The sequence below is a fragment of the Primulina tabacum genome, chromosome 1, assembly GCF_025594145.1.
Source record: "Primulina tabacum isolate GXHZ01 chromosome 1, ASM2559414v2, whole genome shotgun sequence".
Taxonomy (NCBI): Eukaryota; Viridiplantae; Streptophyta; class Magnoliopsida; order Lamiales; family Gesneriaceae; genus Primulina; species Primulina tabacum.
Genome location: NC_134550.1, coordinates 18,571,473 through 18,643,561, shown reverse-complemented (window position 1 = coordinate 18,643,561; position 72,089 = coordinate 18,571,473). Strand labels below are relative to the sequence as shown.

The window sequence follows — 72,089 nt, the reverse complement described above, 5'->3', positions numbered from 1 at the left end:
AAGCTTCAAAAGATTGTTGCTGAGTTGCGTCAAAATTTTGATCCTTCTAGTCCAACTGCTGTCAATGACTTAGCATTACACAATCAACTGGATTCGGATCTTATCTGCTTACAGATGAAAATCAAGTATTGGGAAATGGATCAAGAACTGATCATTCCAGTGACTGCACAAGACTTATCATCTGATAAAGAGCCAGCTGGAAAGTCAGTTCAAGAGCCACCCAAAGACTCAGCTGTTGAAATCCCTCAAAAGGCAACTGAACCTTCCCCATGAGTTGCTCCACCATCTTCATCATTAGTTCCTCAATCTTCACCTGCTGATCCACCGCCATATACTGAAACTGAATTGTCTCTGGCAAATCTAGATGAGGTCATCAAATCAGTCACCTCAGATATTCAGCTAGACAATTCTAAATCAGGTGAAGATGTTCTTAGAACTGAAGAACCAGCTGAGGAGCCCAATCTTGATCAACCTGAACAGCCAAATCCGTCAGAAGTTGTGACTAAACAGGCAGTTTTGGACCAAACTGTATAGACAGTCTCTCAACCAGCTGAAGAAACAGTTGTTGAACCAGCTGAAGAATCAGTTGTTGCTGCAACTGGAGAAGCAGTTGTCGAACAAACTGAAGAACCTTCTCCTACTTCTGCTCTTCAATCTGTTTCGTCTCTCCCCATGACCGTTTAACTGAAGATATTTCAGAGATAGCCGTGCTTATACCAGAACAAACTGACGGTGCGATAGTTTTATTTAATCAAGAACAAAGGGAACAGATTCCAGAAACCTCTGGAGCCATGGCTCCTATAATTTCAGACATTGGTGCCTTGTTTGAAGAACTTCAAACCATTCAGTCGAACCTACTCAGTATGATGAATGCTATCTCCGCAATACAATCTACTCAGCTAGCACATACCTTGAAGCTCAATTCAAATTATGAATTTACAACAGACAGACTGAATCAGCTTAACAAGAGTGTATCTGCTCTTTATATCCAAAATGAATAAATCAAGAAAGATAGATTGTCAACTGAATCGCACTTCCAGACTCAAGCTCTAGTCGGCATGCGATTTGACTTTCTTGAAGAAAAGGTCACTAAAAGAATTGACCTGCTGCAGGACATTATGATGAATGCAGTATCAGATATTGCAGCAGATGTCCGCATACTAACAAGAAAAGTGGATGTGCTTGACAAAAAGGGGTAAATTATTAAAGAAACAGAAGAAGACAAAGGAAAGAAAAAGAATTTATGAAGATCAACTGACTTCAATTGAATGGTTGAAGACTTGAAAATTCTGTATTCTTTATTCTTTGTACGAATCTGTACATAAGATTAGATACTTATTTCATTCTTTGTACGAATCTGTACATTGGAAAAGTTATTTTATCTACAATGAAATTGAAGATTATTTCAAGTTCAATTGATCAGCTCATACTTTACAAGTTTTGTCAAACACCAAAAAGGGAAAAATTATTGGAAACTTAATTTCGGTGGTTTGACAAAATTAGAGATTAAATCTGTTGAACTAACTGATCACGAACACACGAACTGACAATTGTCTAACTGAAGTTTAATATTGAGACCAGCCGAACTGAATCTACTTTGTCAACTGACTGATAAGTTGGAAACTGATCAGTTGAGATACTCCGTTGTGAGGTTAGCAATCTACTTATCAGTTGATCATTCAGCTGAACACGTCATCAGTTGAAAAGGACATTCAACCGACAACAGCACAAAGCAGACTGCACCTATTAGTGGAACGCCGCATTTCAGAATTTGCAGTGTACGATTGTCAGAAGTATATTGACGTGGCAATCAACAGATACAAATATTCAAATTATATTTATTGTTACCGTTGGAAGGAAGTCTATAAATAGGCAAGAAGAGCATATGAGATACAGCGTTGAAAAATATGATTCATTCATTCTCTTAAGCTTGCTGTTATTCTGCTAGATTTATTACTCTCATTTGAGATTCAAAAAGCTCACACTTATTAGAAATATTCGTAGCATTTGAGGCTACTTTTCGAGTTTACTAGCACAAACCTCTGTATTACTTTTATCAGTTGTGCTAAATCCAGTCGAAGAACTGTGAAAATTGTTGTTAACTAAGAGTTTCAGTATTGACAGTGTTAAGTCTAAAATGAAGTGGGTCTGTACAAGTTTTGTATTGATCAAAGTCTTTTAGTGCATATCCTATCCTTGTGATAGAAGAGGTGACGTAGGAGTTATTCAATCTCCGAACATCCATAACTCATTGCATTATTATTTCAGCCATTTATTCTATCTTTCAGTCAGTTTATTTCCGCAACTATATTTAGTTAAACTGATCGATGACAAGATTCCTAAGTTTCAGTTTATCACAAAACTGATACTTCATTTGAAGAAGGTTATAAAAATCGTGAGTGTTTATTCAACTCCCCCTTCTAAATACTTTTCTACCTATTAACCGATCCTATCAGCTCCGATATAGTGAAATAGAAAAAATAGACCTGGCTCGGGTTATGACTGCTCGGAAACTGAGGCTTAGTTTTCTGTCGCACCCGATTATTGTGCTTACCAACAATCCTCTTGGAGGATTATGACTCATTCGGAGGTGTCTGAGAGAATGATAAAGTGGATAGTGGAGCTGGGAGAGCATGATATTGAATATAGGTCCTAGGTTGCCATCAAAGCACAAGCCCTATATGATTTTCTATCGAAAATGATTTAGCCTGATGATGAAGAGGTCTGGAGAGTATTTGTGGATGGGGCGTCGCGTCTGGCATGATGTGGAGTGTGTGGGGACCCGGACGCTAATTCATGTCTTAATCATTATTAACGTCAAATATAACAATTAAGAGAAGTGGGACTAAATATTTTTTTTTAAATATAAATGCGGAAACGTAACAGTAATATATCTGATATACATGTCAAAGTCAAAGTACAATCATGTACTACATGTCTCTATCTCAACTAGGTTCAACGACTATATATCCAGTGCTGAATCCTATTCTGCTTCTGGGCCCGGATCTCCACGCTAACTAAAATCTCTCATCCTCTTCCTGATCCTGATCCTGTCCCACCTATTGTCATGCACACATACAAACAAGACAACAGCCGGATAACTCCGGTGAGAATTACATTCCCAGTATAAATCATGTATACATGCATTTTCTATAAACAAATATAACAGCATGAAACAAATATTCATAACATGTATCAAAATCAGAAACATGAATCAATACAAACTCTGAATCACACTCTGTGACTCTTAGACTCTGACTCGACTCATCCTAATCTAGGGATCCCGATCTGAATAAGAACGCATTGTTCTCCCATCTACTTTACCCCAGCTAGATGGTGGTACGTTCTTAGTCCCAGACTTTGGCTGTCTATATTGAAGATCTGCAATAGGAGTCGGTCTTCTCCTCAGTCTATCGATATATATCCAAAAGTCCAGTGACTTGGCGGTTCTGCCAAAGACTAGACGGATCCGTCCAACTCTAACTCATGCTTTGCTATAATCAATAGAATAAGCATGTCAATATCAAGCATTGCAAATATCAAATGCAATAATCATTCAGTATGTGGTTTTGGGAAACTCAAGTCAAATATAACTCGAGTTGTGCAATCCCGCATCAACATTAATTTATACCTTTCGTTTCGTTCTATCGATCTGGCTCTGTCGAAGTCTCGAACTCACTGTCTGTCAAATCAATCTGGCAATAACAATATCGAATACACTGTATCAATGTATAACTCAATTCAAGACATGTTCTGATCAATACTCAAATCAAAACATAATCTGATCAATGTCAACGATATCATGATACAATCTCAATCAATACTGAATCTGATCAAAATCAATCTACTGATGTTTCGACGGCATAACAATACAGTCTCGGTAACCCCGTCAATCTCAACATCACAGATGTAATACCACAACTCATAATCGATATCAATACGAATCATAATCTTTAATAATCACGGATAACAATCGCAAATCTGTATAATCTTGATCATATCAACTCTAAAAATCTTAACAATTATATAATCAGTCCGTTCTTTGATCTGACTTCAATTATATACTGATCAGTATACCCAGAACACATAATATCAGTTATGCGCGAGGTCTTCTGCCTCGGAATCAAGCTTCTCGCGCATATGCGCGCCTTTCTCCGTGCATGTGCGCGCAACGTTCTGTCCTCCACATCTAACCCCAGTCTTCTCACGTCATTTCAATTCATATCTCATCAATTGCGCTTCAGTCCCTAAAATCTTCATTAATTGTAATTCTGTCCATTAATTCATATCTAATTACAGTGCTCAAATCTCACCATTATGCCTCGGAATATTCCATCATAATCATCTCAAATCAATATCAATAATCGCAGATTAACAGAAATAAAATCTCGGGCCTTATAGAGTGGGAGTGGTGATAATAGCTCCCCGGGAGAACAAATTAAATAGGCTTTGAGAATCGACTCCCAGGTGACCAACAACGAAGTAGAATATGAGGCTGTTCTCACTGGTATACACGCTGCCCGAGAAGTAGGAACTTCCCGGATTATTTTATATTCCGATTCACAACTAGTCACTCAGAAAATAAATGGCATTTATGAGGCTAAGAATGACATAATGCTTAATTATCCAAAGCTCATTAAATCTCAGGGCTCCGCACCCTGGCTCGGGGCTTTGCACCTCAACCATCGCAAGTCCAGGGATCCGTACCCTGGTTATTCATTAAGCTCGGGGTTCTGTACCCTGGCTCAAGGCTCCGCACCTCGACCATCACAAGTCCAGGAATCCGTACCCTGGTCCAGGGCTCTGTACCCTAGTTATACTTCAAGACCAGGGCTCCACACCCTGGCTCGTGGCTCCACACCTCGACCATCACAAGTCCAGAGATCCCTAACCTGGCCCAGGGCTCCATACCCTTTCTCGGGGCTCCGCACCTCAACAATAACAAGTGTAGGGATCCGTACCATGGCCCAGAGCTCCGTACCCTGATTATTCATAAAGCCCAGGGCTCTGTACCCTGGCTCGGGGCTCCGCAACTCGACAATTCTAAGTCCGGGAGAAATGAGGCTCCATCACTCTATTCTAATCCGGGAGATATGAGGCCCTGTTACTCAATTCTAAGTTTGGGAGACATGAGGCTTTGACAACTTATCTCATGTCCGAGAGGCATGAATCCCCGGTACTCTATTCTAAGTCCGGGAGACATGAATCCTTGGTACTCTATTCTAAGTACGGGAGACATGAGGCCCCGACAACTTATCTCATGTCCGAGAGGCATGAATCTCCGGTGCTTTTATCATCCAGAATTAAATATGTTTCTATAGAAGTCAAGCATGACTGATTGGGACAGGGAGTAAGACAGTAGCCCGACTATTTAATGGAGAGGTGGTGATACCCCCATAAGAGCCCGGGTCATGAATAACCCGGGATATTATATGGATAGCAAAAATCAAGGTAAATTTGCAGGGAAAGTTCGTCAAAAGCCGGGCAGGTGAATGTCCGGGACATCCTCTTCCCGAGTTACCAGAAGCCCGAGCTTTCATACGAGTTCACGGGAGGCTTTCTACCCGGGCTACCTCGAAAGTAGCATCTCACTCAAGTGCTCCAGTATGGGATGTCTTGTGCTTGACAGTCATTACTGTCAGAACCACAGGGGTTGACCGTTGATGTGTCAAAACAAGTTATCAGAAGTAGGGTATGGCAGCCATCTTACCCTAAGTAGTATGTGGGAACTGAAAACAAGGTAATCATGACATTTCATTCCTATAAATAGCAGGTATGTTTTACATTAATAAAGGAGATATCTCTTCTCATATTCACGTATATTCACACATATACGCCCATTTTTCCTTCATCTTTACCTGCTGACTTAAGTATCGGAGTGGTGAAACCGGACGCTCCTCCGACGCCCATTCACGAGTTTATTTTCTTGTTTGCAAGATACGGTTTAAGCCATTTCAATATACCTTTCCCTCAAAGATATATCTTCTTGCTCATTTTCCCTTAACAAAACTATAATCAGATTCTGTGGATTGCCTCGACCCAGCTCACCCGATTCACCCGGATCACATCAAATACTTTTTCGCTTTTGATGCTTAAAAATGCATGCTGATTCATTGAATGAAGACAATCTGTTCAATCATCTTGAAAGATGGTCAAATTTGGTAAAGCGTGGAAATTAAAATTTATGCAACGCAGCAATAGGCTTAATTAGCAAACTAAAACATATGGAAATGTATAAAATTACATTATACAGCGAATTTAAATACCCAAGTAAGTTCATGCATAACATCTCTCATAGAAAGTGATAATAATAGAACACAAAAACCACGACACTTAAATGAAACAGTCTCCAGGAAACAACGACGTCGTTGATGCAAGTGCTAGGTCCTGTCCATGAACTCATGGAGCTTTCGGCACTTCTGGCAATTCTGGAAGTTTGGGTAGTTCAGGCAGCTTAGGAACTTCTGGGAATTCGGGTTTCGGCAACGTTGGTAGCTCAGGCTTAGGAAACGTCGGAAGTTCAGGTTTTGGCAACGAGGGCAGCTCCGGTTTTGGTAAAGTTGGTATCTCAAGCTTGGGAAGCGCAGGCAGCTCGGGCTTCGGCAATGTTTCATCGAGGAGATGGCGTGCCTCTGCTTGGACTTTGTTGCCCGTTATTGAGGATAAAGCCATAAGCCAGAAAAGAAAGACAGTGAGGTACTTGTTGCTAGAAGCCATTTTTTTTTTATCAGAAGACAAATGGCTCAGTTTAGATTTAAATAAAGTGCTTCAATCTTTAACCAAGTTATGCTTTATATTAGAAAGTAAGTATGCTGAAGTTTATATAGTAATGGGATGTGGAGCTTGAAGTGGAAACTATTTGGCTTGGTTGGTAGGAAAATTTGCGTTAGTTCAACTTCTCATTGATATTATGATCACAAAATCTTGTAATTCATAATCTTCCCAAGGTAGGACAATTCGCATACGACTATATGCATCAAATCACCAGACATGAAATTGGTAGGTAAGAATTTGTATTAGGGTCGCAACGAACCAACAGAATACGTAGAGCTTCTTGAAAAAAAAAAAATCAACGAATTCACTGGCTTTAGCTCGAGCCCGCATAAAAACTAGATCTAGACTTCGAGCATATATGGATTGGGTGAAGCTTTATTTAAGCGGGTTCACAAAGATCACGAGCCCACTCAGCTGATCATATTTCAACCTCTTGAAAGAAATGTTGTAATAGGAAGAAATGAGTATTTCATCTTTATAATATTATCTCCATTCTGTTTTTGTTTATCATGAGTTTTTTTTTTTTTTTCGTGCATTCAATCATGTATGATCCAGCGCATTTTATAATCGAACAACAGTTCATGCATTATGTGGGACTATTACTATTACTTTTAAAGATGTTTGATAACAGATTTTATTTGGACAAGTTTTTTAGGAACTCCGGTATAACTTTCGGAAGCTTCTTTATTAAAATTAAATTGAAAAATATAATAAATTAATCTTATATGTTATAACTTATACGCCTGCTTTATATAATTAGTTTTTGGAGTATTGAATTGTTAGATATTAATTAAATAATCATTTGTGATAATGTGAGAGAGTTACAAAATGTAATCCTGTAAAAGAATTAGAAACTGGGAGAAAATTCTTAGATATGTTACTAGAAAAATAAATGTTTCCAAAAAAATTATATGAGTTTTCGGAAAAGGTCAAATTCAGTGCCTCAAAAATTTTTTTTAATGACATGGGAACCTGCATCCTCTCATACTAGTAAGGTAAATCGCATTCAACAAGGTCTGTAGGACAGGCTCATTCGAAAAGGTGTTTGTATACGAAATTGAACTTCTAACAATTAACCAAGTATTCATCTATTTCACTAACTCAAACATATATTTGGTGCCTCAGCTAGTTATTTTTTTAGTCATATGAGTGAATTCAAAATTCAGTTTAATATGTAGTCATTTAATGTTAGAGATTTGATTTAAATTTAAATTTTAAATGAAAATTATGGATCATCAACATGAGAAAGTCTTTTAGTTCTTCACATTCTTAAGTTAATTGGAATCAAGTAGTTAATTAATCTTGCATGACTATTAGTGTGTATTTCCAGCTTATAAATAATGTGTACATTTCCTCAATTCAAAAATATATATTTTTTTTACAAACACACTCAATATCTCACTCATTCATTCTCTTACATTTCGTATTGCTAGCTTTTCATTTGGCATCGATTAAATTTTGATGATAAAGTAAAAGTACAATTTGAGTTCACCGGAATAGACAATTTGTGCTTAATTTTCTAATGTTTTAATCGTTGCATTCTCGGAAACAGACTTCTGTAAGTGTTGATCCTCAAGCACCTTGTGAAGATGACAAATTTGTTTTGAGGAAAGTATACTTATTACAGACCTCACTTTGTTTATTTCATTAGTTCGTTACAAATTTATTTGTTATTTTATATTTTTTTGCTAGTTGGATACTATTTTTTTTTTACATTGCAGCAAATGAGTTCGTTGGTATTGTGTTTGCCTATATTTTGGTGCAGCGGATTTTGACATACAAACTCTGTTTAGAGTGTGATTTTAGTTAATTCAAAGACAAACTTGTTTAACTTATTGTCGATTTACTGTAATTTATTTTGATACTCGACATATTGTGTCTAATGTTGTTGATCATGTTACAATGTTTGTTTTTACAAACAATCATATTTACTTCCTGTATTTTGTATTCGTTTCTTGATCGAATCCCAACAATCTTAAAATATATTTCTTGTTTCCCAAAAATTTGATCTTTTTTTTCTAGTGTTTCAAGATATGGTTATTGAATCAAATATCTCAACACCGCCAATGAAATGATTGTTCTTACTATTAGGGTATTGGTGCCATCAGTGAATGTTCTTTTTGCTACAGAGTCAATTAATCATGCTTATAAACATAGAAATTTGATGTTTCAAATTTCAAGATGTGACAATAAAATATGTTCGTGCTTTTGCCTCACCACGTTGAAGCTGGCAAGATTTCTGATTGATGACACTCTTAACCCCGTTGGGGGCGAGGGAGATGTTCAATCTACTAGTGTTATTGATGCACGACATCATTCTGATTTCTTGTGTAGAAATAATATCATAAATAATTTAGCCTATTCGTCGTATAATTTCTATATTGACAAAAGCATAACTAAGGAGTTATGAGAGTCTTTGGATCGGAAATATAAGTCCGAGGATGTCGGGACCAAGATATTCATTGTTGATTGATTCAGGGATTACAAGATGGTGGACTCCATGACTATGATTAGTCAAGTTCAATAGCTCCATGTCATCTTGCATGAGATTCATTTCGAATGGTGTTGAGTGAAACTTTCCAAGTTGCAACGATCATTGATAAACTATACCTGACGTGGAAAGATTCCAAGAACTTGAAATGTAAACGAAAGGAAATGAATGTGTAGAAACTTGTTGTCAGGTTTTGCAGTGAAGAAGACAAAAATAGTTTTGAGAAAAGATTGTTCAATCTTGATGTGGCTAAAGCTAGTGTGATTGAGCATGATCAGAGCTCCAAGGCCAAGGAAAACATTGATCCATTTGGAAAAAGTGTCAATTTGGGACCAATAATCAAAAGAAAATTCTTTGGAAAATTATACAACTGTGGGGGACCAGGTCACAAATATTCAGAGTAAGAAATCGAAGAAAACTAAAGAGATGAATATGGCATAGACTATATCTCAATAGGTTTCATGTATGAATCATGTGTTGTTGTTTGTGAAGTAAACTTGGTGGGTTTAAACCCAAGAGAGCGGATGATTGATACTGGTGCCACTCGCCAGGTTTGTTCCAATAAGGTGATGTTTGAAATTCTTGAGAAATTCAACAATTGAATTGACCAGAACCCCGATAGATGTGAGTCGAAATCTATCGAATAATTGAGGTAAAAGTTTCTCTTAAACATCTACTACTTAAAAATGCTACAAATATTTTTATTTTTTTGACAAGCTCAATTTTCGAAATTCTTAAAATTATGCATGCATGGAATACTGATGAAAAATATGTCTTTTAAAAATAATCGTAATCATATAACAGATAAGATACTGAAGTTTAAAAATTATCGCCAACTCGTCCATCCTAGATGTAGGTAGACATAAAACAAGTAAAAAACTTGGTAATCATCAACATGTCGAAACAAAGCGTATAAAAATGATCATGTCTACTCCTAACTCAGAAACATGAAGTGTGGAAAATGTGGTCCTCGGGTTCATGTACGCACATCCAGCCCTGCCGACTCAGACATCGGAACCTAGAGCCTCCTCATCAACATGCTCACATGCATCATTCACACCTAGTGAGTCTAAAGACTCAACACACCTATAACGTTATATCGAATATATATACATAACATACAACAAGAAAAAATACTGTAAGCAACATACATTTCATAAACTTAAAAGCATAACATAAACATGTCGTATAAAATCCTAACGTGTCAAAACATGTCTCAACATAACATCATATGCATATACATTTTCTTATAATTGAATTCATTATATTAGTTGTGACTTTCGTATCAGCTCTATTCGATGGATCCATCTAATATTACAGCGATACCCGGCGACGGGGACATCAGCGACAGCATTACCCATCCACTGAGCCTTGGCCTCAACTCATAATATCTCATATAATCGTATTAGTCACAACCAACTCCCATATTTCAAAACATGTCATCATATTCATCACTTAATAAAGTCATGCATATATATAAATTTTTCTTAAAATCAAGCATGCAACGTATTTTCATAATTTCGTAAAAATCATGTTCGTGATACATAAAAATTTAAATATAACATGTCAAATTGTGCTCAGAGAGCTGCCAGGACTAAAAACTCAACCCGGGTTTAAATGACCATTTTGCCCCTAGAAACCCAAAATGACCATTTTACCATGGACCTCAAAAATTCGACCCCAAGCTTACCAAACTCCTTAAAACACCTCCAAACATATTTTAAAATATTTCTTAGACGTAAAATCGAGCTCGTATCAAAACTTAATCAATTCGTTTTAAAACTTGGACCGGGATCCCGATTTTAACCTGAATCAACTCGAAATTTAACCAAAATTTCCCAACTCAAACCTTGACTTAACCCTACTTGACCAGCCCCTAAACACATTATTTCAAACAGCTTGTGACCCCCAAAAAAAAACTGAAAGTTGCTGGAATTTAGTTGCACAAACAAGCCTTAACCATAGTCGCGACTTTGGACCGAACCAACGACCTAGCTTGGACCAGCCCCGAACCAGCCCTTCCTAGAACACCCTAGGACCCTCCTGGACCGAACCATCTCAAGGACGCAGCCTCATGCACGCCCAAACGCACGTACACCGAGGTTAAACCAAGACGCTCAACCTGTGACCAATCTCCCCACATCACGATCGACCTGCTTCATGGCTGGTTCCAGCAGTGGTCGAGCCTTCCTAGGCCGTGTCTCAGAATCACCAGGGTCTGGTCCATGGCTTGTCTCAGCCCTTGCACCGGTAGCCCAGCCCATCGCCCGATCTACACTGCAGACGAGCCAATCCTTCGATACAACACTCCTCGGCCCTCAGCTTAACACGACTAACCCTCGACTCCAGCCTCATGACAACCCCTTACCACCGTGTACAGCCCCTTAGCATCAAAAACTCGGCAGCCCCTTGCACCAATACATGACAATGTGAGCATGAGTCATGAAGAAATGCAATTTTCATGTCAAACTTGTATCAAAACGTGATCCCAAGGTAGATCAAAAGATTTTCATGAATTTACATTAACTTTAGAATAATATTTGTGTGAATGAAGAGAAAAAGAAGATACATGGCCTTAACGTTTTTACGCTTGAAAACTCGAGGATACGCGCGTCGGACTAGCACCGGAGAAGCGGGGAAGAAGCTTTCTTTGAAAATTTTTGGAGGAACCGAGGGGCTGCTGAAGAAAGGTTGGAAAATGGCTGCTGATGGAGGGGAGGGGCGGCCACTTAGTGTGTTTAGGTTTAGGGTTTGGTAGGGTAGGGTTTAAATAAAATAACAAAGCACTAATGGGTCCTAAATTAAATTTTAAATTATTAAAAGGATTTTTAGCCCATTAAGCATTAAAACAAACCCGTCAAGCCCAATAACATTCCCGCAAATTATTTCGTTTAGGTAAATTTTTTAAAATATTACCCGAGCACTCAAAAAGTCCCTCGATTCGATAAATTTTGCGTACTAGTTAAAAAGATTACCCGGCAAGTAAAAATACCCACCAAAGCTCAATTTTCGAAATATCCATTAAAAACAACTCATATTAAACAATTAAAATTGATTATTTAATAAAAATATTTTTCCTGATTATCCCCGGTCTCCGTTACTCGTTCGAACGCGAAATTCAACTTAAAACTCTAATGTAAGAAACTTTAAAATAATCATGAAATAAACTCTAGCCATGGAATAATCATGCATTAAATGCATAAAAATCCTTAAACGCATATTTCAAATAAAACCCTAGATTGCATGCATTCAAGTTACTTAGTTCGAATTTCCTAGACCTTACAATTCTCTCCCCCCCCTAAATTAAATTTTGTCCTCGAAATTAAAAAGTACCGTGTAGCGACTCCTCCGTCTCCCAAGTAACCTCTTCCTCGGAATGATTCAGCCACTTGACTTTGACCATGTGGATCACCTTGTTCCGAAGCCTCTTCTCCTATCTATCCAATATCTGTGTCGGTCTCTCCTCGAAAGATAGGTTCGATGTCAGCTGATGTGGCTCATAGTTTAGCACATGCGAAGGATTCAACATGTACTTCCGCAGCATAGAGACATGGAACACATTATTTACTCCCTCCAGGTTCGACGGCAATGCAACTCTGTGTGCAAGTATCCCAACTCTCTCTAGGATCTCAAACAGTCTGATGAATCGAGAGCTGAGCTTGCCCTTCCTCCCAAATCTCATCACACCCTTCATCGATGCGACCTCCACGAACACATGATCCCCTACGGCAAACTCAAGATCTATACGTCGCTGATCTGCGTAACTCTTCTGCCGGCTCTGAGCAGTCTTCATCATGTCTTGGATCTTAACCACTAACTCTGCATTCTGACTGACAATATATGGCCCTATATCTGCCCTCTCTCCTACCTCGTCCCAATACACTGGAGGCCTACACTTCCTCTCATATAACGCCTCATATGAAGCCATACCGATCAATACCTGATAACTGTTGTTGTACGTGAACTCGACAAGAGGTAACTTCGGCTCCCAGCTGTCCTGGAAGTCGATCACACACGCTCTGAGAAGATCCTCCAATATCTGAATCACCTGCTCTGACTGTCTGTCGTTCTGAGTATGGAAGGCAGTACTGAATAGCAGTTTAGTACCTATGCCTGATGCAGACTCTTCCAGAAAGCAGACGTGAATCTCAGATACCTGTCTGACATGATGGACACTGAAATCCCATGCAGCCTGACTATCTCTCTAATGTATAGCTCTGCATACTGGGTCATGTTGAAAGTCTTCCTGATCGGTAAAAAGTGAGCTGACGTAGTGAGCCGATCAACTATCACTCATATGGCATTACATCCTCCAGTCATCCTCGGAAGTCCCGTCACAAAGTCCTTGTTAATATTCTCCCATTTCCATTCAGGAATAGGGAGTGGTCTCAGCTTCCTTGCAGGTCTCTGATAATCGGCCTTAACCCGCTGACATGTCAAAAACTCAGAGACGAAACACGGAATATCCCGCTTCATGCCCGGCCACCAATAAAGAATTTGAAGATCCTTATACATCTTCGTACTCCTTGGATGGATGGAGTACGGGGTGCTGTGGGCCTAGCTCAAGATATCTGCTCTCAGGGAATTACTGCTAGGAACCCATAGTCGGTCCCTAAATGTGACTATGACATCCACTACTATATACAACCTCTGGCCCTTAGCCTCTTCCTTCTGTCCCCACTTCTGTAACTGCTAGTCGGAATTCTACACTGCCCGAATTCTCTCTCTCAGTATCGACTACACTGTCAAGGTTGAAAGACTAGGGGCACTTTCCATGCATAAACTGCAAGCTCAAACCGCTGGATCTTTGCCTGCAACGGTCTCTGTACTGACAACTGAGTAATCACGGCAATCTTCCTGCTCAGACATCTGCAACTACATTATCCTTACCCGGATGGTAGCTAATGTTGTATCCATAATCCTTCACTAGCTCTAGCCACCTACGCTGTCTCATGTTTAGCTCTTTCATTGTGAAGAAGTACTTCAAGCTCTTCTGGTCAGTGAAAATCCTGCACTTCTCCCCATATAGATAAAGTCTCCATATCTTCAAGGCGAATACCACTGCCGCTAGATCGAGGTCGTGAGTCGGATAATTCTGCTCGTGGACCTTCAACTGTCGGGACGCATAGTCATGCTACATCAACACTGCACCCAAACCGAGCTTCGAAGCATCTGTATATACCACAAAGCTTTCCTTGCCCTGATGGAATAGCTAGAACTAGTGTTGTGGTCAGCGCCTGCTTCAATCTTTCAAAACTCTCCTGGCACTCCGGTCCCCAAATAAACTTGGCATTCTTCTTCGTCAAGGCGGTCATAGGCACCGTAATAGAATAGAAGCCCTGAATAAACTTCCTGTAATATCCAGCAAATCCCAAGAAGCTACGGATCTCTATCACGCTCTTAAGTACTGGCCAATCTCTGACTGTCTCAACTTTATTGGGTTCGAACTCTATACCATCCCGAGATAAAATGTGGCTCGAGAATGCCACTCTGTCTAGCCAGAACTCGCTGGCGCGTTAGTCAAAACGAAGGGCATCACCAAGAACTCATAGTACCCATAACGTGTCCTGAATGTTGTCTTATGCACGTCAGAATCTCTTACTTTCAGCTGATGGTAATAGGATCGAAGATCTAACTTTGAAAATACTGATGCTCCCTGAAGCTAATCAAATAAATCATCGATCCTGGTCAGTGGATACTTGTTCTTGACTATGACACGGTTCAGCTCCCTGTAGTCAATGCAAAGCCGCATGCTGACATCTTTCTTCATAACAAATAGTACCGGTGCCCCCAATGGAGAAACGCCAGCGCGAATGAAACCCTTATCTAGCAAGTCCTGAATATGATACTTCAGTTCTTTCATCTCTACAGATGCTAGACGCTAGGGTACCTTAGATATAGGCACGGTACCTGGCATGAGCTCAATAGAAAAATCCACCTTCCTATCCGGTGGAAAGCCTAAACATTGTCGGGGTAAACACTGGTGAAGTCTCTGGCTACTTCGACCTCCTCTAGCCTCTGATTGGCTGGCTCTGACATTGTCACAATGCTGGCCAAAAAATCTTGGCAACCTCTCCTCGTGAGCTTCCTCTCATAGATGCAAGAAATGATGTGCGGCATCTGCTGATGTCTGGCTGCCTCAAATATAAATGGCTTATCGTTGGGCGGTCGGACAGATACTGACCTCCGTTGAAAATCTATGACAGCTCCGATAGACGAAAGCCAGTCAATACCCAGAATAATATCAAACTCTGGCAACGATAGCACAATCAAGTCCGTCTGCACCGCATTTTTCTGTAACCGGAGCTTTAATTTCTTCACTATCTTGGAGGTAAACATCTGATCCCCAGTTGGAATCGATACTCTGAATCTCAAATACATAGCCTCTAGTATGATTCCTAGTCGCTTGACAAAAGATTCATATATAAATGAATGTGTAGCTCTGGAATCTAGCAATACATACGTGGCTACACCTGAAATATATATCCTTCTGGTGATCAGCGTAGAATCTGGCTCCACCTCAGCCTCCTCGGCATGCATCACATATGCTCTGCCAGTAGTGGGGACCTTGTTCCTAAGGCAGTCTACCGCATTGTGACCCTCCTGCTCGCAAATGAAACACTTGAAGGTCCTCCACATGCACTTGTCGAATTGGAACTGTTGCAATATTTTCAAGGTTGCCTGTCCTCTGGCGCCTGCGCTGGTCTCTGGTACTGGGGCCTCCTAACCTGTCCCGGGGCTTCTGCTGCCCCTGCTGCCTCGGAGGCCCTGTAAACTGCTTTTTCTGTGGCTGGGAGCTGGAATGGCTCTGGGATCTCTTCCTGTGCATCTCAAAATCAATGTCCCTCAGGGTCTACTCCTCTTGAAAAGCAAAAGCGGTAGCCTCACCATAGCTCGCCGGTCTCATCAGCATAACGTCCCGGAGCAATGTAGGTCTCGAGCAATCCATAAAATGCCTAAGCTTCTGGGCGACAGTCTTTCGCAATAAAGAGAACAAAATGACATCCCATATCAAACTTCCTGATGAACTCTGCTACAGTAGATTCCCCCTATCGGAGACTCATGAACTCCCTCGTCAAGAAACCCCTGACATCTGCTGGAAATTACTTACCGTGAACACCTCCTTGAACTGATCCCAAGTGAGGGTGGCCCAGTTCAATCCATGCGCTGCTCCCTCCCACCAAAAGGGATGCATCATCTCTCAACATATAAGTGGCAGACATGACCCGGTCGCCTTCCATCATCTGCAAGTACTGGAAGTGTAGCTCCAAAGACCGAATCCAACCCTCCGCTACGAAAGGGTCAGTAGTACCCCCGAACTCCTTGGGGTTGAGCCGTTGAAACTACCCATAAATGTCTGTCTGAGGGAGAGGAGCCTGCTGCGCCTGCTCCAGAAGTCTAGCCATGCCCTCGAGAACTCGAGTAGCTGCATCCAATGGCGGTGGTGGTGGCGGAAAGCCTCTATCGCCTCCAAGAGTATCGTCATGACGATCTATGCTAGGGGCACGTCTGGGAGGCATGATATCTGAATACAATCCAAATTCTAAACGTAACCTATCATGGAATTTAATCTAGTTTCAAAACATTTAATCCTTAAATCATAAAAGAACCTAAACATGTTTTGAAAATCGCTGTAAAATATTCATCATGCAGTCATGCAGGTGATAGAAAAAAACTATCTAAATCATTTAAAACATAAAAGCTTACAGACTTGAGGCTTAAAGACTGAACTGCAGAAGCTGGTGGTGGCACAACCCTACACAGTACCCTTGCTCTGATACCAACTGAAGCATCTAATACTTAAAAATGCTAAAAAAAAGTTTGACAAGCTCAATTTTCGAAATTCTTAAAATTATGCATGCATGAAATACTGCTGAAAAATACGTCTTTTAAAAATAATTGTAATCATATAGCAGATAAAATTCCGAAGTTTAAAAATTATCGTCAACTCGTCCATCCTAGATGTAGGAAAACATAAAATAACTAAAAATTCTTGTAATCATCAACATGTCAAAACAAAGCGTATAAAAATGATCATGTCTACTCCTAACTCAAAAACATGATGAGTAGAAAATGTGGTCATCGGGTTCATGTGCCCACATCCAGCCCTGCCGACTCAGACCTCGGCACCTCCAGCCTGCTCATCAACATGCTCACCTGCATCATTCACACCTAGTGAGTCTAAAGACTCAACACACCTATAACGTTATATCGAATACATATACATAACATGTAACAATGAAAAATACTGTAAGCAACATACATTTCATAAACTTAAAAGCATAACATAAACATGTTGTATAAAATAATAACCTGTCAAAACATGTTTAAACATAACATCATATACGTATACATTTTCTTTAATTGAATTCAGTTCATTATTTGTGACTTTCATATCAGCTCTATTCGATGGATCCATCTATATAACCGCGGTACCCGGCAGCAGGGACATCAGCGACAGCATTACCCGTCCACTGAGCCTTGGCCTCAGCTCATAATATCTCATATAATCGTATTAGTCACAACTAACTCTCATCCTCCAAAATGTGTCATAATATTCATCACTTAATAAAATCATGCATATACGTAAATTTTTCTTAAAATCAAGCATGCAACGTATTTTCATAATTTCATAAATTCATATTCGTGATACATAAATATTTAAATATAACATTTTAAATTATGCTCAGGGCGTTTCCAGGGCTAAAAACTCGACACGAGTGCAAAATAACCATTTTGCCCCTTGAAACCCAAAATGACCATTTTACCCCTGGACCTCAAAAATTTAACTCGAAGCTTACCAAACTCCTTAAAACACCTCCAAACATATTTAAAAATATTTTTTTATATGTAAACTCAAGCCCGTATCAAAACTAAATCGATTCGTTTTAAAACTTGGATCGGAGTCCCGGTTTTAACCCGAGTCAACCAGAAATTTAATCAAATTTCTCAATTCAAACCATGACTTTACCCTACTTCACCAGCCCCTAAACCAATTATTTCAGACCTTTTATGATCCCCAAACCAAAATCGAAAGTTGTTGGAATTTAGTTGCACAAACAAGCCTTAACCCTAGTCGCGACTTTGGACCGAACCAACGACCCTACACCTAACCAGCTTGAACCAACCCCGAACCAGCCCCTTCTAGACCACCCTAGGACCCTCCTGGACCAAACCATCTCGAGGACTCAGCCTCATGCACGCCACAAACGCACGCACGCCCGAGGTTCAACCAAGGCGCTCAACCCGCGACCAATCTCCCCCCATCACGATATATCGGCTTCATGGCTGGTTCCAGCAGTGGTCGAGCCTTCCTAGGCCATGTCTCATACTCACCAGGGTCTGGTCCACGGCTTGGTTCAGACCTTGCACCGTCAGCTCATCCCATCGCTCGATCTACGCCAGAGACGAGCCAATCCTGCGATACAACACCCCTCGGTCCTCAGCTTAACACGACTAACCCTCGACTCCAGCCTCATGACAACGCCTTACCACCATGTACAAACCCTTAGCCTCAAAAACTCGGCAACCCCTTGCACCAATACATGAAAACATGAGCATGTGTCATGAAGAAATGCAATTTTCATGTCAAACTTGTATAAAAACATGATCACAAGGTAGATTAAAAGTTTTTTATGCATTTACATAAAATTTAGCATAATATTGGCGTTAATGAAGAAAAAAATAAGATACATACGTGCCTTAATGTTTTTACGCTTGAAAACTCGAGGATACGCGCGTCGGACTAGCACCGGAAGATCGGGGAAGAAGCTTGCTTTGAAAATTTGTGGAGGAACCGAGGGGCTGCTTAAGAAAGGTTCGAAAATGGCTGCTGATGGAGGGGAGGGGCAGCCACTTAGTGTGTTAGGTTTAAGGTTGCTAGGGTAGTGTGTAAATAAAATTACAAAGCACTAATGGGCTCTAAATTAAATTTTAAAAGGATTAAAAGGGTTTCGAGCCCATTAAGCATTAAAATAGAACCATCAAACCCGATAACACTCTCGAAAAATATATTTTTTTAGGTACAATTTTTAAAATATTGCCCGAGCCCTCAAAAAGTTCCTCGATTCGCTAAATTTTGCCTACCGGTTAAAAATATGATCCGACGAGTAAAAATACCCACCAAAGCCCAATTTTCGAAATATCCATTTAAAATACCTCATATTAATCAATTAAAATTAATTATTTAATAAAAATATTTTTTCTGATTATCCCAAGTTTCCGTTACTCGTTCGACCGCGAAATACAACTTAAAATCCTAATGCATGAAACTTTAAAATAATCATGAAATAAATTCCAACCATGCATTAATCATGCATTAAATGGATAAAAATCCTACACATATTTTAAATTAAACCCTAGATTTCATACATTTAGGTTACGTAGTTCGAATTTCCTAGACCTTAGATTCTCTCAATTTAGAATACTATCGAGTCATTAGAAGCCTGATGTACTTAATGAGTTGCACAAGACCAGACATAGAATTTTCCGCAAGCAAGCTGATTAGATTCATGAGTAATCCAGGAGCGGAACATTGGAAAACAATTATGAGATTGCTGAGATATTTAAGGTATACCCATGACTATGGGTTGCACTTTTCTAGATTTTTTACTGTTATTGAAGGATACAGTAATGCGAACCGAATATCTGATGATAGATGTCGTTTTTTCATATCAAATTATGTTAATTTTAATCCATTATCGTATAATTTTATGGTATCGAGTCTGCATTTTTCTATTTTGTTCATAATTTTTGCATATTGTTTGCCCCTCATATATTTCAGTTGATTTGTAGGTGGGTTTGCTAAAAAGAAGTGAATAATTGGCCAAAGTGCGAGAAGAGTGCACTAGGACATGTGTTTTACCCATCCCAGAGCACAAGAGAGCAATGATACGTATGGTTTTTACGTGTTTTATTGCATTAGGTCGTGTGTGTTTGCATTTTGCATGCATACATTTCGTTTACATTTGGTTCATTTTAGAGTAAAGCATATGCATTTGATCATTTCTCACTTGTGCATGACGAATTTGCAGGAAAAATGGCCGGAAAACTAAAATCGGAGCCAAGTGCCAAGTAAAGTTGATGATGTCCAGAAGGTATGGCGCTCGGGCGGTAGTTTTCTACCGCCCGGGCGCGAGATTGATCTTCCAAAGAGGCAAAGTACAGAGAGTTCGGCGCTCGGGCGGTAACTTTCTACCGTCCGAGCGCGAGATGCCACAAGCCCCAAGCAGATTACAGTAGATGTGGCGCTCGAGCGGTAATATTCTACCGCCCGAGCGTCGTTAATTTTTGGAAAAAATTCATAGCCGATTCCTTTCCTTATGTGCTGAATGGGGATGATATAAAAAGGTAGGTTGGACGTTTTAGAGGGCATTAAGACGAGATTTCAGAGCCGCCACAAGCTTTGGAGAGCTTTTGCGCTTGGATGGAAGATTTGAATATTCCCGGGCATCGCTTTTCGTGTTTTTCGTCACTTCTAGTATTTCTTATTTAGTTTTTGTCACTTGAACTTAATTTTATTGATTTTAATCATGAATTCTAGTAGCTAAACTTTAATATTTGTTATGATTTAAGGGGAGCCTACCCCAAACTTTGATTTGAATTAATTTTTATTCGATTGTTGCGTAATTCTTGATTATACTATTGTTTTTCTTCGTGTTGTTAGAGCGTAGCTAACTTTAACAACATTTTTATATTGCGAGTGAGTTCGAGAGAATAACTTGTGATAGGAACTAGTAGTATAATCCGTGGATCTGCAATTTACATAGACATATGAAATTGGATACGCGCCGATAATCATAGTCCTTAGGGTCGAAAACTAGGGGATTTCATAAATCGACATGCGATTCACTCTTGATAAATAATTAAAGACATTTAATTACTTCATTGAGTCGAATTAGTTTGGCATAGCTCGAGAGAGTGTGTTCAATTGTAAAAGAAATCCTGTCGGAAGCATATAATCATTATCGAACGAATTAATTAATTAACGAGGGGTAGGTGAACCAAAATTCCCAACAAATTCATTTCTCATTGAATTTTACTCAAAATTTTAGATATTAATTCTCATTCATTACTTATTAAAGCATTTTATTTACATCTTTCTTTGAGCATAGTAGTATTAATTACTCAATCAAATTTTCGTTGCTAAAGATCTCATAACTGAAAAGAATAATTGTTAAATACAGTCCTCAGTGGAACGATACTCGTACTCACTTACATTATACTATTACTTGACATCGTGCACTTGCGATTAATTTTCGAGCTTACAAAACCATATTTTTATTGGGGATTTTACTGTGCAAGTTTTGCTCGATCAAGTTTTTGGCGCCGTTGCCGGGGACAGTTAATCTACAATTTCATTTTTAGTCAATTTCTTTAGCGTTATTTTATTTTTCTTTAGCTAACACTCCTTATTTTATTCCAGATATCTTGTCTAGTGCATGCCAAAGTCACTTGACGTGGAGCTTGAGTTTGATCCTGAAATCGAAAGAACTTTCCGCAGGAGAAGCAGAGACTAAAAGAACTGATGGAGAGGCAGTTGAATGATCAAGAGGAGGAGCGTCGTGAAGATAGACATGTGGAGATACCGCGCCGCATACCCATGCTGGAATATGCCCAACCTTCTTTGGAGGGTGCACGCCCTAGCATTGTGAGGCCTATCGTGCGGGCAAATCACTTTGAAATCAAGCCAGTCATAATCCAGATGATTCAGAACACAGTCCAATTTGGAAGAACTGCAGTAGATGACCCAAACACGCACATCGCGGATTTTCTAGAAATTTTCGATACTTTTAAATTCAATGGAGTTTCTGATGATGCTGTTAGGTTGCGTTTATTTCCTTTCTCCTTACGTGATAAAGCTAAAGCGTGGTTAAATTGTTTGCCTGTAGGTTCGATCGCTACATGGGAGGACATGGCGAAAGCATTTGTCATCAAATACTTCCCTCCCTCCAAGACCATGAAGCTGCGGGCAGACATTACAACATTTGCTCAATTCGATCAGGAATCTTTATATGAGGCATGGGAACGCTTCAAGGATCTACTACGAAGATGCCCACATCACGAGTTACCACTTGGGTTAGTCGTTCAAACATTTTATTATGGTTTGCTTACTCCTAACCGTACTATGATAGATGCTGCTGCTTGTGGAAACCTGTTGAGAAAAACCGCGGAGGAAGGATATGAATTGTTAGAGGAGATGGCTGCTAGCAGCTATCACCCTCAATCTGAAAGAAACAACCAGCGGAAGAGTGCAGGAGTTCACCAGGTAACTGATTTTTCTGCTATTATTGCACAACTTGATGCTTTAAACAGGAAACTAGACAGCTTGAATGTGGGTGGCACGGCGATGCGTCTTCAAGAGATATTCTGTGACAAGTGTGGAGGGGAACACTACGCGAAGGACTATCAAGATGACAATCCATTTTATGTGCAAGAAGGGGCACCAATAAATAAAGTAGGGGTCCAAAACCGCCCAAGGAATGACCCGTATTCGAACACATACAATCCGGGGTGGAGGCAACACCCAAACTTCTCCTGGGGTGGTCAAAACAGCCAGAATAAACCACAAGGAGGACAATCATATGGGAAACAACCGATGTACAGATCCGATCCTCCTAGAGAAGAGAAGTCCAATTTGGAGCAGATGATGTCTAAGTTCATCTCGTCTACCGAGAATAGACTACAGAATCAGGATGCATCGATAAAGGGGCTTGAGAATCAAATTGGGCAGTTGGCAAAAATGATCACAAACAGAGAGCCGAGCACCTTGCCAAGTAACACAGAGACAAATCCAAAAGAGCAAGTGAAGGCCATCGAGTTGAAGAGTGGAAAAGTTTTAGAGTCAAGAGAAAAAAAAGAGAACTCAAAAATCGGATGAACACCCTGAACCATCCAAAGGTAAGTCCTCTAACTCTACACCATCACCCACTGCACAACCTAAAATTGTTATTCCCCCACCTTTTCCTACAGCACTGAAAAAAGCAAGACTAGATGCACAATTCGGTAAGTTTCTTGAGATATTCAAAAAATTGCATATCAATATTCCTTTTGCCGATGCCTTGATGCAAATGCCTAGTTATGCTAAGTTTTTGAAAGATATATTAGCGAATAAGAGGAAGTTGGAGGATCACATGACAGTGAGTCTTACTGAAAATTGTTCTGCTTTGGTGCAAAACAAGATCCCACCGAAACTTAAGGATCCAGGGAGTTTCTCTATTCCTTGCACGATTGGAGATTTTGTTTTTCATAAAGCGTTATGTGATCTTGGTGCAAGTATTAACCTGATGCCTCTTTCTGTGTTTAGGAAACTTGGATTGGGAGAACCTAAGCCGACGCGGATGTCCTTACAACTAGCTGACAGATCCGTCAAGTACCCCCGCGGATTGATTGAGGATGTACTAGTGAAAGTGGACAAATTTATTTTCCCTGTGGATTTTGTGGTACTTGACATGGAGGAAGACATAGAGATGCCCTTGATTCTTGGGAGACCATTCCTTGCGACTGGCAAGGCCCTGATTGATGTTCAAGAAGGGAAGTTGAGATTAAGAGTGGGCGAGGAAGAGATAACTTTTGATGTTTTTAATGCACTTAAGCACACACTGCACTCTGATAGTTGTTATAGAATTGATGCTGTTGATGCTCTTGTTTCTGACTATGTGCAGGATGCTCTTGGGGACCCTTTGGAAGCCACCCTCACAACTGAATTGGAGGATGACGACTTGGACGAAGAAAAAGCTGAAATAGTAGCATACTTCAATGCCAACCCTCCATGGAGAAGGCCGATGAGGATGAAACTGGAAGATCTGGGAGAGCACAGAGATTTGACCCCTCCAAAGTCAAGCATCGAGGAACCACCGACGCTTGAACTAAAACCCTTACCTCCGCACCTGAAGTACATATTTCTAGGTAAGAATAACACTTTGCCTGTCATTATTTCTGCTGCTTTGACAGATGCTATGGAGGAAAAATTGTTGCAAGTTCTCAAGGAGCACAAAAGAGCATTCGCCTGGAAGGTAGCAGACATAAAGGGAATCAGTCCATCGATATGCATGCATAAAATTTTGATGGAAGAAAAGTACTCACCCCTCGTGCAACCTCAAAGACGACTAAATCCAAAGATGCAAGAGGTAGTGAAGGCTGAAACTATTAAGCTTCTCGATTCAGGTATTATCTACCCCATTTCAGATAGTGCGTGGGTAAGTCCGGTTCAATGTGTGCCTAAGAAAGGAGGGATTACGGTGATCACCAATGAAAAGAATGAACTTATTCCCACAAGAACTGTTACGGGGTGGAGAGTGTGCATTGACTATAGGAAACTGAATGATGCCACCTGTAATGACCATTTCCCCCTTCTCTTTATTGATCAAATGCTGGAGAGATTAGCGGGGCATGAATTTTATTGTTTTCTAGATGGGTATTCGGGGTATAATCAAATCACTATTGCACCTGAGGACCAAGAGAAATCCACTTTCACTTGCCCTTATGGCAATTTTGCTTTTCGTCGTATGCCTTTTGGTCTTTGTAATGCACCTGCTACATTTCAGCGCTGTATGACTTCTATATTCCATGATATGATTGAAATCTTTCTTGAAATATTTATGCATGATTTTTCTATCTTTGGTGCAACGTTTGATGAGTGTTTGCAGAATTTGAGATCCGTGTTGAGAAGATGCGAGGAGACGAACTTGGTGCTCAATTGGGAAAAGTGCCATTTCATGGTACAAAAGGGAATTGTTTTAGGGCACAAGGTTTCGGAAAAAGGAATTGAGGTGGACAAAGCTAAAATTGAAGTAATAAAGAACCTACCACCACCGGCCTCGATAAAGGGAGTTAGAAGTTTTTTTGGCCACGCCGGCTTTTATCGGCGTTTTATCAAAGATTTCTCTAAAATTTCAAAACCTCTATCTTCCCTACTTATGAAAGATGTGCCTTTTGATTTTCATTCTGACTGTTTACAGGCATACGAGGATTTGAAGGAGCGCTTGGTGACAGCTCCTGTCTTGGTGGCACCAGATTGGGATCTACCTTTCGAGATCATGTGCGACGCCAGTGACACTGCGGTGGGAGATGTGCTTGGCCAGCGACAAAACAAGGTATTTCATACAATTTACTACGCAAGTAAGACCTTAGATGAGGCTCATTTGAATTATGCAACAACTGAAAAGGAATTACTTGCAGTAGTATTTGCACTTGACAAATTTCATGCATATCTTGTTTTGTCAAAAGTCATTATTTACACAGACCACTCTGCACTAAAATATTTGCTTGCTAAAAAAGATGCAAAACCACGCTTACTTCGGTGGATCTTACTTTTACAAGAGTTTGACTTAGAAATCAAGATAAAAAAGGTGTTGAGAATGTGGTTGCGGATCACTTGTCTAGGTTAGAATTCGTCAGTGATGATTGTGTGAATGATGCTATTAATGATTGGTTTCCTGATGAGCAACTGTTTGAGGTGAAAAATTGTCCATGGTATGCAAATTTTCTTGTTACAGGCTCACCCCCCCCCCAAATTTAACTTTTCACCAAAGAAAAAAAAAAATTTCGGGCGTGAAATATTATTTTTGGGAAGAACCGTTTTTGTTCAAAATTTGTGCAGATGCCATGATAAGAAGGTGTGTTGCAGAGGAAGAGTTCGGTCAAATTCTCAATCACTGTCATGACCGTGAGGTAGGTGGTCATTTTGGATCAACAAGGACGGCGTCTAAGGTACTTGAATGTGGTTTTTATTGGCCATCCCTTTTTAAAGATGCTCGTTCTTATGTGCTCGCATGTGATAGATGCCAACGGACAGGTAACATTTCTAACCGTCATGAAATGCCATTGAATAATATTCTTGAGTGTGAGGTTTTTGATGTATGGAGAATAGATTTCATGGGACCGTTTCCCAGTTCGTTCACGAAAAAATATATTTTGGTTGCGGTTGACTAGGTGTCTAAGTGGGTAGAGGCAGAAGCATTCGCCACTAATGATGCTCAAGTGGTCTTAAAATTTTTAAAGAAAAATATTTTTAACAGATTCGGAACACCACGAGCAATCATCAGTGATGGTGGCACTCATTTTTGCAACAAACTATTTGAAAAACTCTTGAGCAAGTACGGTGTCACACATAATATCTCTACCCCTTATCACCCCCAGACAAGTGGTCAAGTTGAGGTGTCTAATCGAGAAATCAAGCGAATTCTGGAAAAAGTGGTGGGTGTCAGTAGGAAGGATTGGTCGATGAGGTTAGATGATGCTCTTTGGGCATATAGGACTGCTTTCAAAACACCTATAGGCACAACACCGTACAGATTATTGTTTGGTAAAGCATGTCACTTACCTGTAGAGTTAGAGCATCGGGCATATTGGGCAACAAAAGCACTAAACTTTAATTTTACTGATGCAGGTGAACGACGTTTGCTTCAACTAGATCAGTTGGAGGAATTCCGAAATCTGGCATATGATCTCGCACTGTCCTACAAAGAAAAGACAAAGAGGGCTCATGACAGGCGAATCATCGAAAGGGAATTCCAAGAAGGAGAAAATGTCCTGCTCTATAACTCCCGGTTGAGACTGTTTCCAGGAAAACTGAAGTCACGATGGTCCGGTCCATTCGTGATTTCGAAAGTATACTCATCGGGAGCTGTAGAATTGAAAGATGGAAAGGATGGGACATTAACGGTCAATGCCCAGCGCCTGAAGCACTACATGGGTGGCACCGTTGAGCCACAACTTGGAATCACCCGGTTCCAAGACAATTCGAACTGAGACCGGCCGACAGTCTAGCTCTCGACTGAAAATTGAGAACTTACTTTTCTTTCCCTTCTCTTGCATTTGACTTAATTTTTCTTTCGTGTCAATTTACTTATTTTCCTTTGCTGTTGTTTCGTTTTCATTTAATTTAAAAAAATAATAATAATAAAATAAAAAAATAAAAAATAAAATTTTTAAACGATTTTGGCCAGAAAGGCTGGCGCTCGAGCGGTAATTTTATACCGCCCGAGCGCGAACGCTTGCCTCGGGATGAAAACTTCAGAGAGGCTGGCGCTCGAGCGCTAGTTTTCTACCGCTCGAGCGCGCCTGCGTTTAAAGACGCGAATTCCCCTTTCCCCTTTCATTCTGCGAAAACAATTTTCTCCCCAAATCCCTAACTCTACCTCACCCCCTTTTCGATTTTGTGGTGCAAGAGCTTCAATCCCGACTCGAATCCTCGGCAAGGTGGAACAATCGTCTTAGGAGAACAAGAATCTTCATCACTCCGGTTCATACACCATCTCCATCTTCAACCACCATGGCTCCGAAGAAACAAAGAGGTAACCCCGGTTCTTCCTCTTCCTCTTCTTCGTTTGATAGAACACGCTTTGTAAGTGAGGCGGCTCGGAATAGATATGATCATGCAAAGATTCACAGAAACCCCATTCCTGAGAGGGGATTTCGTCGTACCTTTGAGGATAGATGCATGCCACCTCTTGTGGAGTTGGAAAGAAGAGGATGGGAAAAATTTAGCGAGCAACCTAAGGCGGCTGTGGTGTCTGTGGTTAGGGAATTCTACGCTAATGCCGTTGAACGAACTGATAGTAGGGCATTTGTTAGAGGACGGTTTGTGCCGTTTGATTCTGCCACGATTAACGCTCTCTTAGAAACGGCCGAGGTCGATGACTCTAATTTCCAGGCGTTGGTGGTTGATCCCAACTACAACTTGATTATCGAGACTCTTTGCCATCCGGGTGCGATTTGGAAACCGTTGGGCGGAGCACCAAGCTGTTTTGATGAGAAATACTTGAAAGCTGAAGTTGCCCTGTGGTATTTGTTTGTGGCCCGATGGATGATGCCAGTCTCGCACAAGAGCGAGGTGCAAAAGGAACGTGCGGTGCTACTTTTCGCCTTGACCCAAGGATACGACATCAATGTGGGCAAACTAATAACTTCTCAGATCATGTTGAGTGCTCACAACAGCCACATTGGTCTGTTCTTTCCGACGATCATATCTGAACTGTGTGCACGGGCTGGGGTACATTTCCGAGACGACGAGGAGTGGCTTCAACCGATGAAGCCAATTTGTCAGGAGGATGAACAACGAAAAAGGGCGAAGCGACGGGCAGATTTCCCCACTCGGGCGGAGGAAGCCGATGGATCCAGCACTGCCGTCCCACGTCTGCCATCACAACCCCGGAGGCGACCCCAAAACGAAAAAATCGATGAAACCCTCGCCTTCATGACGCATCAAAATCAGATCAACTCGTACCTCATTGACCATGCAGCTCAAATGGACTCCATGATTCGCACTTTGCTCATACACGGGGGCATTGACCCAGGCACATTCACTGACTATGCCACCCCCTCCCCCGTTCCATTTTCAGTACGACTACCAGCAGCAGGGGGACGCTTCCGGAGTGCCACCACCTGAGCACGACGACGACGAGTCTTGACCAGGGGAGTTTACTGTTTCCCCTTCTTTGAACTTTTATTTCTTTACCGCTTTCTGTTTTCTTTCTTATCGTTGTTTCAGTCTAACATGTTTTTAGCTTTCATGTTTATGAGTCTGCATTTGTGTTTGCATTTCTGTGTTTTGAGTCTTTTGTGCAATGGGGACATTGCACACGTCTAGTATGAGGGGGTCGTCGTACGTCTTCTTATTTGTTTGCGTTCGTATTTGTCTTGCATGAGTGTCAGTGATGGTGAAACTAGTAAATTGGTAGCCGATGATGATTGTGGAATGAATGAACTGCATGTTATTTAGTCTGATCACTATGTGTGAATCCCCAAGTATATTGAATTTTGGTTATGCACACATAGTGGATTTTAATAGTGGTGTCGATGACAGTTAAGTTCAAAACAATCTGTGAGGGGAACCGGAGAAACATTAGATGCGAGTTGAACTTGAATGAATGTCTGTTGACATGAGGGACTAGCCAGTAGCATGAATTCGAGTAGCAAATCAAGAGTACGTATCAAACATCCTCCTTCCAATCGTGCATAAGACCTGAAAATTCATCCTTAGGCCAGATAAATAAACATATACCAAAGCCTAGGGAGTACGTATGAGAAAACTATGCACCAAAAAAAAAAATTTGGAATAATAAAGGGGATGTAAGGTGTGGGGGAGCCGAAAAGGGATGAAATCCTATCCCAAAGGCTAAAAAGAAGGAGATGTAAGGCGTTGAGGAATGTCAGAGAAAATTTCTGACAAGGGCATAGTGAAAATGATCTACGTACTCCCAATCTCCCTAAGCCAGTTGAACAGTTATAACTATTGACCCCATGCCTTCTGATGTTTGACCATGAAATTCTACCACTTTATGTGTTTACTGGTCGGTCCCAAATAGAAACAAAACTCAGGATAGCGAAACTTGCGTTGACTTGTCTAGTTGGCAACCCGCATGATTTGCGAATAAAACTGTCTGAAACACAAGCTAGAAAGATCCACAGCACACACGATCACACATTTTGGAAAAATACAATTGTGTTGCGATGTTCTTAAAAGGGGTAGTAATGTATGTTGTGATTTGACTAAGTGGATGTGGTTCAAACACCGGCTGAGGCAGGAGATACCAGTTCGCTACTTCACCATCAGTTTAGTTATTTCAATACTCTCCCTTTTGTGTTCGTTTCATGTTTTAATTGTAGTCGGTAACCTATTTTGCTTGAGGGCAAGCAAAAGGTTAGTATGAGGGGGTTGATACGTGTGGTTTTTACGTGTTTTATTGCATTAGGTTGTGTGTGTTTGCATTGTGCATGCGTACATTTCGTTTACATTTGGTTCATTTTAGAGTAAAGCATATGCATTTGATCATTTCTCACTTGTGCATGACGAATTTGCAGGAAAAATGGCCGGAAAACTAAAATCGGAGCCAAGTGCCAAATAAAGTTGATGATGTCCAGAAGGTATGGCGCTCGGGCGGTAGTTTTCTACCGCCCGGGCGCGAGATTGATCTTCCAAAGAGGCAAAGTACAGAGAGTTTGGCGCTCGGGCGGTAACTTTCTACCGCCCGAGCGCGAGATGCCACAAGCCCCAAGCAGATTACAGTAGATGTGGCGCTCGAGCGGTAATATTCTACCGCCCGAGCGCCGTTTATTTTTGGAAAAAATTCATAGCCGATTCCTTACCTTATGTGCTGAATGGGGATGATATAAAAAGGTAGGTTGGACGTTTTAGAGGGCATTGAGACGAGATTTCAGAGCCGCCACAAGCTTTGGAGAGACTTTTGCGCTTGGATTGAAGATTTGAATATTCCCGGGCATCGCTTTTCGTGTTTTTCTTCACTTCTAGTATTTCTTATTTAGTTTTTGTCACTTGAACATAATTTTGTTGATTTTAATCATGAATTCTAGTAGCTAAACTTTAATATTTGTTGTGATTTAAGGGGAGCCTACCCCAAACTTTGATTTGAATTAATTTTTATTCGATTGTTGCGTAATTCTTGATTATACTATTGTTTTTCTTCGTGTTATTAGACCGTAGCTAACTTTAACAACGTTTTTATATTGCGAGTGAGTTCAAGAGAATAACTTGTGATAGGAACGAGTAGTATAATCCGTGGATCTACAATTTACATAGACATATGAAATTGGATACGCGCCGATAGTCATAGTCCGTAGGGTCGAAAACTAGTGGATTTCATAAATCGACATGCGATTCACTCTTGATAAATAATTAAAGACATTTTATTACTTCATTGAGTCGAATTAGTTTGGCATAGCTCGAGAGAGTGTGTTCAATTGTAAAGGAAATCCTGTCGGAAGCATATAATCACTATCGAACGAATTAATTAATTAACGAGGGGTTGGTGAACCAAAATTCCCAACAAATTCATTTCTCATTGAATTTTACTCAACATTTTAGATATTAATTCTCATTCATTACTTATTAAAGCATTTTATTTACATCTCTCTTTGAGCATAGTAGTATTAATTACTCAATCAAATTTTCGTTGCTAAAGATCTCATAACTGAAAAGAATAATTGTTAAATACAGTCTTCAGTGGAACGATATTCGTACTCACTTACATTATACTATTACTTGACATCGTGCACTTGCGATTAATTTTCGAGCTTACAAAACCATATTTTTATTGGGGATTTTACTATGCAAGTTTTGCTCGATTAAGCGACATGTGAAGGCCGCATGCTAGGGCAGCCGATATCTCCCGCCCCAACGCGCGTATGGGCTAGGGCAAGTGATTTCGCCAGCCCCAGCGTGCCTAGTTGGAAAATTATTCGAGGACCTCGCAAACACCTGTCCGCCCTAGCGTGATGCAATATGGAAAAAACATTTAGACGATTTATTTCCTTCCGTGGTGGATTTTTGGGCCGAAATAAACAATAGCAGCCTAATACACGTAAGGAGGTGGATTTGGAAGAGGATTCATCATAAAAGAGGTGCAAGAAAGGGTATCCTATCCCCAAACATTGATGTTGTGAATTGTTTTTGAAGATTGAATTTGGTTTAAGTATACTTGATTATGTTATTGATTTTTCTTGTAACTTCGGAGTATGATCAACTTTGAAGGGATTTTTATTTGTTATAATTTAAATCGATAAGAGATTTTATATCATGATATGATAATATAATTTATGGATCTATAACTTGCATACACATGTGAGGTTATATACATGTTGATAGTCATATTCTAATAGGTCGAAAACTAGATGATTATATGGTTCGTTAATGCGATTGTAATTGTTAAATAACACAAGGACACTTGGTTATTGCATTTTGTTGATTAAATCAATATAGCTCGACATAGTATATTGATAGACTAGAGAATTCCGTCAAAAGCATGACTTAAAAATTGAAATTCAATCGTTAGAAGATATTCAAGGAAAGATTAATGAAGATCCTAACAATTGTTTGTTTATTAATTTTATTTATATTATTTATATCGTGTTTGTAAATTATTTTGTTTGAATTTCAATTTAATTTATTAATTAATCCAATTTTTGTTTTAGTTTACTAAATAATTGTGTTTAAATTAAATTTGTCTAATCAATCTCTGTGGGAACGATACTCGTGCTTCGTACACTATATTATAACTTGACATTGTGCACTTGCAATCATTTTGAGCTTGAACCTTTCAATAATTTTTACTATAAATTTATAGTGCAAAAAGATCAATCAAGTTTTTGGCGCCGTGTCCGAGGATTGAAATTGAGAATTTTTCTTTTGCTTACTTTCTTTAGTTAATTATATTTATTTATTTTTTATACTTCATTCCTGTGTGATTTTCCGTTTTCTTGTATATTTTTGCAGGAATTTTTCGATACTACGAGATGTTCCATAAAAAATTATTCACGAGTTTTCTCAACAACACACAGAGCCATTCTATTCAGCATGAAACAGATTCAATAGTTTAGCAAACACCTCTAATTATAATGATTGTTCTAAATGTTTTTTGAATAGAATTTTCTTTAATGAGTTGGATGCAGAAACATGAAGATGGGTGATCGATGGAGCTCTGGAAACTGGTAGTCCCATATTCAGTTTAGATGATGATGAGATTATACATTTGTTAAATGATATGACAAATTTTGACTATCATTAGCATCAGTATGTATCCTTCACTGCAGAGTTGAATGTGACGAGCTTACAAAGTTTATATCAAGCTATATTTGAGGGCATATGGAACACAGATCCATTTGGGTGTCAATCACTTTTTGATAAGTGGTTCTGAGGGTCAAGTCCACGACTAAAAATCAGACGCTACATGGGAGGCAACCCAAGATTTTTATTTATGTGTTATTTACTTAAAGTAATTTTAGTTTTTACATTGAGTTCTTGTTTATGTGTAAGTTGATATTGCTTAATCCCTTAAATTTCATGCAAGGTGTTCACATTGGAGGAAGTGTGAGATGGGTGGCCTAAAAACTTTATGCAACATAAGAAGATTGATGTACATCTACAAAACTTAAAGCCACTGATTTACTATCAACCAAGAGAGTTTTTTTTCTTGTTTTTGTTTTTCTACATTCTGTATTCTTGTGTTTAATAGGTTTTGTGTTTAATGGTTTTGTGTCTAGTGTGCCATCAAATGCAATGAGGACATTGCATGAATTTCGTTTTGGGGATGGTGAGTTGGTTAATTTAGCTTGTTAAGATTGTTTTTTTTTTTTCGTTTCAAATTTTCATTGTTATATATGTGTGTCACATGAGAAATAGCTTATGGTTTGGTGCTAGATTGGTAATTTGTAGCCAATGATGATCTGAACTGATAACATACACGCATGTCTGTTGGTTTCAATTCGTTAGTTTATAGCATACTTGTTGTTGACGCATGAGAATCTTGATTGGAATATGAAAATATTTTACATGTTTGTTGGTTGTAGAAGATTGCATGACGTAGCGAAATTTGAAATTGCTTGTGGAAAATTGAGATTCATTAGGTGTGAATTGAACTTGATCACATTCTTTGACACAAACACTTACCAGCAGCACGAGGGCAAGTTGGGCAAATTTCTTTTGAGTCAATGCATCATACAGAGCCTACTGAGATATATGTTGTTCGATCCTTGTCACTTTTATATCAAGCCTTGTGTATGCACCCATAAGATTGAATTGAATCCATATCTATAATTGCATACCTCTTGTTTATACCTAAGGGAGTACAGAAAAACAAACGAATTGAGTTGCACTTATGAAAATAACAAAGTTCTTGTAAAAATAACTTTGGGGAAAAAATGATATGTAAGGTGTGGGGAGCCAAATAAAGGAATGAAATTCTATTCCTAGGCTAAAAAGTTGGAGAGTTGTATGGAGTCGAATAAAATCATATGAAAAATCTGAATGTGCACGAATTGATATTTTGCTTTACTCCTTTATGTTTACTTATTTCATCATGTCCAAGGTAAACCTGACTCAAATTTTGATCTATGCCTGACAAGTCATAACTGTCTCTGTTGTGGGTCGGAAATTAGTGAAAAAAGATGTGAGAGAGGGATAGCTACACCAACATGTTGATTAAAGTCTCTCGCAGCTTTGAAAATTGAACTGTTGAAATGCACGATTCTCGAACCAATATTACACACACGTTTAAAATCCATGAACGAGTATAGTGTGACAACTTCTATGTGATGTGCGAAAACTATCGTTGTGCATTAATTGATGAAGGTTATGTTGGATATTCGCTGAGACAAATCATAACCATGAACATACTGTTGAGATACTTCTTGTATTATTATGTCTTGTAACTTATTATGCTCGGGGCGTGCAAAAGGTTAGTATGAGTAGGTTGATATGTGTCATTTTTGAATATTTTTACTATGTTAGTTTAAATACATTATCGCATAAGTTTAGGGGATAGATTTTGCATTTTTCTATTTTAGTCATAATTTATGCATATTGTTTGTCCCTCAAATGTCTCGGTCGATTTGTATGTGGGCTTGCTAAAAAGAAGTGAATTATTGGAAAAAGTGCGAGAAGAGCGCGCTAGTGCAGGTGTGCTTTTACCCGCCCCAATGCACAAGAGAGCGACTTGCAAGGGCTGCGGCTAGGGCGGGAGAAATCACCCGCCCTAACGCACCGCGTGGAAGGAAAATTATTCGAGGACCTCGCGCTCGGTCGGATGTTTTTGCTGGCCCCAGCGCGACACAATATGAATGCAGGGTCTGGACTATCTATTTCCTTCTATAGGGAACTTTTGGACTGAAATAAACAATAGTAGCCTAATTCACGCGAGGAGGTAGATTTGGAGGAGGATTCATCATAAAAGAGGCACAAGAAAGGAGTCGGAAGATAGGAGACGGAGGAGAGCAAGATAACTCAACCGAAATACAAGAAATATATAAGAGTTTTTCTTCTTTTCTCTTTTCATTCGTTGGGACTAAAGGGATCATATCCCCAAACATTTATTTTGTGAAATTTTTTTTAAGATCTAATCTGGTTTAAATATACTTGATTATGTTATTGATTTTTCTTGCAACTTTGGAGTATGATCAACTTCGAAAGGATTTTATGTGTTATAATTGAAACATGGATGATATTTTATAACATGATATGTTAACATAATTTATGGATCTACATTTTTTGCATAGACATATGAGGTTAGATACATGTTGATAGTCATAGTCCAATAGATCGAAAGGTAGAGGATTTCACGGTTCATTAATGCGATTGCACTTGTTAAATAACACATGGAGACTTGGTTACTCTATTTTTTTTATTAGATCAATATAGCTCGACTTAATATATTGATATAATAGAGAATTCGATCAAAAGCATGACTTAAAAATTGAAATTCAATCGTTAGATGAGATTCAGGAGTAGGTGAACCAAGACTTTAACAATTATTTTTTTATTAATTTGATTTATACTATTTATATAGTGTTAGTAAATTAATTTTTTTTTTAATTTCAGTTTAATTTATTTATTAATCTAATTCTCGTTTTAGTTACTAAAGAATTGTGTTTAAGTCAAATTTGTCTAATCAATCAATGTGAGAACGATACTCGTACTTCATACACATATTATAACTTGATATCGTGCACTTGCGATCATTTTGAGCTTGAACCTTTCAACAATTTTTACAGGGAATTTATAGTACAAGAAAAGCTTGATCATCTGATATGAAAGACTCAAAGTTTACTAGTAGATTTTTGTTGCATGAAAATCTTCTAAGCAGACCGTAACTATTAGTTCTACGATGGAATCTGAGTTTATAGCTCTTGATAAATATGTTGAAGAGACTGCATAGCTACATCTATTTTTAGAAGATATTTTTAGGATGAACAAAATTTGTGACGGCTTTATGTATTCATTTTGATAGTCAATATGTGATTAGAAATGCACAAAGAAATATGTATAATGGTAAGTCTAGGCATATACGCCATAGACGCAATACCATAAGAAAACTACTCTCAACTAGAGTTATCTATGTTGACTATGTAAGGGAAGGATAATCCAATAGATCCACAAATCAAATGGCTAAACAGAGAGTTAGTTGCAAAATGATCGAGGAGAATGATACTTAAACCTGTTGAATAAGTTGGTGCGAAAGAAAACCCAATATATGATGAATGGAAATCTCAAGAACTAGGTTCAATGTGACATCGTTACACTGACTTGGCGGATCGCTATGGGGGTTATGTCTTGTTTATTCCTATGGTGAAACGGTGAGTTTGGAGGATAAGCGTACGGCTTTTAATGATTCTTACAAGTAAGAAATGGTTGGAACAAGGTTGATTGTTCTCAATATAGAACCATCTATGTGATGGGCCGCTTCGAAAAAATTTCACGAATCAATTCTAGACCTTCTCACAGAATTCAAATCGACATTGTTCATGGCCGAAACAAACACTCATGATAACAAAATTGTATAAGAGAGATTCTTATGTGAAGTATATCTTAATTTACATAAATGACATAACATTTCAAGGACATCGCATTTACTGGTCAGCTAGTAAAGTAAATATATTTCACACTGGAAGGTTCAAATAATAGCAGTTACATAACCTATATAGGATTCAACTGTATAACTTTATCATCAAGACTTGTATCAATTTTCATTGATGTGAGGAATTGTTGTAAATTTTAAGTAAATTTAAAATTTGAATGAAAATTATGGCTCATGAATGTGAGAATATCTTTTGGCTCTCCATATTCTTGATTTAATCGAAAAATTTGGCTCTTCATATTCTTAAGTTAATTGCAAGATTAATTGAGTTAATTAATCTTACTTTACTTTTGGTGTAGATTTTGAAACTTATAAATAGTGAGTCAATTTACTCAATCAAAAAATATATATTTTTTACAAACATATTCAAGCTCTAACTAAAGCATTCTCTTGCATTTCATATTGCTAGCTTTTAATTTGGCATTCGTTAAATTTTGGTTATAAATTGAATGTACGATTTTAGTTCGCCGGAGTAGCAAATTTATACTTAAATTGCTATTGGTTCAACAGTTGTATCCTGAGAAAGAGACATCTATAAGTGTTAATCCTCAAGTATCTCGTGGAGGGGACAAATATATTTTAAGAAAACTGACTTGATATAAGTTATTTGTTCCATTATTTCGTTACAAATTTATTTTGTTAATTTATATTTATGTTGCTAGTTGGAATACTATTCTTTTTTACATTGCAACAAATTTTTTTGCTGGTTTTTTGTTTGCCTATATATTGGTGTAGTAGGTTTTGACATACAAACTATGTTTAGAGTGTCATGTTTGTCAATTCAAGGAGAAATTTGTTTAACTTATCAACGATTTACTTTGTTTTGTTTTGATATTCGGCATATTATGCCTTGTTGATTAAGTTTTGATCATGTTATAAAAAAAATTTAAGAACAATCACATTTATTTCCTATATTTTGTATTCGTTTCTTGATCGAATGTCAACATTTCAAATCCTCCTTAGAACCCTCAAATCCAAACACAATCTTATGTTTTTTTAAAAAAATCATCCTCTGCAAGTGGACCATTTTAAAAGTTTCTTTTGTAATTTTCAAATTGAATCTAACTTGGATGCGATCGCATGTAACGAGTCTTTTTTAGGTATTAGCTGGGATCATGTTAATGTATCCTAAAGTCAAATAAGATAAATCTTCAATTTTGGCGGGTCTTTGTTGATGTGCATTAATAAAACAAAAATAGTAATTTTCCTTATGAATAAAATGGGCAGACAGAAACAAAAATCGACTCGTTCTGAGAAATCTAATCGTTGAAACTCAGAATGACTGTGTTCCTTTATACGTTGTTTACAAGTATTCCACTTTGAAAGTATTCTTAAATATTAATGCAGGTTGGATTTTCTGAGTTTTTGTCTTATTTTTTAGCTTTTCCTGATGATTTCGTGTAATCCAAGATTGGAAAAAGTCCGTAAACCGCAGAATCCGTCATGCCAAATCATTATAAATTTGACTGAATCATTATAAATTTGACTGAAAACTTAAGAGAAAGCATGTCTGAAGCCAAAATCCTGAATTTTGTAGAACATGTCTTGATCTTACACATCTACGCACTCTTTCCTTGAAAGAATCCTTTAGTTTTCTTCTTTGAACTATTTTCTTAATGAGGCAGAGAATAGAGAACGTGATGTCGCATGATCTGAGGACCATGATCTATAAATAGATAATGTTTATCATTATATTCTGATATTTCTGTTTTAGCCCATCATAAAAACAGAAATTATATTTTATGTCCTACACATTAAAGACCCACAACCTATTAGATATATTAAAGCCCAATAACTCGAAATCTTAGTTGATCACTTTATTTTGAGATTAACTTAATAGACAACACACAAAGTATAATTATTCACATATAAGCCTATATATATAAAATCTATACAACATTCACCAGATTTATCTATTTGTTACAATAATCACCCTATACTAAATGCTAACTATATGGAATCGTGATGTAATTTTGGATTTGCTTAAAACACCTTTTCATACTTATCTAACTATACAAAAAAATTTATAACTTTTATTTTATTTTTTCTCTAAGAACACTTGCTTCAAATCTGCCATAAACCTATAGTAAATATAAATAAAAATAAAAAGTTGGGTTTTATCTTAAACTATGATATCAATAATATTTGGAAAATTTTAAATTTAGTTCTAAAGTCAATATCTTCAATCCAAATCTAATTTGGTTCTTTATATAGTTGAGACTTGCATGGCTTTTTATTTGGTTATGTAAGTTAAAATTACTAAGATACACCAAAAACATCTCAGTATGATTTAACTAAATAATCTACATAAGAAAGAACTCCAAGCGATCTGAATCAGCGAGATAGGTTCAGCTTTGTCTTTACCACTTCTGGTGTAATACCCAAACGAACACATGGTATGGAACCCAAAAATACAAGAGACTCACGTCCTCCGATGGTGTTGGAATATGGGACCAAAATCAACCCATGCCGATTTTTGTACTCAGTTCAGAATTAAACAGTCGGCTTGAAAATATTATACACAGAATTAAGTTGCAGGAGTCATATTCCTCAGTCACAGAGGCTCTGCAATCTGCATATCAGGGCAACATTCTAAGAGAAATCACCAAAAGTCTGAAACAATACCATATAAAAATCCCAACGAGTTGAAAACCTGAATCTGTCGTGGCTGCGCAAACACAAGGAAACCTCGAGTGGAAAAGAAACGTAACAGATAACCAATTACAGATTAACAAAAGATACACTAACGTTGTTCTAGCACATCGCCTTTTCACTGAATAAGCAAATACTCACTTTCACCAACCAACACATCCCGATATCGAGATACATCAGATTCAGAAACTAAACAATTACATGGCTAGAAAGTGAAAAACTAGTACCAAAATCATGCTATTACCACGTTAGACCTAGATTGCAAGGGACAATCTAGGTTCAAACAATAGAATTACACCAATACAGATGTTTTTCACAACAGCTGATCACAAGTTAGTCCGTTAAACATGTTAGCTATTTAAATAACTCATTAATCAGATAGAACAACTAAAGCCACCAAGGACTAATAGGAGAGAACATTTCATGACTGAAAAAACAAATCATGGCTAAAGAGGTTAAATTTATATGCTAATAGAAAGTATACGACGACGATTCAGCTTCTAACCAAATAGCGTCAAATACATTATAATTTGAGAACATGTAGAACAATATTACCATAAATATATCAAACAAATTTTGACTAGCAACACATGAAAAGCAAATTACCAACCAAAAAAAGTGCAATGCAACGTAGTATCATGTTTTATTTGAGTTGGGAAGCTATAAAACATGCCTAAAGGAGAAAGTAAAATACATAATCAAATTGAACCACAACAAAACAATTAAGAAATAAATATCCAAGATAATGTAATTAATTTACTGCTACATAAAAATTACAACACAAAAGACGGCTTACTAAGCTATGCAGCCGTCCGTCATAAACCTCGCAAATACTAAAAGTTACAGCTGAAAGAGGTGTTACTTTATCAAGAAGCCTTGACAACCTTGTCATCGCCCACAACATTAAGAATCGGAAGACTGCTGAGAAATTCATCAAGACCGTCAAAAAAACCAATGCCTTCTATGTTATCATCCTCCCCACGTCCTGGTCCATTCCCTTGGTTCACCCTAGGCGGTGCAGCTGCAGGCTCCTCAGTTTCATTGCTAAACTCTACATTCAAATCCAATTTCCCGAAATTCTTGGCAACCCTGCCAGGTTGCTTCCGAGCATTGGCCGTAGCTCCTTTCTTAGAAGGCTCACCTGTTGTCTTATTTGCCACCTCTACCCCGTTAGGAGATACAAATCCATCTTCCGCGTTCACATTCTTACCTTTATCAACTTGCACATTCTTAGCACTTCTGTTCGTCATCCCACTTGAGCCCTTTCCTTTGATATTACTCATTCTCTTTTTCTTAATCTTATTATTATCCTGCCAATCGGCATCATCTGAATCACTTGGCTCCGACATCTCCACAAAAACATCATCATCATCATAGTAAACCCTCGGACCTGAATTCTTCCTTCCCCGTCCCCTACCCATTCCAGGGAAAGAGAACATGGGCGAAAACGGGGTCCATGTCGAAGCTGCAGCCCTATTTTTCTCCCAATTCTCCATCGAGACGCCCAATGGCAAAAAGCCCCAGCAGCAGAAGTACCCCTCTTGCCCATCCACTGTTGGTGGTGGTGGAATCACCACTGCTTGAAATGCCCTTCTACAGTTCTGGCACCTCAGAGTGCAATCAGCATACTCCCTAGGATACTCGTACACATAAAAGCAATACGGGCATGTAGTCCAAAAACTCAAATCGCCTTCATTTCCTTCCTCTTGCACACACACTGTCTCCATTTCTTCCTCATTCACTCCATCTTCTACATTCTCACTAGCACATGCATCATTCTTAGTTTTATCATCAACACTAGGATAATCTTGTAATGGCTCTTTCTGCTTATTATTATTAACCTGCTGGGTTGACCAAGAGGCAAAAGCCACATTACCAGCAGGAAAGCCACTATAGCTTGGCTGTGTCTGCTTATAGACCGGTTCTTGACTCGACTTAGAACCAGAAGGAGACCCAAAACCTAAATTAGAAGGCGAAGCAAAACTCATAAAATTCTGCTGTTCGCGGGTCGACCCAACACTAACTGAATCGACCTGCTGCTGTGCCATATGTAACTGTTGAACTTGAGGAGGAAAATGAACAGAACCACCGCTACTGCTTCCACCAGCATGAACTTGTGGTTGAGCTACGTTACTTGGGCCGCTGGGCCCGAAGAACATGAAGTTCTGCGGCAATGTGGGGATGGGGTTATGAAAAGGGTCCGGCTGCTGTTGCTGCTGCTGCGAATGCAAGTAAAAGGCGAGTTCTTTATCGTAAATCGATTTCCTTGAAGGGTCTGAGAGAACTGACCAAGCATCAACAACAAGCCGAAAAGCCTGCTCGGCAAAGGGGAATTTATTCCTCTGCGGGTTGAGGATAAGCGCAAGGTTCCGGTACTGGGAAGCTATAAGCTCAGAGTCACGGCCGTGCTGCGGTGTGAGGCGGAGGATCGAGTACCAGTCCTGCTGGTTGTTCCCGATCCGGCTGTCGCCGACAAGGAGCGTGTCCACGATAGCCAGGATTTGGTCGGCGGGTGTCAGCGTAGGGTCGGAGTCACGCGCCCGCGTGGCGAAAGACTTGCTCCCCATCAGGTCACGCGCCGACAGCAACTTCTCCGAGATTGTCAGCCACCGAAGCGCCTCCGCACGCGTGGTGGTTGTCGGGAAAAATGGGTGCTCCATTTCTCTTCTTGATCACCGTTCCTTGGAAGAAAAATTACTGAACAATTTCTGTATAGTTGGAGCTGATTGAAATACGGGGTAGAGGGGAAATTGGAGAGAGTGAGGTGAAAGGGTTTGCGAACTGACGAAAAAGGGCTTGGTTTTTGGGGAAAAGGACACCCCGTCTGGGGAAGACGATGAGGATAGAAAAGGAAATGCAACGGTGCCCACTTTGTATGTATATATGTATGTATATGCTTTCGTCAAAGTCTAGCGTTTAGCTCACAATTTGCATTAATCCACTAATAGATTTAGTGGTATCTAACCGGTGTGATGCACTTTTTTCACATACAAAAACTTTCTTAAATATTATATTTATCGTTGAATTTTTCGATTGTTATCATTGTAACATCGTAAAAATTTTAGATCTTTAAGATTTGTAATTCTAGATACGACATACAATGATTATGATTAAAAATAAGTTTTTTTAAAAAAAAATCTTACCGTGAGGTAAAGATTGGTTTGACTTTTGTTGATTGTCAAAGCATATCATACGATCAAAGGAAACTATCTTTGTTGGAATTTAAAAAGAAGTCTTGGATCAGAAAGAGTTAATGACAATTTTGGAATAGTCACTTTATGAATCTTTTCTTCCAAACCATGATTTCCAAGCCTCGTTAAAATCAAACTAGTTCAATTTCATAGCCCAAAATAATGATATATGTTCCGTAGCAACATAATTGAAATTCATACCTTCAAGTTTAACTCGTGATTTGGTACTTCAAAACACCTGATTGTGTTTAAAAACTCGGGAGTATGTACATCATGCAATAGATAAATATTTTTATCTGAATGACACGTCGTATTAGAACTTAGATACAATTTTCCCTCGTAATGGTTCAAAGAAAACATGTATTCATTTACAGGCTGAATGACATCAATAGTCGAGGCCAATATAGAACTGTGCTGCAAATTTGTTGCACCACTCGCAGTATTTCCAAAGAACGGATATGTGCTCTCAACAATCGTGGCAATATGATTATTGTAATATTTTAGCAAAATTTCATCATGAATATCAATTGTTTCATAACCATCATTTGCTTCTCTAATTTTTCCATTTCCAAAATTAGCAATCCAATCCGAAATTTTTTTCATTTAAGCACATTCTTGATCAAAACCTAAATTCTGCAATCTCATGATTTTCTTCAATCTCAAAACTTTGTAGTGTCTCTAAATCAACATTTGTTGAAAATCACTTTCGAAAACAATTGTTTTCCCTTCAAAAATCAGACGAAGGATTGATGAACCTTATTATATCTTTCATGTTTTTATCCAAAACTTCTAAACAATTCTTGTGCATCATTGGAGCCTCATCCCAAATGATAAATTTCCTTGCTTGATATTGCATGTGATTCCTCATTAGGATTAAATGGAATTGAAAAGCGAGAATGAGCCGTTCTTCCACGGGAAGGAAAAGAGATGCTATACCACTGGATTCCACATTCAAAACGATTTCTCCCTTTGTACTCAAGCATGTAGATAAAGTTTTCTAGTACCTCTATATCCATATATAAAGAAAATCCCTATCGTATTTAGATCAACAACAGTTATAATCGTATCATATACTTGACATTGTTAATTGTTCAAATCATTTTGGAGATTCTGATGTTCTCTCGTCAGAGCTCTTCTATCAAACCGCAGCTCATCATGTATTAAGCTATTTCGCGAAGATTGAAAATATTGATTACTTAGAAATGACATTGATTGAAATCCATGTAAACTCTTTCCACATCTTTGCAATAGTTTCTCCTATTCTACCAATGCATGACTTCTAATTTCATCATCATTCAATTTGAATTCTACAAAAGAAATTACATTAACATATATAAATGCATATAGCTTGTAAAAATATAAATCATAAAAAAATAATATATTGGTGCATACCTTGATGCTGCAAACTATTTCAGGTCGACTGATATTGTCTGATGAAAAGATTAGCAAATAAAACTCTCATGGAGTGTGCTGAAGCCCAATGACTTGCCTCAATGATGTTATCGATCTTTTTTTCTCGTCATTCAACAGCCCTAATACATGGCAAGCATCACGAAATGAAAGTTATTGAACACCTTTGACAATAGGTATATCATCATAGCACATGAAAATACAAAATACATTGAGTAAACATCTTGTGTCCAATTGAAAATCTCTGTTTTCTTGATAATAATAATAATAATAATAATAAATAATAACATATATTTGAAAAACTTTAATATTTTGTCTGCCTTAATATTCCAAAAAAATTATTCTTTCCGAGATATTTAATTATGGCATTTAACTTTATTTTGAAAATTCTGCAAATAATATATGGACGGTCTTCAGGCTTCAACCCACGTTCTTCGACAAATCTCACAATTTCTGGTCATTTTGGGTTACAAGAAAATGCTTTAAAAAAATCTGAATAACCGGCCATTTGCATATAGTCAGTGCATCTTGATAGCTCTGAATCATATATATGGCCCCTGAAGTAAATGTAGAAGGCAATATAATATGTTGGAAATTGAATTTCGATGTTTGACAAACTGAGCATCTAACTGATCTAAAAAGAATAATAACTGATCTAAAACATGTTGCCATTAACCGAAGAAAAACACGCAGACTTTCGAAGGCAACTGAACTACGCAGACGACTGATTGATCAGTTGGAACTGATCAGTTACTACAAACAGCTGTGAGCTTCTCAACTACATACTATCAGCTGATCCCTTAACTTTACACGTCATCAGTTAAGACATTCAACTGACAAAAGCTGACTGCAACAAGTAGTTGGATCGCCGCATTACAGAAAAACTTATGTGTACGAATGTCAAAAGAATGTTAACATGGCATGCAACAGATATAAAGGTTCAAATTGTATTTAATATTATCGTTGGATGGAAATCTATAAATAACAGAGAAGAGCAACTGAAGAAGATACCGAACTACTGAATCGTTGAACCTCTGAATTTTTGAACACTCGAAATCCATTCAGTTACTCTGCTGAAATTTTTGTAGACAGAAAAGCTCACGCTTATTGTATACATCCATAGTTGCTAGGCTATAATTCGAGCTTTCAACACAAACTGTATTACTCAATCTAGAAGAGATCAGTTGTGTTAGAATTATTAAGTTCTATTGAGTTCTGAAAAAGAGTTTGGAACTAAGAGTTTCAGTTTGACATTGTTAAGTCCAAAACTGAAGTGGGTCTGTACAAGTGTTTGTATCGATCAAAGTCTTTTAGTGAATATCCTATCCTTGATATAGAAGGGGTTACGTATGAGTGTTTGAAATCTCCGAACATCCATAAAATCACGTGTCTCATCATTTCAGTTTTTATTCTATCTATCAGTCAATTTATTTCCACACAACTATTTTGTTAACTGAATGATATCGACTTACAAGATTCTCGAGTATCAGTTTATCACTAAACTGACTCATCAGTCGAAAAAGTTTTGAAAATTGTGAGTATTTATTCAACCCCCTTCTAAACATCTTTCACCCTTAACCGATCCTATCATAATATGTTTTCCTTGAGTGGACAGATTTGTTTCACCACGTAAAAGTGCATAATGAAGACCTTTGTACACCTCACATCTCAATTATTTTTTATTCATCCGGATATATGTCAGCCTTGCAGATTCAACTATTGTAAATGAATCGACGACAAATTGCTGAAAAAGCCTTGTTGATGATAAAATAGTTGAAGATTCGCAATCTCTGCACAAATTCTCTTTCACTCACTTTTTTTCCTCTCTGCAGAACATGATTTAGATATTGGGAATTAGATATCTTTTCTATAATCATCCTCGGCATAGGGAAAAATGGATATTGGAGAGCAAGATATGCAAGATTTAGTTCATTGATACATTTAAGTTTTCTCGATTGTATTTTGACTAAAATATTTCTATTGCCTGGAGACTCATCGAAACTTCCCACAATTAATGCTGCAACTTCAGAAGTAAAAGGAATATTATATCTTCTTCCATCACCGCATCTTTTACCAATCAAATTTATTTTAACATTGAATCGCCCTTCCATAATTCTTTCTTCGGTTATCCTAAAAAACTTGACAGAAACATTGTTTTCATCTAACATGAACTTCAAATCTGAAACTATCTGGAAATGAAGATTATTAGTATTGTTATTTTGTCTAACATATATATTGATAACATAAATTAATTTAGTTTGTATGAACTAATTAAAAACATGATAAAATAATATAAATATAGATTTTAGATATACCTGACAACATAAATCTTATTTGAAATTTTGTTCTCTATGTCGTAAATATATATCTAAGCAAACTTAGAGGATACACCGTCACATGGAATTAAGCTTCCGATTAAATGATAATTTTGACCGTGAAGTTTAAAAACTGGAGGAGAGCCGCCTCGATTTAGACTTCAATCTATCCTTCCTCCCGTCGACGTGAAGCAAAACATGTTGTTGTAGGATCAGATGTTTGTACAAAAGTATTTGCTCTTATCGCTCTTTCCATACACAAAATCGTGCAATATTGGAGGTGGTTTCTTGTAACGTGCAAAAGCCAACCCACGTAAACCGCATGCATGCAAATTATTTAAATTGCATATTTATTTTGCTCAATTGATTTTAAATACTTAATTCATACATTTTACATGCTTAAATGTTTAAAAAGCATGATTTCATAAAATTGAAGGATTTTACCCGAATAATAGATAACAGGCTGGGGAAAAGAGACTGAGGGACGACCAAGACAAAATAACTATTTTTCAATAAATATTTTTGAGGTTTATTAATATAATTAAATATGATTAAATTTTTCTAAAAATGATAGATTTCAAATTATTTTACGAGACGAGTTCGATTTTATCCGAGAAGCCGATTTTTGGCAAACGAGGGACTTCTAAAATATCAAATGCATTATTTTCGAAAAATAATTTTTATAATTTTTAATTTTCAATTAAATAGGTGTTATTAGACCTAATTTACCTAGAATAAGTAGGCCCAATTGCTCCTAAACCCTAAAGCCAAAAACCCAAGCCCATTATCATGTAAATTAAAATCTATAAAAAAAACCTAGGTATTGTTGGCACCGTACCAGCCGAAACACTACACACAGATCACCACATATTTTTGAGAATTTGGAGGAAGAAAAACAAGGAGTCTTCATCGTCCGTTCGTTCTTCTTCGCGCCCCACGTCGACGATCGTATATTCGAGCGTTCTAAAAAGCTAAGGAACGTTTCTAAATTCTTTGACGTATCATTCAAATAATATTATGCATGTTTTGATTATTTTTACATGAAAAATACGTTTGCACGATTGGTTTAACGATGGAACGAATATTTGCAAAGTTTTGATGCTTTTATGCATGTTTTGAAAACTTTATGATTTCCAAGGGATAGGCTGCCAAATTGGGACGATTTATTGACAGAACATGGACGTTTTAGGATTGAAATGATGGCTGGACACGAGCTGTAATGGGCTGTGCACATAAAAGGGTAGAATCCTAGGGTTTCCTAGCCATACTCGATGGGAAGGGCTCGGCACCATGCATGGCTCGGTCAGGGATGGGCTAGGGGCTGCCTAGACGTGGTTAGGTGTTACGAAGCTGGACTCTTCGACAACAACCGAGGAAGTGTTCCGTGGGGCTAGGACTCTCCCTTGCTGCTCGCAAGCGGCTTCGCGCGGCTGCAGGGACTTTGTACTGGCTGGGGCTGACGAGCATGGGTTGGAGCATGGTCCAGTGAGGGTCAGGAGGGCTTGGGCTCGGGGGGGGAGGGGGGGGGGAACTCGAGTTAAGAGTCATAGTCGAAACAAAAGAGCCTTAGTTGCAATTCTCGGCCGCGGCTCTTGTCTGGTGCAGGAGGCTGTGGCGTGGGCTAAGGGCTAGTTAGATGGGCTAGGCTTGGTTAGTAGGGTCCCTGGGAGGTCTGGCCAAGGGATGGATCGAGGTGGCTCAGCCATGGTTCAAGAAAAAACGAAGGTGGCTCGATGGGGGTAGCCTAAGGTTCGAAATATGGGTTGGATTGGAATAGGGCTTGAACCCGGGGTCCACGGGGATGGCTCATGGCTCACGAGGTTATTTTTGGTATAAAATATCTATATTTAAAATTTAGGAAGAAAATGTAGAGCCCAAATTCAGTACACGTAAAACTCATGAATTTATTTAATTGTTAAGTTATTTATCTAAGTTTAAAATGATTCATGGAGATGCATGACCTATTTAATTTAAATTATTTATGTTTATGTGATGCACGTTAAAATGTTTCTTGAGTTTTACGTTCCAGGCGATTAATCGAGGCGGGATCAAGGAAAAAGAGACCGGCGACGATTTTTGACGATTTTAAAACGTGGTATTTTATTTTAAGTCAAGAAAATGACATTTTAACTGATTTATTAAGTTTTTAGCATTTTAAAGCCTAATTTAATTATTAGGCGATTTTGTGATTTTCAAACTTTTAAAGTTTAGCTATTGTGCATTTTAATTTAAATTAAGGGACTTTGTTTAGTAGTGAGAATTAACAATTTTAGTTAACATTTTTAATTAGCATTTTAATTAGCATTGTTAATTGTGTAATTAAGCAAATCATTTTCCCTAATTTATTCAAACACACGAACACACACACTTACACGATATCACATACACACACATTTTATCCCATCAATTCAGAAATTTTTTGAGAGCAAAAAACCTAGGGTTCCTAGTGTAAGAGCAGCCGCCCCTTCTCTAAATAATTTCCAGCAAGTTTTCGTAATTTTTGTTGCAAGAAATCGTGCCACGTTCGTCCTGGATCAACTCTCGCATCTTTCCCGCTTCGGTGTCGTCGTTTCGGTAAATTTAAATATCAAAAGGCATGTATAATCTTTGGTTTCTGCATCGATCTTGTTATATTATACGTTCTTATGTTTTTTATACGTAAAAATCCATGTATGTTGTAAAACTTTTGAGCAAAAAATTGGTGGATCGGTTTTGAAATGATTTTAGATCTAAAACTTGAAATTGCTGTCATTTTAAATACTGCAACTTTTTGTTCGATTTTCTGGAAAAACTTTCAACATATATAATGTAGAACTTTTTGATACCTTCGATTTGACAGTAAATTCGAAATATTTGAATAAGAAATGAGTGAGTTATGATCGTTTTCGTGGGACTGTTCAAACTGTGATTTTATGAAAATGTGTTCTTGACATGTTCTTGAGTTTCTGGTGGTGCAGGCTTCGTTGGAAATCGCCGAGTGTTCCTTGCTGTGTTCAATAGTGTCCAATGGGGTGATCATGTGAATTTGGGGTGTTGTCTCAGGTTGGTGAGGTTGTGCATGCATTAGAAGTCATAGGGATCTCTTGTGCAGAATTTTGGGTTGATTTGCGCAGAACTAGTGCCGTACCCAAAAGCGCTCTGCAGCACTGACGCCTAGGCGCCAGTGTGGCGCTGCATGCGTTGCTTCAAACAAATTTTAGGCTTAAAATTTAGGTGCTCTTGCTCCTTTTGGGTACTATTAAGTCGTTATGTCCTAGTATACTAAAAGTTAATTTAGATGTTATGAAGTTTGATTGGGGAACGTTGAACTATGTTTTAAGCAAGGTCCGCACCTTCTATTGTTTAGGGAAATTCATACTTCTTGACAAGATTTGTTTCGGGGTCGAGTCGGGGGTTAACATGTTGTTTATCACGGTCAAGTCCTGAGCATTTCCAGAAGGTCACAAGTTAGTAAGTCAATGGGTGATGCATTCGATAGGCATGATTACATTGTGGAAGTTAAGGTTCATGGTAGCGCGTTAGCATGTGCAGCAAGGACTCGAGCGAGATCCAACGAATCCCTCAACGCCATGTAAGTATGTTCGACGTGCAAAAAGAAAATATTTTTAAGTTTTTGAGATATGCTAAATGTCTTGTGACCAAATTATGAATGAGTTTTGAAGTCGGTGAACGTGGCTGAGGACCTCTCCACCCCGGTAAAGCATGACCGGATTTAGATCAGGATTGGAAAGCGGTAAAGCATGACCAGGGACCAATCCACCCGTTAAAGCATGAACGGGGATCTCATGTATGTGGTAGTGGACTTTTCCTGCCAGCCTAGTACTGTGGTTTAGTCTGATGAGACACTTTTATGTATGGGTCACTTGCTTTGAAACATATCTCTACGCAAAATGATGAAGTTTATGTATGTTCAAGTATGTTTATGAAAAGTTTTATGACGATTGCACGTCTATGTTTATGCTATTACGTTCAAGTTTCAAGTATGTACGCTCTACTTTAAAGATGCATGTGGTTTTATTACGTATTACTTGTTATATCCAGTTTATACGTGTTGAGTCTTTAGACTCACTAGACTTGATCGATGCAGGTGATGATGAATTTGAGGACACGAGGGTTGGGGACCAATGAGGCGACTTGGACTGAGCAGGAGGCTAAGCCCGAGGACCGCCTATGTTTTTAAGAAATTATGCAATGTTTCAAATACTCTGATTTCACATTATTGTTTACGATATTTAAACAAGTGTTTTTAGCAAATTTTATTTGTGATTTTTTTTGTTGCAAATATTTTGAACGATCAGTTTATTGTTATTGAAATTTGAAGGTTTCTATTTAATTAAGAAAAATTTTATTTTCCGCAAATTTTAAAGTAGTTTAAAAGTACGGTACGTTACAGAAAATATTAAAGTTTGAATTAATTCAGGAATTAAACGCTTCACGCATTAGTAAATAGGAAATTAAATCAAAAGCCTCGAATTTAAGCTAAATAAAATATCAAAAATTAAATTGAAGCTTAAATACTAATTTGAGATGGTCTAGAAAAAAAGAAAGTAAGAAAAGTCAAAATCGAGAAATTTTACGTCCAGGGGCAAAACGGTCATTTTATACTGTGTAGTACGAAAAAGGTTGGCAGCGTCTCGAAGGGTCATAATGCATGTTAAATGACATATTATGATGATTTTGAGGAATTTATGATATTTTATTATTTATGGTAAACCTGTGCATTTTTTTACTATAAAAATGATATTTTTGAAAGTCATAATATTTTATAATTTATAAAGGAAAAGAAAAATTATTTTGAATGATGTGAATTGACTGTGACAAAGATGATATATAATTTTTGGAAATATTGTGAGGGAGAAGGCCCCAGAGGGATCTCGTTTACGGGACAAGGCCTAAGAGGGAGCCCAACGATCGTATTTTCATTTTTACGTCGGTGTCAGTGCCCGTCCCCATGCGCAATGGTGAGCTAAGAATGATCATTAGACCAGAAGATAAAATGATATTCACTTTCAAGAATCAAATTTCACCCAAAATGATAAAGGATTGAAAGCTTTACGATTTTATGATTTTACGATTTATGATTTATTTCTGCTTAAAAGTATGATTTTAAGGCATTTGCTTGTACATGTATTATTTGTTACTTTGTTTAGAACGTGCTGAGTAATTAGACTCACTATGTTTGAATATTGTAGGTGATCATTTTTTGGGAGGCGCTGACGCTTGAGTGGATCGAGGCAGACAGTACACCCCCGAGTGACTTTATTTTCCGCATTAGATTGATAGTTAAAAGATTAAAAGATTTTTGTTAATGATTTATTAGAAATATTCTTTCATGCTTTATTTCGATGTTAATTGATCTTGTTAAAGGTCTTCGTAGGATTTTTGGTTAATTGACGATTTAGGGATTTTCATGAACTTGAGATTTGATATGTTAGATTATTTTAATTTATGGAAATGTTAAGTTATTTAAATAATTGATTTTCGAACTAATGTAAAAAAAAAATTAGTAGGATTTGAAGGTTAAAAAGCTAGGGTCGTTTCAGTTGGTATCAGAGCGAAGGTTTTCCTCAAAGGGTTGTGTACTGTCACTCCGAGAAGCTCAAGAAATCGCACCTCAATTATGTGAGTTTTTACTGCTTTATAATTTATATGCTAAAGTTATTTAATGCTTTCATGATGCATGAAATAGAGGTTAGGTACATGATATTTTAAATATTAAGTGCATGTTGGTTACGTGGTATGGACAAATTGTACAGAGATGCCTCCTAGACGAGTTCTTCGCAGTGGTAGTGAGGGTAGCCATGAGGAGGAGATTCCACAGCCTCCTCCTAATCAGGACACTAACGCTCGTATATTACCGGGCATGGAACAATTACTAGAGCAGCATGTTGGGAATGCTGAGAGGGTTCGACCGGAGGCAGTCTATGAGCGTTTTAGGAGGATGAACCCTGATGATTTCTCTGGCACTACAGACCCATTCATTGCTGAGGGATGGATTTGATCTTTGGAGGTTATTTTTCGTTACATGGATATGGCAGACGCTGATCGAATCGTTTTACCATCTATCTGTTGAAGGGCGACGCTTCCTTATGGTGGGAGGGAGCAGAGCGAGGGGTGAATTTGGCTACGTTGACGTGGGAGGACTTTAAGAGAGTATTCTACGATAAATATTTCACTTCTGACGTCTGTTCTAGGCTTAAGAGAGAGTTCATGAGTCTCCACCACGGGGATTCGTATGTGGCTGAGTTTGTGCAAAAGTTTGATAGGGGCTGTCACTTTGTGCCCTTGATTGCTAATGATGCTATGGATAAGTTACGAAACTTCTTGGATGGATTGAGGCCGACGATCCATTGCGATGTGATGCTCACTGATCCTAATGATTATACTACTGTCGTTGCTAAAGCTTTTCGAGCCAAGTAGTCACTGGAGGACATCGATTGGGAGATGCAGCGCAAGAGGAATCGTGCCCAAAAAGCTAGTCAGCATAATAAGAAGCCTTATACGGGACCACCTAAGCGACCAGGACAACCGAAAACACAAGGACAACCATTTAAAGAAAATGTCCCAAAGACAGTTGAGATGCTACAATGTAAGTATTGCAATCGTCATCATTACGGAAAGTGCATGTGGGGCACCTAAAAGTGCTTCAAGTGCGGAGAGATGGGACACAAGGCTGACGATTGACCAAAGCTCAAGCAACCTACGACTGGAAGGGCATATGTGATGCCTACGACTGGAAGGACATATGTGATGCATGCTGAGCAAGCGGAGCCAGACACTGCTCTTATTACAGGCACCCCGATTATTCGAGCATTTTAAATTGCCTTATTCCTTGAGATAATAAGAATGAATGCTAGAATTGAATTGAGGTGTATGGAACTTGACGAACTAGAATTGAATGTTACAAAATTCCAGGGTTTAAGGAATTGAATTCTTGCAAACACGAATTATTTGGATCAAATTGTAGAAGATTGAAAATTAAGGGGACTAAACGACAATTTTCGAAAATTATTGAGGAAAATTGAGGTAAATTCGAAACTCCTTAAGGGTTAATGGAAAAATCCAAAATTTCTAGGGGCTAAATGCAAAATTCAAAAACTTAAGGGTTAATTGGCAATTTTAAATATCCTAAGACGAAAAATAACAAATTTTGAATTTCAAAGGGGGCCAACTGGTAATTTTCGAAAATTTAAGGGGTTAAAATACTAATATGGGAAAGTAGAAGGGCTTAGATGATATAAATTTCTAAACCTTATGGCCGGAATATATAATAATACATATTTTACCAGGACGAATATTGCTAGCGGGAATAACTACCTACGCTTTACTAAATTCTGGAGCTACGCATTCTTTCATATCTGAATCCTTCGTGCAGAAGTTGGGAATCTTACCAGTAGACGTAGAGTCGGGATTCAGAGTTACAGTGCAAAAGAATGTTATACGAGCGGATCTTATACCGCAAAAGAATGTTATACGAGCGGATCTTATAGTACTACCTATGCCCGAGATCGTTATTATTTTGGACATGGATTGGCTCACACTAAATGGGGCTACTATCGATTTCCGACAGAGGTCAGTGTCTATTAGACCACCAAAGGGGAAAGAATTTATTTTTGAGGTGACGCAAAACAATCAAATGCCGCATATTATTTCATGCCTGCATGCGAAGAAGCTTATTCAAAAGGGTTGCCAAAGTTTCTTTGTTATTATTGTATCTGCACCCGAAACTGACATTTAATCTATCGAGGATGTAAAGGTTGTCAAGGACTTTCCGAGCGAGAGGTGGAATTCTCTATCGATTTGATGCCCGGTACAGTGCCGATCTCTAAGGCACCATATCGATTAGCACCTACTGAAATGAAAGAATTAAATGATCAAATTCAAGAGCTACTAGACAATGGATTTATTCGCCCTAACTTTTCTCCATGGGGCGCGCCAGTGTTATTTGTGAAAAGGAAGGATGAAACTATGAGGCTGTGCATCGACTACAGGGAACTAAATAGAGTGACAGTGAAGAATAAGTATCAATTAAAAGATAAATCTTAGGTCTGGATATAATCAATTGAGGGTAAAGGAATCAGATGTACACAAGACAGCTTTCAGAACGCGTTATGGGCATTATGAGTTTCTAGTAATGCCTTTTGGATTGACTAATGCTCCAATGATCTGCATGGATCTCATGAATCGCGTATTTTAGCCGTATCTCGATCAATTTATTATTGTTTTCATCGATGATAGCCTGATCAATTCCAAGAGCCATGAGGAGCATGATCAGTATTTGAGAACGACCTTGCAAGTATTACGAGAACGAAAATTATATGCGAAATTCAGCAAGTACGAGTTTTGGCTAGAGAGGGTGGCATTTTTAGGCCACATTGTGTCAAAGAATGGAGTAGAGATCGACCCATCAAAGGTCAAGTCAGTCAAGAAGTGGCTTGCACCTAAAAGTGTGACAGAAATACGCAGTTTCTTGGGTTTAGCCGGCTACTATCGCAAGTTTATCAAGGGTTTTTCATCCATTGAGGTACTCTTGACGTCGTTGATGAAGAAAACTGTTAAGTTTGTATGGGGGCCGAAATGTCAAAAGAGCTTCGATCAGTTGAAGCAATCACTCACTACTGCGCTGGTTTTAGTTATGTAGACAGCATAAGGGGAATATGTGGTATTTACTGACGCCTCAAAACTTGGATTGGGCGCCGTTCTCATTCAAAATGATCGAGTTATAGCATATGCGTCAAGACAATTGAAAATACCTGAAAATAATTATCCGACACATGATCTAGAGCTTGCAGCAGTCGTATTTGCATTGAAAATTTGGATGCATTACTTGTATGGTGAGAAATGCAAGATCTTTACAGATCATAAAAATCTTAAATATTTCTTCACCCAAAAGGACTTGAATATGAGACAAAGACGGTGGCTAGGGCTTGTTAAAGACTACGACTGTGACATTAGCTACCATCCCGACAAGGCTAATGTAGTTGCGGATGCTTTAAGTAGAAAAGGGACAATCTTGGCACATTTATCAGTACAAAAGCCTTTGCAAGTGAAAATTCAGCGCTTGGATCTTGAAGTTTATGCTAGGGGAGAGGCCCCTAATCTCGCTACATTGACAATACATTCCACTCTGCGAGATCGAATTCGAGCCGGACAGTCTAATGATGAGAAATTTAAGAAGTGGAGACAGAGAGAAGAAGCAAAGGGCAGCATGTTATATTCAGTCGAGGATGACATTTTTAAGTATCGAGGTCAACTATGGGTCCCTAGTGGTGATTCACTCAGAGTTGACATTATGACAGAAGCTCACAGTACTCCTTGTTCCGTTCATCCCGGAAGTACCAAGATGTACAAGGACTTGCAACTTTTATATTGGTGGCCGGGAATGAAACGAGACATTTTGTGCTTTGTATTTGAATGCTTGACATGTCAATAAGTGATGGCAGAGCATCAAAAACCTGCGAGAATGCTTCGACCACTCCCTATTCCCGAGTGGAAGTGGGAGTGGAAGTGGGATAATTACGTAAGCAGGACATCCCCAAATTCTTAAGTAAGAATATTTGGGAGTTTTTCTCATCCATATCTCATATGGTGTTTTATCCACTGCCTTTGTATATACATCATTCAACAATATTGCTGCAGTTTCAAGCTCAAAGCCCCAAAACGATGTAGGCAATTTAGTGAATCTCATTATAGATCGAACCTTGTCCATAAAGGTTCGATTACGACGTTCAGAAACACCATTCAATTATGGTGTTGCTTGTGGGGTCTACTGTGAGAGAATCCAATTCTCTTTTAGATAACCTAAAAATTCAGCACTCAAGTATTCTCCAACTCGATCAGATCGAAGTGTCTTAATAATCATTTCTAGTTGTTTTTCTACTTCGGATATGAATTATTTGAACCTTTCAAATGCTTCAGATTTGTGTTTCATCAAATAAACATACTCATACCTCGAATGGTCATGAGTAAAGGTAATGAAGTAGGATTGCCCATATTTTGTGCTAACACTTAGCAGGCCACAAACGTCTGTGTGGATCAAATCCAGTAGACCATGCGCACGTTCCACGTGTACATTGAATGAAGTTTTGGTCATTTTTTCTTTTACACAGGACTCAAAAGTAGATAGAGAATTTATGTCTGACAAGTCAAACATACCTTCTTCCACTAGCTTGTGCATCATTTTTTAGGAAATATGACCTAGTCTAGCGTGCCATATTTTTGTGGGATTTGGATATTCTATTTTTCTTTTGTTTGTTGTTGTTTTCGTATGCTCTTGTCTATTGCTCAACGGAGTATCTTTTAATTTAAAGTTATAGAGATCGTTTATTAATTCGTCGGTTCCAATCAAACATTCATTCTTGTATAAATTTCAAACACCTTTGACACAAACACAAGAATAATTATCTCTATCAAGCATAGAAATAGAAATAATTTTTTTAACCAATTGAGGAACATATAAAACGTCTCTCAAAAACAACTTAAAACCATTGTCTAAAATTGAAGCAACGTCTCCAATGGCAGTGGCAGCAATCCTTGCTCCGTTGCCTAGTCTTAGAAATGTTTCACCATTTCTAAGCCTCTTGCTTCTTCCCATCACCTGCAAATAATTGCATAGATGAGAACCACATCCGGTATCTAATACACAAGAAGAGGAATTAATAGAAACATTAACTTTAATGTAAAATATATCATGGCTAGAACGCTTCTGGACAAGATACTCCGTGCAATTACGCCTCCAATGTCCAGGCTAGTTGTAGTGGAAACAGACTTGTTCAGACTTGTCAAGCTTTGTGGGCCTCGGAGTAGGTTTCTGGTAAGGCTTCTTGTTGGGCTTGTTCTTCTTTGGTGGGGCAGAACGTTTCTTCCCTTTGTTTTGGGCTCCCCTTTTCGTACAAACGATGAGCCCACTAGGAGAACATGCTTTCTTTCTTCATTGTGGTCTCATAAGTAGTAAGCATGTTGACCAACTCTTCAAGGGTGGTCTCAAGCTTGTTCATATTGAAATTAACCACGAATCCGTCGAACGAGGCAAGCAATGACATCAAGATAATATCAATCACGAGCTCAGTAGAAATAACCACGTCGAGCCCCACCAATTTCTCAATGAGACCAATAATTCTAACACCATGCTCATGGACAAAAGTCTCATCTCGCAGGCGTGTAGTCATTAGTTCTTTCACAATAGCACATCTCTCTAAACGAGTCTGTACTTCATACAACTCTTTCAGACGAAGGTGAATGTCAGCAGCATTCACAGCCTCCTCAAACCGCCTTTGCAGTTCATTCGACATAGAAGCCAACATGTAGCTTTTAGCTTGGAGATCATGGTCCCACCATTTCTCAACCTTAGCTAGTTCAGTCTCACTGACGTTCGAATGTGCCTCCTTCGGTGGTTTATTATCAAACACATATAGAATCTTTTCCGAGCTCAGAACAATTTTTAAATTTCCAGACCAGTCATTATAGTTAGGGCCAATCAACTTGTTTTGATCGAGAATGATTGAAAGTGGGTTACATGACGTCATTGCAAATATATTGAAATAAAAAAATAATGGTTACTGGTTATTTTAAAATAATTCTAAGATATATAATATAGTTTTTTATTTTATAAATTTTTCTCCAACTATTTTTACATTTCCACCACCATCTGATGAAAAAGAGAAATCGTATTTCCTTACGTGCCCAATTAAACAATTATGATCCCAAATAATATCAGACAATTATAATTTCTAAAAAGTAGAATCCTATTGCATTCCTAAGCAACCTCTCTGTGTTTCGCCTCACATTTAACAAGGATCAAATAATATGATGCCATTAATTTTCACATGTCAAAAACCCATCAATATTGAATTGTATTGGACGGTCGTCATTAGTTCCCCAAATAATATGTACCGAAGTTATGGGAGTTCTACTCAATTCACATCATATGTCCAGTGGAAGTCACAGCTTTCGGTGTCCATGCCTCCCCAATAATATGAGCCAGACACTGTATAATGGACCGAAAATTCGTGTTTAAAAATTTGCGGAAAAATTAAAAATTTTCTTTTTAAATAATTAAAATGCCTCATTCACAAAATAAACTGATAAATTAAGTTTAATGTTTAAAAATAGCAGCGGAAGAAATTATTGCTCACAAAATAACAAGTAAAGTAATCCAACACTGATAAAAATGTTTGAGCATAAAAATGGCAAGGGCTGTAAATGAGGTCCTCGGGTTCCACTACTGCTGACCCAAGCTAGCTCACTGGTCCCCGCCCTCGGCCCTGACATCATCAGTACCTACAACAATCAAGCCTAGTGAGCCTAAAGACTCAGCATGCATATATCGTAAATAACGAGTAAATAATATAATAAAGTTGCATGAAAGTAAAATATTATGTCATGAGGCATAATGTGAAAATAACTTGTCATGAGAAATTATAATACGTGCATAACTGACTGAAAATCATAGTGAAAATATTTGCTCCATGGAGCCCTGTAATGAAATAGCATGTAATAATTTTCTGGTGAGATTATGGTCTACACAAGTGGCCCCTTCACTGAACTGAACTGAACTGACTGGTAACTGGCGACCGGGTGAAGCAATGAACGTCTGATCAGACTAATGCCACAGTATACTGGGTGGAACTGAACTGAAATGACCGGTAACTGGCGATCGGATAATACAATGATCCCATGATATTGAAATGGCCACAAGCAATATCGCATAAATCTCAAAAATGAATATTTTATATTTTTATGCACGTAATATAATTAAATGGCGTAATGCAATATCCTGTATTATTTTACCACATGGATTGGATCGTTCCCAGGCTCGCTGCGACCTAAATTTAACATGAAAAATATGCAAATGATTTTCTTGACCAAACTTTGTAATTGAATCCAAAAACGAGACAATTATGCCCAACGACTTCGTATTTAATCATGACTCCCTGCCAACCCGAGACAACACCGAACCATCATTTAGTCATGATTAAATACACCTAAAATGATGAAATAATGCTCCAAAAATGATGCAAGACGAAATTTTGGTGAATGGAGGCCAAAAAATGAAACGCTCTTTCGAGAGTCAATTTGGCACATCGCACCGTAAATTCTCGTACAACCTCAAAACTGATCCGAATCACAAACGGCCAAAAACATGACCTTTCTAACTCGATGAGGCACTATCCAGTCCAAGGCCATAGGCTAAAAGCCAACCAAGAACTCGAACGAGCCACTGAACCGAAGCAGCAAGTTGCTGTCCACAAAATACAGTAGCTGTGCTTTGGTTTCCTTGCGTTGTTTGCGAGGCTAATGGCCATTGGGGCTTGAACCACCGACCAGAACCTCTTACCAACATCCTAAGGAATGATTTGAACCATGGCTAAGGGCCCTAGGCCAGCCACAATTCGAACCACCCAAGAAACAAAACAAACGTCCCAACCGAGCACCTAATCTGCGCGTGGGAATTTTGCGGCGGTTCTTGCTGTCATGGACCCTTCCAGTGGTCATTTGGTTGACCATGGCATGATCTAGAAATCAGGAGGTAGGGTGTGAACCATGGCTAAGGGCCAGAGGCCAACCAAGATCAACATCACTACACCAAATCGAACTACACTTGAAATAAGGGGAAGGGGCCGAAAATCTGTTCTTGTTTCTTTTTTATTTGAAAACCGATTCACCATGGACCATGCCTCAAAAGGGCGACTTGGTAACGTCTTAGACATGCTAGGGAGGTGTTCTAATCATGGCTATAGGCCCCTGGGGCAGCCAAGATCAGACACTCCCCCCTTGACAGCAACATGACAGAAATCGAAACACAAAGGGACACATTTGGGGTGTTGCTGTCACATGTGAGTTTCCATCGTGTATGGGACTGAACCAATGGACAAATGTGTTCCTAACATGTCCTAGTACATGCCTAGGAGCAGCCTTGGAAGCCTGGAATCGAACCAATACCTGAAACAATGAAAACAAACCAACCCGTGAAGCATGAAATGAAGGACCGAAAATCTGCACCTCACTTTTTCGAAAATAGTATGGAAGGATTTCGGTTTTGAGCTTAAATAAATCATGAGTATGATGTTTTAAAATACTAATATGGCTTGATTGAAGAGTCAACAAAAATATAAACATGCCTTGGTTCGTTTTGAAAAGAAAACGAACGAAACGACGACGCGGCGCGGAGGAGGCGGAGTGATCTTCTTGATCTACCTTCTACTCAATTATTTTTCTCACTTACTCAAGCTATGAGGCTCACATTTTGCTCTGAAATGCTCTCAATTTTTCGGTGATGGGGGAGGGGAAATGAGGGTTAGGAGGGTGAGGGGAGTTCCAATAATAAAGGGGTTCAAATGGCATGACCAAGTCTTGCTCCCTTTTGAAATTTGAATTTGTTTGATATCAAAAATGATTGTTGGAGAGATACTAGAGTGACCGAATCCTACATGCTAAACAAGGCTAGGATATTGATCTTATATTAATTAATTAAGGGTGAAAAGATTATCATGCCAAGGAATGACAAGGAAATGGTCAAAGGTGAGTTGGCAAAGAATTGTTTAATCATCTAAGGGGGCCGAAAATTAAACAAATAAATGGAGGGAAAATATTGTTAGTTAGTAAATTTTAAACCTTTAGATCCTTACCTATCCCTTAAATAATTTAGTGAATTAACACCTTAATTATGGAACCTAAATGAACTTATTTCCTACTAACCTCAAGTTACTTAAATAATTCCTTAAACCTCCTTTTAACTTAAATTAACTTACTAGCTAGATAAAATAAACTCTGGGAATGATTTCTAAATCTTAAATTCTATCTCAAAACTCCAACTCCAGTCCGGACTCACTGAATTAACTAAAAAGATAAAAATTAAACTACTGCATAAAATAATTAACTTTAAAGAAAAGCATTTAAATACTCATGCAATAAAATCATTTTAATTTAAAATACTAGAATTATGCATGACTTATACGTAGTCTAATTTACGGGTTCTACAACTCTCCCCCCCTAAAAGAAATTTCGTTCTCGAAATTAAAACTCATTGAATAACTCGGGGTACCGACTCCTCATCTCTGGCTCAGACTCCCACGTAGCTTTCTCCTCTAAATGGTTGAGCCATTTGACTTTGACTCGTTTAATTAGCTTGTTCCGAAGCTTCTTCTCCTGTCTGTCTAAGATCTGCACTGGTATCTCCTCATAAGATAGGTTCGGAGTAAGCTGCAACGGCTCAAAGTTCAAGACATGCGAAGGATTTGCCATGTACTTTCTCAGCATAGAGACGTGGAACACATTGTGTACTCCGGCCAGATTCAGCGGAAGAGCCACACGATAAGCTAGAGTCCCAACTCTGTCTAGGATCTCAAATGGTCCAATGAATCTCGGACTGAGCTTTCCTTTCTTTCCGAACTGCATGACACCCTTCATAGGTGCTACATTCACAAAGACATGGTCGCCAACGGCGAACTCTAGGTCTCTCCTCCTCTGATCTGCATAACTTTTCTGTCGACTCTGAGCAGTCCTCATCCTATCCCGGATCTTGACTACTACATCGGCAGCCTGCTGAATAATCTCCGGACCCAACTCTGATCTCTCCCCTACTTTGTCCCAATGAACAGGAAATCTGCACTTGCGGCCATATAGTGCTTCATACGGTGCCATACCAATAGACGACTGGAAGCTGTTGTTATAGGTGAACTCCACTAATGGCAAGTTCGACTCCCAACTCCCGGAGAAATCAATAACACAAGCACGGAGAAGATCCTCTAAAATCTGAATAACTCGCTCTGACTGCCCATCTGTCTGCGGATGGAAACCTGTGCTAAACAGTAACTTCGTACCCATGCTCGAATGCAAACTCTTCCAAAACGAGGAAGTGAATCTGGGATCTCTGTCAGATACGATAGAAACTGGAATACCATGAAGTTGGACTATCTCCCCGAGATACAACTCTGCATACTGAATCATGGTGAAAGTCGTCTTAATAGGCAAGAAGTGCGCTGATTTGGTAAGACGATCTACAATCACCCAGATAGCATTTGATCCTCTGGCTGACTTCGGCAATCCGATCACGAAGTCCATGGTAACATTCTCCCACTTTCACTCGGGAATGGGAAGAGGCTTGAGCAAACCTGCTGGTCTCTGATGCTCCGCCTTCACTAACTGGCAAGTCAGACACTCGGATACAAATCGTTTGATGTCTTTCTTCATCCCAGGCCACCAATACAATGACTGCAGATCTCGGTACATCTTCGTACTCCCTGGATGAATAGAGTACGGCGACATGTGGGCCTCTGATAGAATATCTGCTCGAATAGAACCACTGCTGGGAACCCACATCCTGTCTCGGTATCTCACAATACCGTCGCTGACTGAATACAAGACACTGCCCTTGGCCTCATCTCTCTGCTTCCACTTTGCTAACTACTCATCTGCTGACTGACCACTGCGAATACGATCAAGGAGAGAGGACTGAATAGTCAAGGTAGATAGACGGGGAACTCTACCTTGAGGATATGACTCTAGATCAAACCTCTGCATCTCAAGCCGAAGAGGTCTCTGAATCGTCAAATGAGCCATCACTTCGACGTTTCTGCTCAATGCATCCACAACTACATTAGCTTTACCCGGGTGGTAGCTAATATCACAGTCATAATCCTTCACAAGCTCCAACCAATGCCTCTGACGCATGTTCAGCTCCTTCTGCGTAAAGAAATACTTGAGGCTCTTGTGGTCGGTAAAGATCTGGCACTTCTCTCCATACAAATAGTGCCTCCAAATCTTCAAGGCAAAAACTACGGCGGCCAACTCTAAATCATGAGTAGGGTAGTAATTCTCATGGGTTTTCAGCTGTCGAGAAGCATAAGATATCACCTTCCCATGCTGCATCAACACTGCGCCCAAACCAAGCTTCGAAGCATCGGTAAACAAAACATAATCTCCGGGTCCTGACGGCATGGTTAAAATTGGTGCTGAGATAAGAGCTTGCTTCAAAGTATTGAAACTCTTCTGACACTCCTTGCTCCACACAAATTTAGCATTCTTCTTGGTCAATGATGTGAGTGGAACGGAAATAGAGGAGAATCCCTTAATGAACTTCCGATAATATCCTGCTAGCCCAAGAAAATTGCGGATCTCTGATGCATTCTGCGGCACAACCCAATCTCTGACTGCGGCAACTTTCGCTGGGTCTACCTCAATACCACTGCTAGAAACAATGTGGCCTAAGAACGCCACCTTCTCTAACCAGAATTCGCACTTACTGAACTTTGCGAATAACTTATGCTTCTGCAAGGTCTGCAGCACTGTGGTCAGATGTCTGTTGTGATCCTCCTGATTCTTGGAGTAGACGAGAATGTCGTCTATGAATACTATCACAAACTGGTCAAGATACGGCTGAAATACGCGATTCATGAGATCCATGAAGATCGCTGGCGCATTGGTCAGACCGAACGGCATCACAAGGAACTCATAGTGGCCATAACGAGTCCTGAAGGCAGTCTTGGAAACATCAGCATCTCTCACCCTCAACTGGTGATAACCAGAACGAAGATCTATCTTGGAGAATACCGAAGCTCCCTGCAACTGGTCAAACAAATCCTCGATCCTCGGAATGTGGGTACTTGTTCTTCACTGTAACCCTATTCAACTCCCGATAGTCAATACAAAGCCTCATAGAGCCATCATTCTTATTCACAAATAAGACTGGCGCGCCCCATGGTGAAAAACTCGGGCCAATGAACTCCTTATCTAGAAGTTCCTATATCTGCTTCTTAAGCTCTGCCATCTATGTCGGTGCTAGTCGGTACGGTGCTTTGGAGATCGGAACCGTACCTGGCATAAGCTCGATGGAAAACTCCACCTCTCTCTCGGGTGGCATACCAGAAACGTCCTCAGGAAAAACGTCTAAGAAGTCTCTAACAATCGGAACATCTACGGCTGACTGACTGGGCGCCTCGGGGACAGATATAAAAGTTGCTAAAAACGCCTGACACCCTCTATGTATGAGCTTTCTAGCCTTGACATAAGGAATAATGCGCGGTAAGGGAAAGTACCTGTCCGGCTCGAATAAGAACTGCGTCATTCCAGGCGGTCGGACTAGAACAGATCTCCGCTGGAAGTCAATCAAAACTCTGTTCCGCAATATCCAGTCCATCCCTAGGATGATGTCAAACTCTGGCATCGGCAACACGATCAGATCCGCATAAACGAGGTTGCCATGGAGCTCAAGATCTATGTCTCGGATCACATTGGTAGCTGCCATCTCCTCACCAGAAGGCAATACTACTGAATAGGCTACATCTAGCCCAACGGTCTTGACCTTGAGGAAATTAGCAAAGACCTCCGAAATAAATGAGTGAGTGGCCCCTAAATCTATCAAGGCCTTCGTAGTGGAACCAGATATAAATATTCTCCCTATCATAAGCATGGTCTCTGGGTTTGTCTCTGTCACATGCAGGGCAAAAACTCTGCCTTGGGTAGGCAGATTCCTCTGAGGGCACTGCAGAAGTAAGTGGTCTGGACTACCACACTTATAACACTTCCCTGAACCAAATATGCATGCTCCAAGATGGCGGCGTGAGCACTTAGGGCAAACTGGGTGCTCAAAAGTCCTTGGGGCTGGGCGTCCCCGCTCCTGCTGCTGCTGCTGACCTCTGTTTCTAGGCGGCCCGTGAAAAGACCTCTTGTTCTGCTGCTGATGCTGCTGAGGAGGAGGGCGGTGAGGTGCCTGGACTGGGCGCTTGCCCTGGCGGTCTCTCTCGATATCACGTTGATCCTGCTCTGCGGCTAGAGCTTTGGAGACAGCGACCTCATAAGTAGTAGGGTCAGACACCCTAACATCACGGCGCAAGATCGGCCGTAGACCCACCAGGAAAAGCATCAACTTGGCTTTAGCATCATTCGCGATCAGGGGCACAAAATGACAACCCCTCTCAAACCTACGGATGAACTTCGTAACAGTCAGATCTCCCTGTCTCAGGCTCATGAACTCAGTGGTCAACCTGGTGCGCACCTCCTCAGTGAAATATTTGGAGTAGAATACCTCCGTGAAGCGTGTCCAGCTCAGCGTAGCCAAGTTCAGGGCTACTGACGCTCCTTCCCACCATAAGCGAGCATCTCCTCCGAATAAATATGTGGCACATCGGACTCTGTATGCATCTCCAAGCTCAATGAACTAGAAGATAACCTCGAGGGACTTGATCCAGCCCTCGGCAATCATGGGGTCCGTCGTCCCTGAAAACTCCGTAGGACGCATCTTCATGAATCTCTCATAGACAGCCTCGGGCCCTGTCGGCCTGGTCGCCACAGCATGGTTCCCCGCAAACTGTGCGAAGAACTGAGTCATCCCAGCTAGCATCTGGGCATTCATGTCAGGTGGAGGGGGTAAGTCTCTCACCTGCCTCTGCTCCTCCCTGTCCTCTTGGCGAGGCTCATCATTTCTAGTGCACTCGAGAATGCGTCTAGGGGGCATACTGTTCCATACATAACCCATACGTAACCAACATGCATAATCTCTATAATTTATTTAAATTTAAATACTGAACAATAAAATAAATCTGGACGTAAATATTTCCTGAAAACATGCTGTCAAATAATTCATGTTTTGAATAAAATGCGTAAATGTAAAACTTACAGACCGAAGACGTGACTTCATCAGCTTCTCGTGGTCAGTAGTAGTTCAACCCTTTACAGAACCATTGCTCTGATACCAGCTATAATGGCCCGAAAATTCGTGTTTGAAAATTTGTGGAAAAATTAAAAATTTTCTTTTTAAAATAATTAAAATGCCTCATTCACAAAATAAAATGATAAATCAAGTTTAATGTTTAAAAATAGTAGCGGAAGAAATTATTTCTCACAAAATAACAAGTAAAGTAATCCAACATTGATAAAAATGTTTGAGCATAAAAATGGCAAGGGCTGTAAATGAGGTCCTCGGGTTCCACTACTGCCAACCCAAGCTAGCTCACTGGTCCCCGCCCTCGGCCCTGACATCATCAGTACCTACAACAATCAAGTATAGTGAGTCCTAAAGACTCAGCATGCATATATCGTAAATAACGAGTAAATAATATAATAAAGTTGCATGGGAGTAAAATATCATGTCATGAGGCATAATGTGAAAATAACTTGTCATGAGAAATTAAAATACGTGCATAACCGACTGAAAATCATAGTGAAAATATTTGCTCCATGGAGCCCTGTAATGAAATAGCATGTAATAATTTTCTGGTGAGATTATGGTCTACACAAGTGGCCCCTACACTGAACTGAACTGAACTGACTGGTAACTGGCGACCGGGTGAAGCAATGAACGTCTGATCAGACTAATGCCACAGTATACTGGGTGGAACTGAACTGAAATGACCGGTAACTGGCGACCGGATAATACAATGATCCCATGATATTGAAATGGCCACAAGCAATATCGCATAAATCTCAAAAATGAATATTTTATATTTTTATGCACGTAATATAATTAAATGGCGTAATGCAATATCCTGTATTATTTTACCACATGGATTGGATCGTTCCCAGGCTCGCTGCAACCTAAATTTAACATGAAAAATATGCAAATGATTTTCTTGACCAAACTTTGTAATTGAATCCAAAAACGAGACAATTATGCCCAACGACTTCGTATTTAATCATGACTCCCTGCCAACCCGAGACAACACCGAACCATCATTTAGTCATGATTAAATACACCTAAAATGATGAAATAATGCTCCAAAAATGATGCAAGACGAAATTTTGGTGAATGGAGGCCAAAAAATGAAACGCTCTTTCGAGAGTCAATTTGGCACATCGCACCGTAAATTCTCGTACAACCTCAAAACTGATCCGAAATCACAAACGGCCAAAAACATGACCTTTCTAACTCGATGAGGCACTATCCAGTCCAAGGCCATAGGCTAAAAGCCAACCAAGAACTCGAACGAGCCACTGAACCGAAGCAGCAAGTTGCTGTCCACAAAATACAGTAGCTGTGCTTTGGTTTCCTTGCGTTGTTTGCGAGGCTAATGGCCATTGGGGCTTGAACCACCGACCAGAACCTCTTACCAACATCCTAAGGAATGATTTGAACCATGGCTAAGGGCCCTAGGCCAGCCACAATTCGAACCACCCAAGAAACAAAACAAACATCCCAACCGAGCACCTAATCTGCGCGTGGGAATTTTGCGGCGGTTCTTGCTGTCATGGACCCTTCCAGTGGTCATTTGGTTGACCATGGCATGATCTAGAAATCAGGAGGTAGGGTGTGAACCATGGCTAAGGGCCAGAGGCCAACCAAGATCAACATCACTACACCAAATCGAACTACACTTGAAATAAGGGGAAGGGGCCGAAAATCTGTTCTTGTTTCTTTTTTATTTGAAAACCGATTCACCATGGACCATGCCTCAAAAGGGCGACTTGGTCACGTCTTAGACATGCTAGGGAGGTGTTCTAATCATGGCTATAGGCCCCTGGGGCTGCCAAGATCAGACACTCCCCCCTTGACAGCAACATGACAGAAATCGAACACAAAGGGACACATTTGGGGTGTTGCTGTCACATGTGAGTTTCCATCGTGTATGGGACTGAACCAATGGACAAATGTGTTCCTAACATGTCCTATGACATGCCTAGGAGCAGCCTTGGAAGCCTGGAATCGAACCAATACCTGAAACAATGAAAACAAACCAACCCGTGAAGCATGAAATGAAGGACCGAAAATCTGCACCTCACTTTTTCGAAAATAGTATGGAAGGATTTCGGTTTTGAGCTTAAATAAATCATGAGTATGATGTTTTAAAATACTAATATGGCTTGATTGAAGAGTCAACAAAAATATAAACATGCCTTGGTTCGTTTTGAAAAGAAAACGAACGAAACGACGACGCGGCGCGGAGGAGGCGGAGTGATCTTCTTGATCTACCTTCTACTCAATTATTTTTCTCACTTACTCAAGCTATGAGGCTCACATTTTGCTCTGAAATGCTCTCAATTTTTCGGTGATGGGGGAGGGGAAATGAGGGTTAGGAGGGTGAGGGGAGTTCCAATAATAAAGGGGTTCAAATGGCATGACCAAGTCTTGCTCCCTTTTGAAATTTGAATTTGTTTGATATCAAAAATGATTGTTGGAGAGATACTAGAGTGACCGAATCCTACATGCTAAACAAGGCTAGGATATTGATCTTATATTAATTAATTAAGGGTGAAAAGATTATCATGCCAAGGAATGACAAGGAAATGGTCAAAGGTGAGTTGGCAAAGAATTGTTTAATCATCTAAGGGGGCCGAAAATTAAACAAATAAATGGAGGGAAAATATTGTTAGTTAGTAAATTTTAAACCTTTAGATCCTTACCTATCCCTTAAATAATTTAGTGAATTAACACCTTAATTATGGAACCTAAATGAACTTATTTCCTACTAACCTCAAGTTACTTAAATAATTCCTTAAACCTCCTTTTAACTTAAATTAACTTACTAGCTAGATAAAATAAACTCTGGGAATGATTTCTAAATCTTAAATTCTATCTCAAAACTCCAACTCCAGTCCGGACTCACGGACTTAACTGAAAAGATAAAAATTAAACTACTGCATAAAATAATTAACTTTAAAGAAAAGCATTTAAATACTCATGCAATAAAATCATTTTAATTTAAAATACTAGAATTATGCATGGCTTATACGTAGTCTAATTTACGGGTTCTACACACTGTCTGTGGGCAGCGTTCAACATGCAACCACGGTTGATGGAAGGTAAGAATAAATTAAACTCTTTTAATTTTTACTTTTGCGGTTTGATATAAATTTTGAATCTTATTCAAAATGAGGGATTTTAATTTTAAAATTGTCTCATCATTTTTCTTTTAAAATCATGTGCAACGAGTTTGTATGTTTGTCGGATTCATGCAACTATATTCTTTAATAATATACATACATGCATACAATTATATATATCGCATATATATCATAATATGACAAAAACAATGATGATCGATCACAATACTATTAGATCCATGTGAGCAGACATGGATTCAGGTCCAAAACAAAGGTGACTGCAGGGAGGCAAATGCAATTTATTACAAGTGCTTTTAATATTTTACATGTCATAATCTTGTACATCGGGCCCACCATCTTCAAGTCTTGATCTCCCACTATTTCTAATAATTACATTTAAATAGCCACAACACATAAGGTATATATCTCATGGGGTGGAAACGGGCCATAAACCATGCTCACTATAATTATATCAAATATAAATAAAATGAATAAAACAGTAAAATACCATAACATACACCTAATACAATGGTCAATGCTCTCGATCATCCTTAATGCATTAAACATCAACTATTAACATCAATTAATTAAACAAATTTAATTAATTGATAAATCATGTATCTAATAATTTCATCACTAACCACTAAATTATTAAAGAATTTAACAAATTAAATAAAATTTTATTTAATTTCTAATTAATTCAATAATAATTTTTTCTTGTAAAATTCACTTTTATCATAAATAATTAAAATCTTATTCTAATTATTTATTTTAAAAGAAAATTATTAATTTTTCAAAAATTTATTTTCAAAAGAAAATTTGAACTAATTTTCATAAAATATCAATTTTGACTAAAATTTTGAAAATCAGAAAATCGCACCAGAAGCCCCAACAATTCAAGCTCATTATCCAGCACAGTGCCCAAGATGTTCCTAGGAACTCGCCCACTGCCCGATTATTTTGAGAAGTCGAAAGAGTCCTGTGCGGCGCAGCCCTGCGCGCGCTGTCTGCCTGGAATAGTTCCGGGCAGATCCTAATTTTTTTTTAAATTTTAAAAACAAAATTTTATAGTGCAACAATTTTTTGAATTTTTTTTTTGTGTGGTTAGAAATAAATTATTCAATAATTAAAACCATATGATATAGAGAACCTAGCTCTGATACCACTGTTGTGAATCGGGTTTTCTTGTGCCCAAACGCAACGAAAGTTTTAAATTTTGACATTCAAAACTATTGTTTGAGCACTCATATGGTTTTAGAAAACATTCATAGGACGTTTGAAACTTTTACCTTTAGTGAAATATTCACTTGGCTCCAACTATTTCGGGATTAGCGGAGATAGCTCTTGATGTATTCCCTACGAATTTTCTTCGAGGCTCCTTTCTTCAATCCTTCTATCAATTCCACGATGAGATCAATTGTTCCTCTTCTAAATTACACTAAAAATTTAGAAGGATTTTACGCTGAAATGGAAGAACGGGATGACGGCTCAGATCTTCAATTGATATGAAGTAGCCGAAAATAAGGAGAGTGAGAGGAGGTGATTTTCGAAAAACCCTTGGCTTGGAGGCTAGGGTTTTTGAGAATTATGAGCATGAAAATTTCTATAACCCTAAACCTAATACACATATATATAAGCTTAAGGGCCCATTAATGAAATTAAATATTTAATGGGGTTAATCTTTTAATTAATCTAGTCCAACTAGTTTAATTAATTAATTAATCTTTTAAAGTCCAATTAAGAACCTTAATAATTTGTATGTTGGTCTCGCACTCCTACAATTCTATTATATATACTGTCACGCCCCGTGTCCGAAGCGTAGGTGACATCCGAAATTGTTTAACAAATTCTGGAAAACAATTAAATCTCGTATCGAAATGCCAAAAACCAGTCTTTTTCATAAATAAAACATTGTCTTTACATTGACAATAGAATTAAACACATCAGAGTTGCAAATGCGGAAACTAAACAAAGAAAAAGAATAAAAATCTCGATTCTTGATCTCGTCTTTCAATCACCATCCCCAGAACGCTTCCTGCTCCTCCTCATTCAGTTGTTCTTCATTTTTATCTGAAATTTGTAAGGGGTGAGTGTTTTGGGAAACACTCAGCAAGTGAGGGTCAATCGATTTCCAAAGATACATATAGAACATGGTTATATACCCACCAATGGGGGCAGACAGAATTACAATTTTCGTCCCATTTCAAATTTGAATCGTAACAGTGCAACACAGAATTCAAAGTTTACCAGACAGAACGTATCAGAGTTTTCAGATATCAGAGTTTCAGACGGATTCAACGGAACCAAAGAATTTTGAAGCATAAAAGAAAACACATAATCGATCGAAATTTTAAAAGACGGACATCATGCTGTTTTCAAAAATGAGGACACACATTCATGCATGTCATAACTTATATATTCAAGATTTAAAAATACAAACGAATATACATATCAAAAACCCACTTACCGTACTCTCGAAGTTACGGTTCGAAATGTCCAAAACTTTGGCGAACGAAACTTGTTGAATTGCGGCCAAGTGATGACCGAACCTGGAGAGGATCTTCACAACAATGTGGACAGCAAATCACAGCATTGAAAAGCCGGAACGACTCTTCCTTCTTTCTTCTTGCAAGCGACAGCCGAGAGGTGGGTTTGGAGGAGAAAGGAGCCGATTTTCTTGCTGAATTTTTTAATGAATTTTCTTTAACATGTTGTGTGTATTTATAGTGAAATTTGTGACCTTTTCCTACCATTTGGTCGTTCACCTTGTTGACCAAGCAAGGGAGTAATTGTAGTCAAGTTATATCAAGCACCAAAAGTCATTTCCTGCACCATAAATGTGTCCTAGCCTCTTAGCTCATCCCTTAGCTCCTTCATTGGTTTTCTCAATGGTCATTTCTTGCATAATAAGTTTGTCCAAACTTTTAGCTCCTTTAGCTCCTTCCTTGGTTAACTCAAATGTCATTTCTTGCATATTAAATTTGTCCAATCCTTTAGCTCTTCTCCTAGCTCTATTTTGGTTCTTTTAGGACAAGAAAGGATGAGCTCTTTGAGCTAGGATATTGAATTCATGAGCTAGGGATTTCCTCCCCGACAATCAATAAGCTTCCTTGAGCTGAGGGTTTTAGCTTGT

The 72,089-nt window shown here is 38.7% G+C and overlaps 5 protein-coding genes and 1 non-coding gene across 6 annotated transcripts; 2 read left to right on the top strand and 4 right to left on the bottom strand.

Annotated features, from left to right (window-relative positions):
• Positions 1–14,927: 14,927 nt before the first annotated feature.
• LOC142506008 (uncharacterized) lies at positions 14,928–16,463 on the bottom strand. The gene is made up of 5 exons (XM_075619148.1): positions 16,377–16,463; positions 15,994–16,086; positions 15,450–15,868; positions 15,156–15,297; positions 14,928–15,101 (listed from the first exon to the last, which is right to left on the bottom strand). The coding sequence occupies exons 1-5, from the start codon at positions 16,461–16,463 to the stop codon at positions 14,928–14,930; spliced, it is 915 nt and encodes a 304-aa protein (XP_075475263.1).
• A 2,474-nt stretch (positions 16,464–18,937) lies between these two features.
• LOC142505999 (uncharacterized) lies at positions 18,938–27,016 on the top strand. Its single transcript, XM_075619141.1, has 11 exons — positions 18,938–19,140; positions 20,299–20,338; positions 21,768–21,897; positions 22,156–23,040; positions 23,519–24,279; positions 24,913–25,565; positions 25,649–25,738; positions 25,882–25,975; positions 26,047–26,060; positions 26,284–26,471; positions 26,655–27,016. The coding sequence occupies exons 1-11, from the start codon at positions 18,938–18,940 to the stop codon at positions 27,014–27,016; spliced, it is 3,420 nt and encodes a 1,139-aa protein (XP_075475256.1).
• On the bottom strand, positions 22,228–22,333 carry LOC142521223 (small nucleolar RNA R71). Its single transcript, XR_012814105.1, has one exon. It is a non-coding gene; the product is annotated as a small nucleolar RNA R71 (small nucleolar RNA).
• A 12,891-nt stretch (positions 27,017–39,907) lies between the features above and the next one.
• On the bottom strand, positions 39,908–42,122 carry LOC142542630 (uncharacterized). Its single transcript, XM_075649373.1, has one exon. The coding sequence runs from the start codon at positions 41,943–41,945 to the stop codon at positions 40,152–40,154; it is 1,794 nt and encodes a 597-aa protein (XP_075505488.1). The 5' UTR covers positions 41,946–42,122; the 3' UTR covers positions 39,908–40,151.
• An 11,936-nt stretch (positions 42,123–54,058) lies between these two features.
• Positions 54,059–54,842, top strand: LOC142505988 (putative mitochondrial protein AtMg00860). Its single transcript, XM_075619134.1, has 2 exons — positions 54,059–54,222; positions 54,440–54,842. Exons 1-2 carry the CDS (start codon positions 54,059–54,061, stop codon positions 54,840–54,842), a joined length of 567 nt encoding a protein of 188 aa, XP_075475249.1.
• Positions 54,843–57,108: 2,266 nt separating this feature from the next.
• On the bottom strand, positions 57,109–57,726 carry LOC142505983 (uncharacterized). The gene has a single exon (XM_075619125.1). The coding sequence runs from the start codon at positions 57,724–57,726 to the stop codon at positions 57,109–57,111; it is 618 nt and encodes a 205-aa protein (XP_075475240.1).
• Positions 57,727–72,089: the final 14,363 nt, after the last annotated feature.

What these genes read in the sequence shown, in the direction of transcription:
- LOC142506008 (XM_075619148.1), bottom strand. Translation starts at nt 16,463, where the DNA reads ATGATGCATCCCTTTTGGTGGGAGGGAGCAGCGCATGGATTGAACTGG. An exon ending in AGTTCAAGGAGGTGTTCACG is followed by an intron (nt 16,087 to 16,376) that starts GTAAGTAATTTC and finishes TGAGATGCACAG; the next exon opens with GAAGAGATCCCAGAGCCATT. An exon ending in GTACCGTGCCTATATCTAAG is followed by an intron (nt 15,102 to 15,155) that starts GTACCCTAGCGT and finishes TATCATATTCAG; the next exon opens with GACTTGCTAGATAAGGGTTT.
- LOC142505999 (XM_075619141.1), top strand. Translation starts at nt 18,938, where the DNA reads ATGAAGAAAAAAATAAGATACATACGTGCCTTAATGTTTTTACGCTTG. An exon ending in AAATCGGAGCCAAGTGCCAA is followed by an intron (nt 20,339 to 21,767) that starts GTAAAGTTGATG and finishes AACTTTCCGCAG; the next exon opens with GAGAAGCAGAGACTAAAAGA. An exon ending in TGCCCAACCTTCTTTGGAGG is followed by an intron (nt 21,898 to 22,155) that starts GTGCACGCCCTA and finishes GTTTGCCTGTAG; the next exon opens with GTTCGATCGCTACATGGGAG.
- LOC142542630 (XM_075649373.1), bottom strand. Translation starts at nt 41,945, where the DNA reads ATGGAGCACCCATTTTTCCCGACAACCACCACGCGTGCGGAGGCGCTT.
- LOC142505988 (XM_075619134.1), top strand. Translation starts at nt 54,059, where the DNA reads ATGAAAGAATTAAATGATCAAATTCAAGAGCTACTAGACAATGGATTT. An exon ending in AGAGTGACAGTGAAGAATAA is followed by an intron (nt 54,223 to 54,439) that starts GTATCAATTAAA and finishes CATCGATGATAG; the next exon opens with CCTGATCAATTCCAAGAGCC.
- LOC142505983 (XM_075619125.1), bottom strand. Translation starts at nt 57,726, where the DNA reads ATGACGTCATGTAACCCACTTTCAATCATTCTCGATCAAAACAAGTTG.